The 61569-nt window shown below is 55.5% G+C and overlaps 2 protein-coding genes across 2 annotated transcripts; both read right to left on the reverse strand.

The window, feature by feature from the left end:
- Positions 1-6883: 6883 nt before the first annotated feature.
- CD79B (CD79b molecule) lies at positions 6884-10532 on the reverse strand. The gene is made up of 6 exons (XM_058559426.1): positions 10373-10532; positions 9619-9672; positions 8287-8592; positions 7938-8056; positions 7625-7666; positions 6884-7516 (listed from the first exon to the last, which is right to left on the reverse strand). The coding sequence occupies exons 1-6, from the start codon at positions 10437-10439 to the stop codon at positions 7418-7420; spliced, it is 687 nt and encodes a 228-aa protein (XP_058415409.1). The 5' UTR covers positions 10440-10532; the 3' UTR covers positions 6884-7417.
- Positions 10533-16442: 5910 nt separating this feature from the next.
- On the reverse strand, positions 16443-44462 carry SCN4A (sodium voltage-gated channel alpha subunit 4). The gene is made up of 24 exons (XM_058559427.1): positions 44190-44462; positions 43982-44100; positions 43742-43831; positions 43304-43432; positions 42698-42789; positions 40475-40789; positions 39368-39431; positions 38988-39129; positions 37972-38181; positions 37210-37363; positions 35210-35448; positions 33221-33394; positions 31372-31728; positions 26770-27258; positions 24621-24753; positions 23674-23828; positions 22945-23118; positions 22723-22845; positions 21156-21434; positions 20816-20869; positions 20417-20554; positions 19801-19905; positions 18897-19167; positions 16443-17711 (listed from the first exon to the last, which is right to left on the reverse strand). The coding sequence occupies exons 1-24, from the start codon at positions 44460-44462 to the stop codon at positions 16486-16488; spliced, it is 5505 nt and encodes a 1834-aa protein (XP_058415410.1). The 3' UTR covers positions 16443-16485.
- Between the last annotated feature and the right edge of the window lie 17107 nt (positions 44463-61569).

The following is a 61569-nucleotide window of genomic DNA, read 5'->3' on the forward strand; positions in this document are numbered from 1 at the left end:
GACACAAACCACAAGTGCTTCCTCCCACAGCCCTGCCACCGTCAGAGAATCCCAAAGTTGGAAGAACCCTTGAGGGCTTGAGTCTCATCCCCAGTACTGGAACTCAGGGTACAGCACCCTGTTAAGACACTCTCTCCAGTCACTGTAGTCTCCTCCCGTTCTTTCTTCTCCTTTATTTAATATTGGTATAGAGCTTATCAGGCTGTGAAGAGCATGCCTATGCATTCTCACATTTGACCCTCACGACCATCTTGTGAAGGAGGTGTTATCAACCCATTTACAGAGGAAGAGACTGAGGCTCAGAGAGGCTGACTTGCACCAGCTACCTCTGCCAAGGAAGCAGATCTCCAAAGCCTTGCTCTTCCCACGTTGCAGCATCCAAAGCCCTTTCTCAAAGCAGACTGGGTAGGTGTCACTCAGTTATTTTAACTTCTAAATTCCTCTGAACACAAACAGCCTGCCTCTAATCACAAGAGTCCCTTTGCCTCATTTTGTCCCCTCTAAAGAGCAGATTGTTGTCCCTCATTTCCCAGGTGAGAACGGCCTAGAGACACAGGGTGTGTGTTGGAGACCGCAGAGCATGCCCAGACTAGGGCCGGGAAGGTAGGACAGCTTCCTTCCAGCCTCCTGGTGCTAGGGTCTGGCTATTTCAGCATCTGGAGGTCACCAGCCTCAAATTGCCCTCCAGGAAAAGGGCAGGAAAGAACACATTTCCCTCAGAAAGCAAACAAATGAACAAGCAAAGCCTTCTAGAGGAGGTTGGTTCTGGTCTTGACAACCAATGTTGAAAAGTCCCACTCCTGTGGTCCAGAATATGAATGCTTGTGCCTTGCTACTTCCCCCTTTTAGGACCAGAAATAGAGCTCCCGTTTTTCCCATCCTTCCTGAACCATTGTCCAACCATGCCCCTGATTCATTATCTGCCGGGAGGGCCCTAGGACCCATGGGAGCTGTTCTCCAGGCAGGACTGTGGGAAGATCAGAGAGGGGTGTCATCAAAGATACAGGCCCTGAGGAAGGTGGGGACATGGAGAAGGTGAGAACACCCCTTCCCTCTCCTCCTTCCAGCTCCATAAAAGAGGAGGAACCAGGCAGGAAGTGGAGGAGAGTCCCTGAGCCCCACACTGCCTTCTGCCTCCCCCACCACTCCTTCCTCCTGTGTCAGCTGGGGAAGGGGCACCGATGTGGAACTCCTCATGACAGGCTTCTAGCTAATTCTGGGGGGACTTGTATGCAAGCTGTGGACCTTGGGAAGCCTCAGGCCTCCCCTAGGAGTGAGGGTACAGGAGCCCAAGTTGGGGACTGCTCAAGAGCCAACCAAGGTGGGCACAGATGAGGTGTGGGTGAGGTTCCCCACCAGGCAGGTTCCTGCCAAGAACAGGTGGGACCAGCCAGGCGAGGGGAGCATCTCCTCTCACCACACCCACTTCTGTTGACTCCAGAACTAGGTTGGCCCACAAGACTCTGGGGACCCCTGGGGATACATTTTATAAAAGGTTACCATGGCAGCCATTGGACCCAAAGAACGAAGAACTGAAGGATGTAGAGGTGGATGTCAGCGGTTCCTTTCTCTAGTCCTGAACTTTTCAGGGCCTTTAGTCTTGAAGACTACATACAAAATTTATTCCTAGTAGAAGACAAACTTTGAATTAGACTTGAGATTTTCCCTCCAGTGTTGGGAAGTCATCCCCCTTTCTCAGGGCATTACCTGGGGCCAGACCCCTGGCTTCTCCAGGTTCAGAGACTGCCCCACAATGGCCTCTGCATGGTGACCAGTGGGGACAGGCTGTGATTAGCATCTCTGAGGTCAGCCTCAAATGGCTTGGGATGAATCCCCCATTGTCTTATCCATGAATTTCAGTGTGTTGGAAAGCCCTTCATATTTCCAGACTTGACTGTCTCTGAGGTTCTCTGTATCTATTGTAGAAGCTTACAGATCTGCTCTTGATCCGAGAGTGGCCTCTTTCAAGCTTCAAGAGCCCCTCTGAGATTCGAGTCCATGGAGTATGAGGCCATCTCATTATTTAGAGTCATACTCGCCCTGGTTTTAGGGACAGCCTAAGAGGGACTGGTGGCAGCTCTTTCCGTTCCCCCCGCTTTGGTCACTTGAGCCCACACTTCCCACCACTTGCTCTGTCCCATCTTCCTTGAGGCCAGAGGCTGGGATTACCCCCCGGACATACTCCACCTCTTCTTTGCTTCCAACATGAGTCTTAGCACCACGCTGATCACCCAGCACACTGGGTCAAGATCTTTAGAGAATATTATATGAGGATTCCCAAAGGCTTCTCCAGGGGAGATGGGGAAGGAGATCGACATTTTTGAGTTCCCACCATGTGCCAGGCACGGTACTGGGTGATAAGAGGTGTAAGGCCCATTTCGTAAGAGGACACTCAGGATCAAAGACACAAAGTAGTTTTCCCAGAGTCTCTCAGCTCCTACATGATGGCTGCCCAAGGCCCTAGTCTCTCCATGTGCCAAGCTCTTTAGAAGCCTCATCTAGGAAAGACAGTGGAGCTGCTGGGCATGGACAGAACTTTCCTCATGCAAAGCTAGCAGGGCAGGGATCAAGTCCCCGCTCAGAAGATGTTCAGTGAAGCTGTGGGGAATTGAAAGCAAGGAGCTTCAGCCCAGAATGAGGTCCACAGGCACCAAGAAAAGAGGCAGAAAAAAACAACCCGATGTAGCCCGATTTAGCGAACCAAGTCGCATCATCCTTCACATTTGTGTTGCACGTTTCAGTGTACATTGTGTTTTCACTTCCTTTATCTGGTTGGACCCTTGAGTTTGCCAGAGGGTTCAAGCATGGAGGAAGGGTCTTGGAGGGCTCGGGGGTCGGGGGAGGATGGGGGCAGGCACTCCTGTGGGTTGATGGGGGCGTTGTTTACACTGGTTGAGGATCCCTGAACAACCTGGAAGTGCATAGCAATCTACATAACTGGACCTACTAAGTAATTTCCACTTTGGGGATTATTCCCCAGGGAGACTGTCCCATTGAAAAAGAAGTAATAAGTACGGAGGTGTGTCCAGCAGCTGTGGGAAGTTGGAGGTGTTTTCCTGATTCGTGCCCTCAGCTGGAAATAACCTCTGCCTCCTTTTACCTTACTCTGTGGTTATTTGTGGACATCTTATTCCCCTTATGGGAGAGTAAGCTCTTTGAGGCTTGGTTCACACCTTTCATCTGTTCATTCATTCACTCATTCTCTTATTCACCCATTAACTGGTTCAACAAGTGGTTGTTGCTCCTTCCATAGGCCAGACATTGTACCAGGCAGATGGGTACCCCTAGATGAAGAAAAGACACAATCCTTTCTCTGCTGGCATTTACAGTCTATGGGGAAGAGAGATAGTAGCAAACAAATAAATACATAATGGTAAGATATAAAAAGAAATTTTACATTGTGAAAACTGCCGTGAAGGAAATAGCTAAGATATAGACATGAGAGAATAGCCCTGGGAGTGGGGGGAAGTGGCAGCTGGCACAGTCCCAGGCCCAGGAACTCAACAAGCATCTGCTGAGTGGATTGAATGGACGGAAGGATAGCGCCAAGGAAAGAGCGCCAATATCCACTTGGCCGGAAATGGCAAGACAGCCACATTGTGTCTGAATGTGTTCCACTTAGTAGAGTGAATTTAAAATAAGTACAAAATAAAATAATAATAACAAATACAGGATCTTGTGATGCACAGCAATACACACATGAAAAAATTTTAATGAAAAAAGTAGACAAGGCAGTATGTGTATGCTGATTCCAAGTACACACAAACGTTCTACGCAGACTCACAACTCGCAGAACGCGAGCCCTAAGCGGGACCTCATGCGGTGTCTGGCCCTCCCAGTCGTGCCATGTGAGAAAATGGTGTTAGGTTCGAGAAAAAGATCTTGTGTGTTTGTTTTAATTTGAAAATTGCACTAGGATCTGCCTAAACGTGTTTTAACAAACTGCACTGATTTAATGCTTGTTAATTTTTGTCCTCTGTGGAGTCACCTAAGTTCCCAAGTGAAGGCTTTTGGGTTGGAGAGGGCAGTGAGGTGTCCCAAGTGGAAGGTTTGTTGTTGGTTTTTTTTTGTTGGCAGCTGAGTCAACGACAGTTCCTGAGGGTGCTGTAACCAGGTGCAGCGTGGAGAGCAGAGACAAATCCAAGAATTTCACAGATATGGGCTCTCACTCCAGCTACTGAGGTCGTCTGAAGAGAGCAGAGGACGCGAGAACAGAATCTGGGAATCCCAAACCCCGTGTTCCGAGATGGCCTTTGAGGCCCTCCGCAGAAGACCCGGCCAGGCTGACACCTGCTAAGGGATGAACGCTATCTGCCAGTAACACCCAAACAGCAGCAGCTTTCCGCGTTGTGTTTTTCTCTCACCTCCGATTCTGCTGGAAAAACACCCAAACCCTTGGGTCAGAGCACCCCAGCACCTGCAGTGAGAGGGCCGGAAGTCAAGCTAGAATGGAGGAGGAACCAGCCTGTGCTGACACCAGGGCCCCGAGGGACCAGGCTGGATTCCCCCAGTGGGCAGTGGGGCATGTGCCCATCAAGGGGCTTCAGGGCTGCCTTCTGGGGAAGGGGAGGACCAGAGAAGCCATCTAGAGCTGGACTCCTGGAAGGATGGTCCTACGGCACGACATGGGCCCTATTAGGAGGGAGTGGGGCCTTCGGGGCTTTGGGACTTGTGAACAGTGGGAAACTTTTGGAGATAGCAAAGTCGTGCCAGGATCCTCCCTACTCCCCTCCTTCTTTTCTTCCTCCTCTGGTTCAAAGCCTCAGTCCTGCAAAGTCCTTTGAAGGAGGCAGCTGTGATATAGTGGAAAGAATGCTGGATTTGGAATCAGAAGGTCTGTGAGTGACTTTTGGCCAATTATCGTAATCTCCGTAGGCCTCGATTTCCTTATTTGTAAAATGGGGATAATACTACCCCCTTCCAGAGTTATGCTGGGGCTTAAGCAGGATCATGTAAATGAATGTGGAGGTGCTCAATAAAATTCTATTGGCATTTAAGAGGTGTTTGATATACAAATATTTTGGAGGCCCAGTAAAAGATTTCGGTTCGTGTTCTGTATCTTGATTGTGGTGGTGGTTATACAAATCTGTACACGTGCTAAAATTCATTGAACTGTACACCAAAAGAAAATGAAGTCAATTTTACTGTGTAACAATTTTTTTTTTTAAAAACAGCATCTGGTTCAACTCCCTTCCCTCAGACAGATTTTGTGATTCCCATTTTGCAGATAAAGCAACAACCTGAGACATTCATCATCGCCACCAGCATCACCCAGCTTTGTTTCCACAGCTTAAGTCAGTTCTGGGGGCCAGGAACCCATGAGACAGACAGGATGACAGCCATAGTGTAAGCCCCTACAACAGGAAAATAGGCCAGGGAGGGCTTCTACATCATAACCATGAAGGCAGGTGCCCTTTAGGGGGTGTCTGCTGGAGGAGGAAGGCCTCACTACTCAAGTGATTCTCTGCCAACAGCACTTCAAAGTTAGGAAAACTCAGTTATTCAAAGGTAGTAAGTGTCTTTTGGTAAAGCCAAGGCCTCCCCCGACTCAGGGCAGCCCCAAGCAGGGGGAGACCCTGCTCTGGGGAGAAGTGAAGACTCCTCCCCACACCCAGCCGGGCTGCCCAGGGTCCCTGGTGGAGGTAGCAGGACAGAATTAGCGCCACTATGCAAAGCAGCAGGAGAGGAAGGGCTCCAGCTCAGTGGAGGCAGATGCCAAAACAAGCCAGTTCCCTTTGGCAGCCCAGAGACCAGGAGGGAGCAGGCCAGCCCGGCTTGGCCCAGCCTGGTTCCGTGTGGGCACCACTGAGCGGTGGAGAAATTGACTCGAGGCATGGGTACCTTAGCTGCCTGCCCCACCTGGAGTTCCAGGGGGAAGCTGGTAAAAACTGGTGCTGCTCTCACTGGTCCCCTCTTGCTGGCCTTTGTTCTCCAGTTTAATTGACAGCTCCCTGAGGGCAGGGATTTCTCCCGCCTGAATTCAGAACATGAATGGCAAAGAGGTGTTTTGGGGTCTCCCCAAGGTCAACAGTCAGCAGAGCGCAGCTTGGCTTTGCACAAGGAGGTTAATTGCACTTGAGTTCCCAGCTGTGAGCTGCTCCCAGTTACTCCTGCAGCTGGCGGGTTGGGGACCTAATTTGAGGGCCCTAGGGACCATTTTGTGGGGATCTTGGGACTCTAGGGGCCTCTGATATGATGCTGGGAAAGTCTGATGGGTCACCTGACTAAGGACCCTCAAAGTTCACCACCACAAACCCTCCCTGTTTAAGAATCTTTCTCTTGCATGACTCTGAGTGGGGGAAAAAAAATTTCAGGCTTGGTGGGGGCCAAGGCTGGGAGTACGTGGTAGAGGTAGGGGAAGCCCTGCCCTCAGGGAGCTTCTAGTTTAACTGGGGAACAAAGCTAGCAGAGGCAGCAGAAGGCAGTAGCTAAGACAGAGCTGCAGAGGCCGGGGTCTGAATACGGATTGAGCAGAGACTGGGGCACTTCGGGAAGGCTTCCTGGAGGGATAGGGCCTTGAAGGACAGTAGGATTGAGATGGGTGGGGGAAGGTAACCCTGCCCTACAGAGCAGGACTCAAGTGCTGCTTGTTGACTAAAAGGAACACAAGATGAGGGCTTCCCTGCCAAGAAGAAGGGCCAGTCCTGTCAGCCTTGCTGCAGTTGCTCTGGGCCCAGCTAGGGTCCGAGCAGGGGAAGAAAGGAGGATGTCACCACAGGTCCCAACTGGCTTCAGACAGAAGAAACGAGAAGCCCAGGAGAGCTTCATGAGCCCCATGGCAGTCATCCACTCCCACACCCCACAGGCCCACGGGTACCCAAACACTTGTGCCCAAACAGATACTCTCATCCACCCATACTCATAGATGTCACAAGCCTGTGTGTGGTTTCTCAAGACACGTTGTTTATTCCATAGGAGAACGGGCTCAAGGCTAGCAGCCCCCTGCGGTGGGAGAGGGTGGGAGAGGGTAGGGGAGAGTGGAAGAGGGTAGGAAAGAGTGGGAGAGGGATGAAGCTCTCAATGGCCCATCTGCGGCCAAGTGGGGCTGGGCCGTGGCTCTTCCCGGGCTCTACAGGAAGCGAGTCTGCTCTGAGTCCACTTGCAGTTTCCAGACAAGTCTCTACCTGCCCCGTCCTGAACGTGGAATGGATTTCTGCATAGCACCCCTAGAAGGCTGGGTCCAGTCTATCCCCAGAGAACTCCCTGCTCGAAATCACTGCCCTGTGGCCCTTCTACTCCAGTCCCTTTGGCCAGAGCTGGGGACCAGGGGCTGGAGTGGCAGGTGGGTCTGGCGGGCCAGCTTTGGAGGCTGACAGGGGGTCCAGGGAAAAGGGGATGCGCTGGGAGCCAGGCGGCTCTGAAGCAGTCCATGGGGGCCCAGCAGGCTGTGCCCAGGGGCGTGGGGATGGCCAGCCCCTCACTCCTGGCCTGGGTGTTCACCCACCGACCACTTCACCTCCCCTGTCCGCAGAGTCACTATGTCCTCATAGGTGGCCGTCTGGTCAATGTCCAGGCCCTGGAGACATGGAATGGATCTCAGGCCTTGGCCAATCCCCAGCCACACCAACAGGTGGTACCACTGACCACCTAGCCCTCCGAGCTGAGGGTCCACCCTGCTCCTCACCTCATATGTATGATCTTCCTCCATCCTAGCCTTGCTGTCATCCTGCGGGGCCAGGGATGGAGAATGTTAGCTTCCCCCACCTAATCCACTGCTGGGCCAGGCCAGGGATGGTGAGGGAGATTGGCCTGGGGTGAGGGGTGAGGGGTGAGTGGTGGCGGGGTGAGGGGATGAGGTGCACTTTGCAAGAACACACTGAATGACTGAAGCAGTGATTGAATGGGTGAGTCAATGAGCAGGCTCTGGGACTGGGGAGATGGAGATCCTGCCCATGTCTGGCCTGCCCTGTGGCCACCTCCCCAGCCCCCGTGGTCACCTTGTCCAGCAGCAGGAAGATGGGCACAATGATGAAGAGGATGATGAGCAGGGTCTGGATCATGATGATGCCATCCTTCAGTGTGTTCCGCCGCTTTAACTGTGCCAAGGTGCTGTGCCCTGGTGGGGAGGGGGCCAAGGATGGTGAGGCTGGGCCTCCCTTTGGGCCTGCACTCCTCAGGACCTGCTTTTCAGCAGCTCTCCTGGGTGCTCTGGGGCTACCTTCACAATGTGGCCCCCCCACTGGTGGCAGGCTGGAGTGGGGTGGGGTATGGATGGCTCCATGAAGACCCTATGGCCCTGTCCACTCCCACTCCCCTCCCTGGCTAGAGGGCAGGCCCCCCACACACCCATGACTCGTAGCTCGGTGCCACAGCCCCAGTCAGGGGACCCCTTCGAGCAATTCCGCTGGCAGAAGTAGATGCCGTTGTCCTGATGTTGGATGCCTTGGATGGTGAGGATGAAGATGGTGCTGTTCTTGCTCATTTCGATGTGGCCCTCTTCCGGGTACAGCAGCTTGGGCTTCGAGTCCATATTCTGCTTCCAGAACCAGTTCACCTTGATCAAGTCCTCCCCGTAGCACTCTATTTCCACTTTGTTGCCCCGTCTCTTGGCCACAAAACGTGGGTACTGCCACATCCGGGAACAAGTGCTTCCTGTGGGCGCCAAGGCCAGGATCAAAATCCCACTTGGCATCTTCCTGACTGCCAGCCCGACCATGGGCCCCCACTCTGGGCGGCATTGAGCGCTGGCTCAGCCCACCTAGTCTGTCCTTGTGTGGGACAGTCATAAGGCAGAGGTGTGGGAGAGCCAAGCCACGTGAGAGGTAACAGGCCAAACCACTGGACCCTGCCCCTTCCTGACTAGCACCCAGCCCCTCCAATTTGATTTTCCTTTAGAAAGGCTCTGGAACCTTCTGATTCCTTTCCATGCCCATACAGTAGTCTGATCCACGTCTCACCCTCTGGGGCCCAGAGGCCTACAAGACAGACTCTCACCTGGTCTAGTGCTCTCATTTCTCCCTGCCCTGGGCCGCCCTGTACTAGTCTGAAATCCTCAGGGGCCCCCCATTGCCCCCAAGGATAAAGGCCAAATTCTTAGCCCGGCAATTGAGACCTCTGCATCTATCCCCTGCCCATCTTTCCTCCATCACCTTCCTCCACCCTCCTGCGTGGACCTGCTCCACTTTTTGTTCCCAAACCCTCTTTCTCAGCTTGGTATGCTCTCCCCACCTGCCTGCTCCAAGAAGCCTCCCTCCTGCCCCATTCCCAGTGAGTGGCCCCCTGGGAATCCTTGAGCTCTGGCAGCCTGGGCAGTCGTCAGAGCCCCTAAGGTTATGGGCTCCTTCAGAGCTGAGCGCAACTCCTCAGCTGGACAGACCTGGCCTGAGTCCTCGGTGGGACTCCCTGTGGCTCCCTACTCCCATCCTGGCTTTAGCACAAACCTTCAGTCACTGGGACTGGAGCGCTTACGTCTAATGAGAATGACCTTTGGTGGGGAGGGGGCGCTTGGAGCCAGGCCTGGAGAGGAAGACCATAAGGAGACCTGGGGATGGGATTCTTGGGTGAAGAAACCCAGGAGGACAAGGGCACAAGGGGCAGCCATGAGGCAGCCCCCAGGACAGTGAACAGGGTTGGACACAGACATCCTTGCCCCTAGAAAGAGGCGGTGAAGTTGCCCACCTGTGGCATCCCAATCCTGGTCCTTTGTTTTGGCTGCCGGCACCGTCTCACCTCCTGGGTGGGAGGAAATAGGCGTGGCCAGGTCAGGGCCTCTCTCCTGGGAGCTGGTTGCCCCACCCCTGCACGCCCTCTGCTTTCCCAGACCCACTTCCTCCTCCCGGGATGTCAGCTTCAAGACCCCTCAGCACTCCCCAGCCCTGCTCTGGAGAGACTGGAGTGGGATGGGGTCACCAGAAGATCCGCCTCCCAGGCCCCCTTCTGCCTTTGAGCCTCCCCATGGCCTTGAGCAGGAACCCGGATGAGGCAGAAGGGAAGTCACAGTTGGAGAGCTGGCTCTCCAGTCTTCCAGACCAGGGTACCATTTCTGGAACATGCATGTCCCAGGGTCTGCTTGGGGGCAACCTCTCCCTTGCCTCCCCCAACAGAGTGCCCTGAGAGAGTCCGGGGGTGAACCACACTGCTCTCCTCTCTTCCTCCCGGGCCTAGCTCTTCCGCAGTCAGAGCCACCAACCCCTTATGCCCAGCACAGCCTGACATCCTTCAGGTGGGAGAGGGGCTGGCTGGGGCTGCAGACCCCTGAGCCCAACAGCATGGCTGATACCCACAGACTCAGGCCCCAGGGCAGTCAGAGGGAGAGAGGAAGCAGAAAATGTGAGAGACAGGAGGAGGAGGTTGGCGAGAGCAGGAGACAGAACCAGCAGAAACACAGGGTGACAGAGAGTGAAACCAGCAGGCTCTTTGTGGGAGGCTGTACCTGAAAGAAGCAGCAGCAACACCACCAGCCAGTTGCTGGGCATGGGAGACAGTGCCAGCCCGGCCATAGTCACCGCTCTGTCTCTGACCCCAAGCCAGTGACGACGACGGATGGAGGCTCCTGGGGGGAAAACGTGTAACTGCCTGAGCTGCAGCCTGTCCCCTCCCCGCCTCTTCCCCACCAGGCCCCTTCCTGCCATGCAAATCGAGACCCAGGGGAGGCACCAACTCTCCGGGGACCCTGGGGGAGGGCGGGCTCTCTTGTCAGCTGTGCTGCTAAGGCTCAAAGGTCACCCCAGCTTTGGCACCACAGCTGGGGTCCACGGTGGATGCCCTGGGAGGCAGGGTTCTCTGAGTCTTCTGAGGCAGCCTGTGCTTCCCTCCCTGTGTCCTCACCCCACTGAAGGTCATGCCCTGGGGCTCGCCAGCCTCCCATCCCACAGTCTAGATTCCCAGGCACTTAGCTGAATACACGTGGGTCCTGTGGATGAATGTGAGCATGGCCCTTCTGCCCTGGACCAGGCTGCACCCCGTGGAAGAGGAGCACCAAGGAAGGATGGTGCAGGGGTGCTGGGGGACTGCTATGGGCCCAAGCCAGGCATCCAGAGGGGCCCAGAGCACAGCCTCTTGGCTGGAGTGCAGGCAGCCATGTTGGAGGTTGATGAAGATTTGACCCTGCGGAGGAAGGGAGCCGCAGAGTTTCTTGAGCAAGAGCAGGCCAAGTGTGGCAGCCACTTGGGAGAAGATTTGGTTCAGACCCTCGCAAGAGGCCTCCCACCCTCACTTGGTGGAAGAGTTTGCTGGGAGCTGCCAAAGGGAGTGGACTTAGGTGGAGATGGCTTGGAGAAAACCCCCCACTCAGCAATCAGGGGACTCCCAGGGCACTGAAGTGTTGTCCAGAGCTCCAGGGGTCTCGGGTGGGGGACAGGGGGCTAGTGTGGGGGAGCCTTCATGTTCTGAAACTAAAAGGCTCTCTGGCTCTATTTCGCCAGGCAGCAGAGTGGTGGACGGAACCATAGTGTTCAGGAGCTTGTCTAAGCTCAACTTTGTGCCCCTGCCCCTGGGGTCAGACACAACTCTCACTCCTTGGTGGTGGTGGTGGTGGGGGGTGCCCTTGTGTAGTGCACAACCTGCACAGCTGCACACAGCAGGCCTACATACCTCAGCCCCACGGCCGAGCTCACTCTGAGTTTTATATCTCCTGACAGCCTCTTTTTTCTCTCTTGTCCCCTTACTCTTTCTCTTCTCCTGACCCCCAGGAGGGGAAGAAAGATGCTGAAGCCTACATATCCTCTACCTCCATATCATTCTCCCCACTAACCTCCATTTTTCAAACAGCTTGTGCTGCTGGCAGGCCTATTGCGTTTAGGGAGATGCAGTGAGGACGGCAGGGGTCTTGAGTGCTGGCCCTCAGTCCTGGGCACAGGCCTCACCTGGTATGGTGGGGGCCACCCATGAGGAGTGCCGGCCAGGACTGAAACTATGGACAGCAGGGAGAGGAGGGTTAAGGTTTCATTCAAGGAAGAGCTTGTTCCTGGCAGTTCCAGATGTTCTTGCTGTTTCCAGATGTTCCAAATGAAACAAAACATTTCTCTGAAAAGTGTCAGATGTTCAGTTCACAGAACAAACAACCCGGGAATATAAACATCACCTGAGGTCAGCTTGGGGCCCACTGGCCCCTGGCGCTGGTGTGGGTGGTTGGAGACCCCGCAGAGGAATAGGGGAAAATCCAGGGGTCTCCTCTTTTAGCAAAGTACCTCCTGGTGATGGAGGCCTTGGTTAACTTTGGGGCTAGTGTCCCCCCAAAGTTGGGAGGATAACTGGGGAAGGCTTGGGGCGCACACGTGTAGGTGGCGTGTATATGCTCACAAGGTGTGTTGCCCGGGCTGTGTGGTGTGGGGCCAGCTCAGGAGCTGGTCCTGGGGCCCAGGGTGACTCTAGGGGGCATAAAGGATGGGGGGTGTTGGTATCCTCCAAACACACACACATCCTTATCCCCCGTGGGTGGGGATGCAGATGTGTCCTTTGGACTTCATGCCCATTCATGCCAGGCAGGGATCCGTTTACAGGAGGGGAGTGGGGGGGCCCCCACCGCCTGCAGGGTTATTTGTCACAGTTGGGACCGTGCTGTTCCCTCCTCAGTGACAACAGTACCAAGCTCTGTCCAGGCCTCATGACGCGTTTTCTTTCCTGGAACAAGAGGCCCCGTGAGCCCATGCCTGCCTCTGCCCCTGGCAACCTTGGGCTGCACACCCCGACATCTGGCAGCCCCCACCCCACCTTTCCAGGAAGGCAGCATCAAAACAAGAGATGGAGGTGTAGGGAGAGGGGACAAAGGGCTCAGCGGTTTGGGGAAGCAAGAGAGCAGGGACCCCCTCCCCCGCAACCCTGGGAAGGGTGGGAGATGGCAGAACCTCAGTGAGAGGAGGGCTCAGACCCCTGTCCCTCCCCCAGTCCCCTCTGACTGGCTCCACTGGGCTTGCTGTCACCAGGAGGAGGCCTCTGGCTAAGAAGGACGTGAGTCTGAATCCTGGCCCTGCAGTGTACCAGCGGGAAAGCCTCCGAGGTGACCTGGTGGTCCTTAATGACAGGTGGTCCTGCCCCACCCCAGGAGCATTTGGAAATGTGCCAGGGCCATTGTGATGGTCACGATGACCAATGGGCCCAACGGGCATCCACGGGCCAGGGGCGCTGAGGGCCCTGCAGTGGGAGGCACAGGGTTTCCAACAGAATTTCCCTGCCTCACACGCCAACACCACCAGGTTGAGCAACACCCAGCCTTAACCCCTTAGAAACCAAGTTTCCTCATTTGTGTAAAATAGAAATAATTGTAATAATATGTTCTTCACAGGGTGGTGGTGAGCCTTGAAAGAGATCTCGTATCTGAAGCGCTTGGCGAGGAACCTGGAAGCACAGTCCACCCTCAGGAAGGTGGGGAGCAGCATTGATAACTGCTGAGGGGGACAGTTCTGAAATATTAGCCTGTGGTATCTGTGTTTTTCACCCAGGACTTTGTCTTTTTTCTGCTGCCATTCAAGGCTCAGGGGACAGACTGGCCAGGACACTCTGCAAGCTCTCCTGTCCTTGGGGCCAGAGAGGGACCCAGATGTGGTTTAGAGAAACCTAAAGTGAGAACGAGCTCCCCATCCCAGGGAGGGAGGTCAGCACCCTGGTCGGGGCTCAGAGACCTCTGCAGGGATGCTGGACTCCTCCCCCATACACACAGAGAGCAGCAGGGTGGGGAGGGGCCTCGGGGTTGTGACTAAGGGACATCAGGGGGGCCCGTGGTGCCCCTCCCCAGCTCAGGACCCAGGAAAAGGGGGTGCATAAATCCCGAAAAGTACTAAGTGTTTACTAGTTTAGAGGAATACAGCCCTGGGGTCAGAAATCAAGTTGTAGAAAACAAAATTATATATCGCAATATATTTCACCCACTGGGATTGTGGCCTGAGCTCACTACAAAATATCGCTCTGTCATAGGTCCATGGGACCCTGGGCTCTCTGGTGTCAGGGGTCAGAGGCCAGGTCCTGGGAGGGGAGTACTTCTGAGGAGAGGAAGGTGCACACACACACACCGTGTGCCCCACAGGCACCTTGGGGCCGCTGGGGCGGCAGAGAAGTGAAGGGGCTTCCAGAGAGGAGGGGCTGGGGACGCAGGGTCCCAATACCTATTTCTTGGGTGCTGTGGGGAGAGGGAGTGTGGTGGGTCTGTTGGGAAGGAGGGGCACGACTCCTGACCTCATCCGGCCTTTGGACTCCAGCTAAGAGGAGGCCAGAGAGCAGCTAAGATGCTGGAGCCCAAGCCTCCTTTCGGAGGGCAGGAGAGAGCTGGACTGGGCCAGAGGGGGAATGGGCCCTCCTTATGCTGCCCTCCTGACCCCATGGAGGCTCCCCAAGTCTTCCCCGCTTGGCTCCAATCCTTCTTGCTTCTTGCTCCCTCAGACCCGTCCACACGTGGAGGTGCAGAAGGAAGAAGCCCACACGTCAGAGGCACCAGGGGGAGGTTTATTAAGAACCATACAAAGGAACTCGTCTGCCGGCCTGGCTTGGGCCTGTTCCCACCCGGACAAGGTGCGAATGGGTGTGGATCTGCAGAGGGGAGGGCCACAGGCAGGGGGAGGATCTGCAATCTGTACACTGTCCAGTGGAGAATACCTAGTCCAACAGATGCTGAGGCTCTCAGGGCCACGCCAGTCTGGGGCCGGAGGAGGGAAAGGCAGTGGGCAGAGTGCTGGTCAGGGAGGACGCTGCCCCTGTAGGATGAACCTTCTGCTGGAAGAGACAGAACCGCCGCAGGAAGAGACGGAAGGAGTAGAGGCCTGCTGCACAGGACACAGGCAGGAGCCAGGGAGCAGGGCTGGGGCAGTGGGTGTGATGAAGAGACCCAGAGGGAGGGAGAAGAGGGGACTCATGGGGAGTGAGGGAGAGGGGTGCCCAGGCAGGGCAGTGAGGAGGGCAGAGAGCAGGGCAGACAGAAAGGAAGGCTCTGGCCTCGGGTGTGCACATACACAAACACACACACACGTTGTTTTGGAGGTTTTGCTGTTTCCTGAGTTTTAATCAAATGTTCATGAGAAACAAGAAGAAAAAGAAGAGGAACTGTGGCCAACAGGGACTCAATGTGCAAACCTTGCCACATGTGTTCACACTCATACACACACTCACAACACAGGCACACCACATGGACAGGCCTGCACAGAAGACACACACGCACCAGCCAGACACTGCAGGGGCACAGTGACACGCATATATACAAATATAACCATACACACAAGCGTATGCAGGCATCGGAGGATGTGGCGGTTCACACACCTGAACACACACACACACAGCTACACACATGGCACAAAGCAGACACAAAGGCACACACACAGGTGAATAAACCCAGTGACCCCTGAGCTGGTGTCTCACCCCCTCCTCCAAGCTCGGCCTCTGTCTGTTCTCCAGGAGCCAGCAGAGGCCTGGCACTGCCATGCCCAGATCAGCCGTGCCAGCAGACATGCAACCCGGCTTTCCAGGCAGCAGGAAGCTGGAAGCTTGGGCCTGAGCCAGGTGAGCCGTGCACGCCCCAGTGTTGAAATCTCTAACGTGGGCTTAACTATAACATTCTTAGGATCACTTTGAGGAGGGGGAGAAAAGGATGAAGAGAGAGGAAGAGTGGGTGTGGTGGGGGATGACAGGGTGATCTTGAGGCTTGGAGGCTACAAGGAGCCCCAGTGGTGCGAATGGAGGAGTGAGGAAGGGAGGGAGGGAACAGGAACCTACCTCCTGAGCGCCCCCCACCCCAGGCCTGGGTGCTCAGGCCAAGAAAGCCTCTAGTGCAATGACACAGCTGGGGGGATCCAACCTATACTACCCATCTGTGCTTCCTAGAAAAAGACAATTCCCAGTAGAATCCTCCCTTCTGCTCTTCCCCCAGGGGCTAGCCGGGGGAGCCGGGGGCCTGGACAATGGACAAACCGGGAAATGGTTTCAGGGGCCACAACCCTAGCCCGATGCGTCAGGATCCAGTGGCCCAGCAAGTTCATGGAGCCACTTCTGGACCAGTGATATTTCCCTTTCCCAGGGAATTCCTGAGCTGGCAGGGTGAAGCTGCATCCCAGAGTCGGGGCCTGGCAGGCCTTGGGGTCAGGCGCCTGCTCTCATTGAGGTTAAGACATCTTTGTCTGGGAGGGGCTGGGGACCTAAGCCATTGCCTGGGGAGAAGCCAGTAGCCCTTAAGACTCTGGTGGCAGGAGGGCAGCCAATCCCTCCATCGTAGGCCGGCTCCTCCTCCACTGGAGGGCAGAGATTCTGATATTCTGACCATCCTCCCTGGGCCAAGGGGAGGGGCAGCAGGGCCCCTCATATGAGGAAGTGAGAGCAACTTGAAGATGAAATCATGGAGGCAGGGGCCTCAGGCCCAATTTGGAGCCTCCGAGAGCAATTCCCGTTTTCCCTGGCCTGGGGAGGCAGGTGCTCTGGTCTGGGTGTCAGCCCCAGCGTGGCCAAATCCTGTCCCTGACAGGGAGCCAGATGGGTCCCAGACTCAAAGCCCTGCTTCCTCAGTGAGCGGGCACCACAGGGGAGATTTATGGCTATGCCAGGCTCAGCTGGCCACCTTGAGGCAGCCTGCTAGACAAGAGACTCTTTGACCCTTGGGCGCACAGTCAGCCCCGGGGGTGGGGAGGGAGGGAGGGCAGCGTCCAAGGGGCTGATGGGTACGAGCCCCATGGCAGGTCCGGCGTCTCCTGTAGAGCCCCTCTCCTCACCCTTGCTCTGCACACCACTGTTCCCGTTCTCAGGGCCGTACATCTTGCTCATGGTGGTGGCGATCAGCCCCTCCTTCTCGGGACCCCCGTCTCCACTGCCGTCCTGGCTGTGGCGGTACATGTAGGACGCCTGCTTCACAGAGCGCTGGAGCAGATGTCGGCGGTAGGCCCTCTGGATCTTGATGGCGCACACCTCCTCCTGCTTCCTCTTGAGGGTGGTGGTGATGGGCTCGTAGGAGACCTTGGACGGGTTGGCTGCCATGAACTTCTCCTCCATGGTCTCCTTGAGGGCATCCATTTCCCCAGAGTCGCCCAGGACCTCTTTGGTCAGGGCAAAGAGGATGTCCAGGCAGTGGATCTTGTCACCGGGCACCATGGGCAGGTCCAGCGTGATGAGCTTGATCTTGTTAGGCTTGGCGATCCTCAGCGGTTCCTGCAAGGTGTCTACGAAGTCAGAGAGGCGGCTGTAGTCGATGAACTGTGTGGCGTCGGGGTCAAATTTCTCCCACGTCTCATAGAACATCTCAAAGTCATCCTCACCCAGGGGCTCGCTGCTCTCCTCAGTAGCCACGTTGAAATTCTCCAGGATGATGGCGATGTACATGTTGACCACGATGAGGAAGGAGATGATGATGTAGCTGCAGAAGAAGCAGATGCCGATGGAGGGGTTGCCGCAGTCACCCCTGACACTGGTGCCCGGGTTCTCTAGTGTGGGGTCACAGTCAGGGGGCCCGCTGTTGAGGATGGGGTTGAGGAGCCCGTCCCAGCCAGCCGACGTGGTGATCTCGAAGAGGCAGATGATGCTGTTGCCAAAGGTCTCAAAGTTGAACATGTCATCAATGCCCGACTCCTTCTTGACGTAGGCAAAGTTGGACATGCCGAAGATGGAGTAGATAAACATGACCAGGAAGAGGAGGAGGCCAATGTTGAAGAGGGCAGGCAGTGACATCATGAGAGCAAAGAGCAGCGTCCGGATGCCCTTGGCCCCACGGATCAGCCGCAGGACGCGCCCAATCCTCGCCAGGCGGATCACACGGAACAGTGTGGGTGAAACGAAGTATTTCTGGATCAGGTCGGAGAGTGCGAGGCCTGCAGGGAGGAAGTGGTGAGGACTGCTGCCTTCAGGTGGGAGGTTGGGGCGGTGGTGGGGGCGGGGCACGCGGGGCTCAAGGGGGCCCAGCCTGGTGTGGTCTTCCCCAGAAATGAGCAGCAGAAGCTCAACCCACAGAGCACAGCCCAAACGGCCTGACCCATCAGGCCGGGCTCTCCCAGGGTCTTGGGGCCAGGGGCGACCTCTGTGCCCTGACATAGCTGGATGGAGGTGAGAGATGTCAACGTTGATGGGGTGAGAGTAAAGCCCATTCCCAAGGATGTTTGCAGATGCCATAGACAAGACAGAGAGGGAGACAGGGAGGATAGCTCTGTGTGTGTGTGACTCTGGGCATGCCACTTAACTTGCTTGTGACTCAGTTTCCTCATCTGTAAAATGGAGGTGATAACAGTACCTGCCTCGTGGCATTGTTAGGAACAATTAGTGAGCTAATGCCTGTGAAGTGCATAGCATAGTGTCAGGCAAATAGTAAATGCTCAATAAATGGTAGCTAATTACTATCATAATTACACACGTGTTCACGCACTTCTCCAGTGCATATGGGTACTGGAACTGTCTTCTTCTTTTTTTTTTTTTGTGAGGAAGATCAGCCCTGAGCTAACATCCATGTTAATCCTCCTCTTTTTTTTTTTTTTTTTTGCTGAGGAAGACCGGCTCTGAGCTAACATCTATTGCCAATCTTCCTCCTTTTTTTTTTTCCCCAAAGCCCCAGTAGATAGTTGTATGTCATAGTTGCACATCCTTCTAGTTGCTGTATGTGAGACACAGCCTCAGCATGGCTGGAGAAGTGGTGCGCTGGTGCGCGCCCGGGATCCGAACCCGTGCCGTCAGTAGCAGAGTGTGCGCACTTAACCGCTAAGCCACGGGCTGGCCCTGGAACTGTCTTCTTATGTTTTTCACTAAGCACATGGGGACCTAAGTGTGTATCTACTGGCCAGGTAAATGTTTCTTGAAGTGTATTCACGTGTGTGCAGGCGACAGGCTGCCTGTGAGCCCACCCTTATGTGCCTTTGTGCATTAAGTGTGAATGCCAGGTGCACACGTGTGTATGTGTGAGTGTGTGTGTGTGTGTGAGCATGCCAGATGCATGAGCAGATGTGTGTACATGAGGATGGGAGCACTGGGCCTTCCTGAATGACTCAGCCCAGGCCGGTCCTACTCACCCACAATGGACAGGATGACAACCACAAAGTCGAAGATGTTCCAGCCGACGGTGAAGTAGTATTGGCGCAGGGCAAGCATCTTGAGCACACATTCCCCCGTGAAGATGATGATGAAGATCATATTGATGTTGTACAGGATGTCCACCTTGAGCTGGCTCTGGTCGTCCGTCTCCACCATCATGGTGACCATGTTGAGGCAAATGAGGATCATGATGGTGATATCGAACACCTGCTTCGTCACCAAGTCGTACACCATGCCCTGGATCTTGTTCTGCAGCGTGGATGGGAGTGCAGGGATGTGCATGGGTGGATATGGAGGGGGAGTGGTCAGGGCCCACACAGGACATGGACAGGCAGGAGACACAGGGTGACACGACAGCATGACAAAGAGGAGAGGGAATGAGAGAGGGAGAGGAGGTATCAGGGCGTGTGAACTTGCAGGGTGAAGGGCAGGGAGGGGAGACCTATCATACCAGGCCATTCTATGGGGTCCATGGGCATCCTTCCTCACTCTGGGACCCTTCCTCCTGTCAAGGTCCCCAGCAACCCGTCACCGTTCTCCCAAAGCCACTGCTCACTGAGAGAGTGTCTGGACATCCTCTTCCTCTCCCTCCTAGGGGCCCCTGGCCCAGAGGCCACCAGCTGAGAAGGTGGATGGCCATGGGGGGGCCATGCAGGGTGGTGTGAGGGGTGAACCAGCGACTGGAGTTTAGCAGGCAGCTGGTGCTCACGCGTACCATGCCCTTGTGCAGTTACAAAGAGGCGCCCCTCCCGGCAGGTGGACCCAGCCTCACATCAGGGACACAGCCTGGCAGGCAGAGCACAAGCTGCATTTTGCCCCCATCAGCTCCCTCAGGCAGGAGCCTCACACAGGCTGCAGGAGGAGGAGTCCAGCGGGCCGTACCTGGGGCCGGGGAATTGGCTTCTGAGGCTTCTTGGAGCCAAGCTTCTTCATAGCGTTATAGTATTTCTTCTGTTCCTCTGTCATGAAGATGTCTTTCCCTCCAAGGTATAGTGGAATGCAGCCCGTAAGGTTGGGGGACCCCCTCTCTGCCTCCAGAATCTCCCTACCTCAGGCACCACCCTTAAAGAAGCTCCCACCCCAGCAGCGGGGCCTGGTGGGAAGGGGAGACCTGGAGGGACCAGAGACAGGGGCTGAGAGAAGAAGGGGAAGGGAACTGAGGGGTCCAGAGAAGGGAGGGGACCAGCGCCGCCTCACAGCCTGTGTTCGGGACGCTTTCCTTCAACGTCTCATTGGGTCCTTAGTATGACCCAGCGAGGTAGGCAGCATCCACCTCATTTTACAGATAAGGAAACCGAGGCTGGCGGAGGCCAAGCCACTTGTTCAAGGTCACCCAGTGAGATTTGAACCCTGGATTGCTGCCTCAACCATGCCACCAGCGACAGCATGGTCGGTGCTGAGGCAACGTTTGTGAATATATGAAGGAATGAGCGGAAGGAGGAAGGAGGGGGGAGCCCGGCGTAGGGAGGGCCCGGGGAAGGCCGGGCTGGGTACTCATCTTCTTCTTCTGCTGGTTGAAGTTGTCAATGATGACGCCGATGAAGAGGTTGAGGGTGAAGAAGGACCCAAAGATGATGAAGATGACAAAATAGAGGTACATGTAGATGTTCACCTCATACTGCGGCTGCTCCTCTTGCTGCAGGGGCCACAGGATGGGGTAGGGTTTGCTGGGTGGGCTTGGGGGCACACGCTGGCTTCTCCCCGCTCCCTGGCCCACTGTGGGCAGGAGAGGCCTGAGGCCCAGAGGTGGACCCATCCACCCCCAGGCTGCTGGGTCTCAGAGGCTCCTGAGGAGGCGGCATGGAGGTGGGGATGGGCAGAATGTGCCATTGTGTCTCCGATCTGAGTCCTCTCCCCTGGCTTGCTCATCAGCCACATCTCAGTGACCCCTACCTACCTCCCGGGAGTCCACGGCTGCATACATGATGTCCATCCAGCCCTTGAAGGTGGCCTGAGAGAGCGTGGTTGAGTTTGAGGTGAGGGGGCTGCTCCCTGCCTCCATCATCCATGAGTCCCTCCCCCCCCAAGTTTGGTCCTCCCCAGAGGCTGCCTGCCCAGAGCCCCACTGCGAAGGCATGAAATAGAGACCAGAGAGGTCTAGACACTACCTCAGGGTCCCACAGCCCCAGAAGCAGGGTGGGCAGCTCCCTAACAAGGAGCGGCAGTGGGTTCAGGTACAACGAGAGACTGGGGGCACCTCCATCCCAGTTCCATGCCAGTCAGTGAGTCACACTCACCACCTGCAGGAGGGAGAGGTAGCCCAGACCCACGTTGTCATAGTTGACCTTGACGTTGAGCCAGCGGACCTGGCCTGTGTGCATCAGGCTTTCGCACTCGGACTTGTTGTTGACCTCAGAGATGTCGAATCTCTCGGACGTGGTGGTGTTGATGCAGTAGTAGAACTTGCCGGCAAATAGGTTGACGCCCATGATGCTGAAGATGAGCCAGAAGATGAGGCAGACGAGCAGCACATTCATGATGGAGGGAATGGCTCCCAGGAGGGCATTCACCACCACCTGGGGGGCCAGGCAAGAGAGTCATTGCCAGATCTTCTCCCAAGCAGGTGGGGGAGACCTGGTCTCCTCTGGGAGAGGGATCCCCACCTACACTAACCAGGGGACCAGGCAGGGCTGGGCATCGTTATTCAGGGAAGGCTTCCTGGAGGAGGGCCAATCTGAGCCAGGCCAGGGGGAGAAGTCAACTGGGCTGTATGTGCGGGGGAGGGGTGGGAGTGAGGAGCAGGGGTGGGGGGCTGCCGGCCTGGTGGTTGGAGAAGGCTCTCTGCTTGGCTGGAGCCAACAGCCCAGAGTAGGGGTGCTTGGCTTCTTTGGAAGCAGCCCGGCCACGGGTCACCAGGCAGGAGACAAACACTCCTTCCTCGGCCCCCATAGGAAACTCAGCTCCCGTGACCTGGCCCCCTGCTCATCTGCTCACAGCCATTAGAGGCACAGACACAGAAAAGGAGCCACTAGCATCTTCGAAGCAGCAGGACCCTGGGGCTGGAGCCCTGTGCCCCACCAGTCCTGGCCACATTTTTCAGGCTGGGCTAAATCTGAAAATTATCCCTTTTCAAGGAGAAGCTGTTTCATGACCTTCAGACAGAGTGGGTGGCACAAGCCTGGTGATACCCAGGGAGCTCTGTTCCTGGCTGGGACATCACAGTGGGGCGAGGTCCCCAGCTCTGGGGGTGGGAGAGCCCAGCATTAGTTGGCCCCTTGCATGAACAGGAGGGAGCCAATCCTGCAACCAGCTGCTTCACAGAGGTTTGTCCCTCCAGAGTGGGTCTTGTTCCCAACGGACCTTCCTTCGCTGGGGAAGTCCCATTGTCTTGCCCAAACCCTTTATTTATCTGTCACTTCCGCTCTCAAGGGCCTGAGGGGAGGGCGCACAGGCTCAGAGCCTGGGTACAAGCACCTCCTGCTTGCGCTTGCTGGGGTCTCAGAGCCCTGGGGGGGCCCAGTCTGAGGCTGGAGAGGGAATCTGTAAACACACATACCTGCCCTCCTCCCTCTTCTCCTCCCGCCTCTCCTCCCTCATGGCTCTCCTAGGAGCTGCTGCAGCTCTGCTGCCCCCGATGGTGGCCGAGTTGAGCCAAGGAGAGGGCCTGACGGCGGGAATGGGCACTGGGGCTGACATGGGAGGATGTCTGGGGACCCCCAAGCCTGGCCTTCAGCAGGGCCCTGGGTCTGAGCTCTCTGCCTCCCCCGGCGGTGGCCGGAGGACAGTCATGCGCCCCCTGCACCTTGCCCTGCGGTGACTGCTCCCCCAATCCCTAGCCCTACTCAGAGCCCCCTCAGCACCCACCCTCATGCCCTCGAATCGGGACAGTGCCCTCAGGGGACGTAGGGCCCGCAGCGTCCGCAGGGATTTGATGGGTCCCAGCTCGGAGTAGCCCAGCCAGTTGGCCACCAGGCTGATGACGGAGACCTGCAAAGGGAGGGTAGGGTGGTCAGGGAGCGCAGGGCCTCAGGACCACAAGGACAGCCGCTGGACCTGGCTGTGGGGCGGGGTGCAGGGTGGACTCACGTCCACGATGAGGAAGTCGAGCCAGCACCAGGCGTTGGTGAAGTACACCTTGAAGCCGTAAGCCACCCACTTGAGCAGCATCTCCAGGATGAAGATGTAGGTGAAGACCTTGTCGGCGTACTCCAGGATGGTGCGGATGACTCGCCGCTGCTCGATGTAGATGTCCTCGAAGGCCTAGGGGCACCAGCACAGCCGGGGGTGGCCAGGGCCCGGTAGGCCAGGGCAGCAGCCACATCCCCTACCCTGCTTGATGCTGTGGGTTCCCAGGGACCTGGCATTGGGGCCAGGCCAGGGGCAGGCTGTTGGTGTGTTCCAGACTCCCCACGTCCATCATGGGGATGAGCGAGTTTCCCAGTGAGGAGAAGCCCCTCGGCTCCCCCTCTCCATGCCTAAGAAGAGCAGCACTCAATCATCTGCTAGGGGGGTTCACAGTGACACAATTTCAATCCTGCCCCCCGACCCCAAATTCCCAGGGCCTTCCCCACCTGCCTGCTAGTTGGGAGCTGTCCCCACGGGCGCACACAGAGTCAGAGCCCATCTGTCGCTTTAAGAAAATTAATACATTCTACAACATATCCTGCAACCGCAGGTGGGTTCCTTTAGGATTCTCTGGGTTCGGCACTGTCCAGGCTGCATCCCTTCCTGGTATGGAAAGGAGGGAGCGCCGGGAGGGCCTGCTTTGGACCTGGCGCTGCTCTGCCCAAGCCCATCCCCCGGGGCAGTGCCTACCAAGGCTCCACTGCTGAGCAGGATCATGAAGACAATGAAGGTCTCAAACCAGTTGTGCTCCACAATCTTGAAGCAGGCCCTGCGGAGGGTCCACCACATCTTCCCGCGGCCCTGGGAGATGTCCACGTAGAGGCAGGGAAAGCGCTGCACACAGGCTGGGGGAGGGAGGGGGTGGGGCACTGCGTCACAGGCCTGGGGATGCACAGTCAGCATGTTCCCACCACCTTCCCAGGATGCCTCTGCCAGCCCTCCAACTCGCTGGCCCTCAGACCTGGGACCCCCACCTCTTCCCAACACCTGGCTCCACGTCCTCCACTGCTGATTGGAAATGGGTGCGAAGTAGGGCGGTCCAACCCCACCCCTCGCGTGGGGACCTCAAGTCCTCCCTCCACGGCCCACTCCAACCATGCATTAACTGCTGCCAGGGATGGACACGCAGAGGAAAGACACAGGGGTGCAGGCCACCAGCCCAGCTTTCGGCTGCCCCCAACCACCACCACTCTGCCTATGCAGCCTTCACCCTGCACAACCTGGGCCCTTTGGGCAAAAATGTTCCTGCAAGGCTGTCTCCTGAAGGGCTGGGCAGGTCTGTCTCCTGGAGACGAAGCCGAGGAGCAGGATGACAGAGCAGCCATTCCCGAGCACTTGCTTCACAGCCCTCAGGGGCCAGCGCTGCCATCACCCACTGCACACACTTGAGGCTCAGGGAGTCAGGGGCTGGGAGGCACCCTCGGCTCTGACATCCCTTCCCAGGGTTGTATTCTCCGGTGGTGGTGTGGCAGGGCAGGGCGGGGTAGCCTCAGGGAAAGAAGGCCCTGCGTGCTTTTGGTGATGCTCATGTTCTCGAGGAGGCAACGGGCTGGGACTGGGCCAGGGGTCTGCTGGGCTGGGGGAGGTACCCAGGAGAGGTGGGAGTGCACACACGCCACACGCAGGCTTGCCCTCACCCTCGGTGAAGCATTCCTCAGGCTGCTCCCCCTCAGGGTTCTCCTCGGCCTGTTCCTCAGGGTCCTCCTCAGGGGGCTTGTAGTCAGCCGTGCTGCAGACGGAGGAGTTCCCGTCGAGGGGCTGTAGCGGCTTCTGTAGGGGCCACAGGGTCACATGACCCCGGGGTCCTCCCACCAGATGGGGCAGAGGAGGTCAGGAAGGAGACCAGAAGGGAGAGACCAGAAGGGAGAGGAGAAAGAGGGTGTGGAGGGCTCTCCCATTCATTCATTCATTCACTCAACCCTTGATTACTGAGCCAGCACTGTGGCCCTTGCAGAAGAACGACAGTGACTGAGGTAGCCGTGGTCCTGCCTTCGTGGCACTTAGGTTTGGATCGAGGCAGGGCTGAGGCCTGGGGAGGGTGGCAAGGGCACAGGAGACATGTGAGGGCCTCAGGTTAGGGGGGAGGCTGGGAGAGAAGCAGGCTGGGGGCTGGCTGGGGTTGGCTCAGCCGGGCTGGGGGTTCTGGGAGGTGTGGAAAGGCATGAGGGGGGCAGCAGAGGAATAAGAGGCTTGGAGGTAATTTTGAGGGGGCGTGTAAGGGGGTCAGGACGGAGCTGGGGCTGCCACAGCCCACAGAGAACGGCATGCGGTGTCCCCAAGATCTGAGCCTTCCACCCCCAAGGGCTGCTTGGCTGAGGAATCCAGAAAGGATGGAAACTTTCCCCCAGCCGAAGCTCCAGCCTGGGGCCCAGGGAGCCTGATGGGAGCGGGGTGGTTGGGGGAGGCTGGTGCTCCACTTGCCAGGCTTCCCCTCATCTCCTCCTGGTGCTGTCTCAGCCTCCCAGCCCCAGCCTCCACTCCTCAAGGGGATCCCTTCATGGCTGGGGGTGAGACCCATGAAGGGGAAGATGGAGAGGGCAGCTTGGGGTGCAGCTCTGGATCCAGAGTGGTCACCAGAAAACCAGAAAACTGGTCCTTGTGCCCAGTTGACAGAAAGGGAAACTGAGGCACGGGGCATTAGGTCAGCTAGGGCATTCACTGAGCCAATTGCCCTGCCTGTGTGCTCCAACTCCCACAATCTCCCTTGGAGCCGTGCTTGCCCCCCTTTAAAGAGTCCCCAGCCTTGGCCCTGGGCGCTCTCCAGCCCTCCCCCACCCCCGCTTCTCATACCGAGGTCGGTGCCACATTTCCCCGGGTATTTAGAGCTTGGCAGGCACTCGGCCCCCTGGTAAGTCAGTGCGCCACATATTTAGGGGGAATAAGAAATCAAGAGCTTTCAGGGCAAAGTTCAGCCAGGCTCCGGTGCCCAGCCAGGCCCCCCACGATAGACAGAGCAGGAGTGAGCAGGGGGTCCTGCCCTGGCTTATGTGCTAGTCCTTTCCCAGCCAGAGCCGGAGGGTGGGCGATGGGGCTCAGAGTCCGCTCCCCTGGGAGGCCCAGGCAATCCCCAGCCTCAGCATGAGCTTCTGGGAGTGACCACCAGTGCCTCCCCAACCCTCGCAGGGGAGGGCAGGAGGAGGGCATCTCCGCCCAGCAGTGGGCCCCCTGCATGGGCTGGGGGGTGGGTCAGGACTCTCGCTGAGGCTGTGCCCCAGCTCTCTGTTCTCCCAACCCCATTGGACCCCTGGCCCTCTCCTCAGTCTCCAGCCTGGACCTGGCACTTTGGCCCACACTGGGAGGTTGGGGGCAGCCCTGGGTGGGGTCTAAACAGAAATAGATGATAATGGCAAGGACCTGGAAGGGGCTTCAAGCCCAGAGGCAGTAAGAGAGGCCTCTTGGGTCCCAGGCCTGGAACTGAGGTGCCCAGGTAAGAACATCCTCTCCAAGACTGCCACCTGCTGGTAAGAAGGGGCCCAGGTGGAGCTGAGGGGTGGGAGTGAAGGGAGGAGAGACTAGGGTGTTAGGACAGGCGGGGCAGATCCTAATAACCGTACTAATAGGGGTAATAACAGTCACCATTCACAGAGAGCTTACTATGTGCTTTACACACAGCATCTCATCTAATGGTCACAACAACGCCACAGGGTGCGTACCATTACCCCCATTTTACAGAAAGAAAAACTGAGGCTTGGAGAGGCTTTGTGACTTGTCCAAGGTCACACAAAAATGTGAAGCCATGTCTATCTGACCCCCGACCCCTCAAGCCGGGCCCTGTGATGGGCTCACCTTGCTGTCCTCAGGCTCCGAGAAAGTGTCAGTCTCTTCCTCTGTGGGCATGTCTAGGTCGGACTCCTCGGAGGCGATGGGCACGTGGATGGTCAGGTATGGATTGTTGATGAAGTTGAGGTGGTCCAGCTCGACGCTGTTGGGAGTGCCATCAGCCAGGCCCATGTGGTTCAGGATGTGATTGTCCTTCTTCAGGTCTTTTTCATCCTCCTCGGGCGGCGGCTCCTTCTTCTCATCCTCGGGGGCACTCTCCCTGACCTCCCCTGCCTCCTCGGCCTCCCCAGGCCCCCCGAGGCTGAGCATGATATCCTTGGGCCTCAGGATCTTGCCATGCAGCAGCCCCAGGAGGAAGGCTTTGGCGAAGCCAATGCCCCACTTGATGCGCCAGATGGCGATCTGCAGGTTGTTCATCTCGCCATCTTCGTCCGAGGCCGCCAAGCTGTCAGCGCTGAAGGAGCTCAGCAGCAGGGCCAAGAAGAGGTTCAGGACCTGGAGAGCAGGGGTTGAGGGGAGGCTCAGCTCAGCCTCCGGGCTCCTGAGGGTGCCGCCTTCAGCCACCACGAGGGTCCTCAGGCCTCCAGATCAGACCTACCACATGTTGGGCATTTAAAAGGTTGTCACTAATGGAATCCTCACAACTGATCGTGGAGGTGAGGAATGTTACTATCATTCCCACTTTGCAGATAAGGAAACTGAGGCTTGGGCACATGATAGGACTCTGCTGGCCAAGGCAGAGGCAGGGTTTGGGGAGGCCCACTGGGTGACAGGGACTCTCTCCCTGACTCCACCTCCACTGCCGGAAAATGCAGAACTAAGGACAGGGCTCATGTCTCTGAGCTTCCAGGACTTATTAGGAAGCCGAACTGTTTGAGCCTTCTTTCTTTTCTAAGTGGGACTTTTAATAGACCCTGTGCTTCCCGGTGCTCAGATGCACATCCCGTATTGCTCTGGAAGGGACATTTACCTACTGTTATTTACTCCCTTTTCTCCCCTTGGGGTTCCCTGGTTCTCTTCCCATATCCCTACTGAAAGGGACTTAAGAGACTACTGGCCTACTCCACCCTCAACTTTATTTTCCAGTGGACATTTACTGAGCGCCTCTCACTGTGTGCAGGAGCGAATGGCCTCAGGGAGCTCCCAGCCTAGCAGAAACAGGCATGTGATCAGACAAATACAGTGCAGTGGGTCTGCACAGCAGTAGAGACTGGGGTGCACAGGCTTTGAAACCATGCTGCTTGGCTTTGAACCCCAGTTTACCAGCTATGTGTCCTGAGGCAAGTTACATCACTGTTCTGTGCCTCATTTTCCTCATCTGTATAATGGGGATGATTCTAGTACCTACCTCCTTGCACCATCATGAAGATTAAAAGATCAATACAAGTAGAGCACACAGCAGGCACTCAAATCATGTTGGCTGTTATGTGTGCAATAAGACCATACAAAGTACAGGGAAGAGTGTGATTAACCCTGGGGCCAGCTCAGCATTTTATTAATAAGGAAACTGAGTCCCAGAGAGGTGAAGTGACTTGCCCTAGGACACACAGTACAGTCAGGACTAGAACCCAGGTTTCCAGTGACTGCACAACTTTAGAGGACATCATTCATTTAGACTACAATGTGAAGGGCAACCCTAGAGGTTGTGCAATACAGTACCCTTGCTTCCACCAGTCCACCCTGCACAGTGAGGAGGAAGGTGAAGCCTGGCTGGGTGCGGGTCCTGGCTTCTGTCAGCCAGAGACAGGGCCAGGTCTTACCATGGGGGCCCTGGGTTGGGGCTGGGTGTGTGAGAGGACACGAGGGAGTAGGGGAGTCTGTACATGTGAATCAGCCATCCTCGACCATCTTCTCCACATGTCTCTCGTTGGCTTTCACCAGTGTACTCCAAGGTCTTTTTGTAGTTATCTTAACTATCATGTAACCATAATATCTTTAAAATATATGTATTATATATTGTATATATTCTTTTTTTGATGAATGTGCTGGGGGGATTCCTCCCCACATCCATGCCCCCTAGCTACTTTTCTGCCTTTGCCTCCCACCAAAATTTATTAGTCTTTCTTTCCCTCCCTCAGGGGGAGGTGTCCAGTTGCCAGAAACACATCTGAGATGGGAATTAGCTGCTCTCTGGGTCAGCAGGGTTTGCACATGGCTCCTGCCTGCGACAGAAATAGCCGCCTCAGGCAAGGAGGGGGGGTCGGAGGGAAGGGGGATGGACATCATGCTCCCCGGAGGGCTCTGAGGGGTGGGATACCTATGACTTAGTCATTTCCTCTTCTTCACAGCAACCCAGAGGACGTGCCCAAGTGCCATGGATGCAGGGGACATGGGTCCCCACACTCCTGACAGGGTGCCCCGGCGCCCTCTGGCAGACTCTTGCTTCCAAGAGGCCTGGGAGGGCGGTGGGCGGGGACAGTGTCCGAGGACCTCACAGTGCCGCCTCCCTTGGCTGCTCTACTTCCTCTGAGCAAAGTGGGAGAGCCACAGAGCTGGGCCAGAAAAAGGTGTCAGTGGTGTGTGTGTGTGTGTGTGTGTGTGTGTGTGTGTGTGTGTGTGAGATGGGAGGGTGGGGTGGCACGCCCACAGAAGCAGTGCAGTGCAGTGGTTCCACACTCTGGAGCCTGACTGCTTGAGTTCAAATCCTGCACAGGTTGCTAATTTACCTCCCTGAGTCTTTGCTTCCTCATCTACAAAACAGAGAGAAAACAGCACATCCCTCATCGAGTGGTGGTGAGCCTTAAGAGACGAATACTCGGAAAGCGCTCAGAATGCTGGACTAACATAAACACAGGTCAGCCGTCATCATCATGATTGCTGGTGTTGACGTTATCATTATTATCATGCTGCTATTACTGATGTTACTGTCATTGGAGTTACACAGACCCAGCGTCTAGTCCGGGCTCAGGTTCTCACCAGCTGTGTGGTTCTGGGCAGTACCTCCTTGGAGCACGGAGCCAACATTACCTGCCTGACAGGGCTGTTGAGAGCACTGGGGATAATGCATGTAAAGCCCTTGGTGCAGGGACCAGCACATGGCAGGAGCCCAATACTCAGGAGTGTGACTCCAGTGGCAGGCACCTAAACAATTACTGGCCCCCACAGGCCTTAACATTTGAACTTCCATGGCCTCGTGGGCCAAGTGCTTTGCTAAGCACTTAGAAGCGTGTCATGTAACCCTCAGGACCACCCAGTGAAGTACATCCGCCATTAGCAAACTCATTTTCCAGATGAGAAAAATGGAGGCCAGAGAGGTTAAATAATTTGCTCAAAATTTCCCAGACAGTAGTGGCAAAGTGGGGGCTTGAAATGTTGAGTTTATACTCATACAGACAGAAACCCTCTCAGTCACTCCCAGGCCCTGAAACTTACGTTCACAAACTGCTACTCAGAGCCTGCTAGTCCCACCCCGATCCTGTCCCAAAGTTCTGTCACTTCCCACACCCCCTCCCAGAGACAGCCAGCCTGGGTTCTCCTGTACAGCTGTCCCTGGGTGCTTGGGACCTCATCCCACGGTCTCCTCAGTCGAGGTGACACCGCCCCCCCACCCCACTCCGCCCCTGCCCCCAGCCGGAGCTCGGCGATATCCGAGAAGCGCTGACCCAGCAGCCCAAGGATTCCACAAGCCTTTGTGGAACGTGGGGACGTGAGTCTTCCCACCCCCTGTTGCCCAGGGCAGTGTCGGCCACCACAGGGCACAGCACTCCTGGCAGGAGTGAACCCCATCCTGAGAAGGGGAGGAGTCCGGGTCGGCAGGGTGAGGAGAGGCACCTCCCCAGACCCCAGTCACAGAAATTCTGGTCAGCTGGACCATGGCCCATCCCCCTGTTTCTCATTGCGCCCTGCACCTCCTCCCCTGCCCCAGCCCCACATGCCAAGCTCTAAGCCACAGAAAGTGTCAGGATGCATGCAGGTTATGCCGTCTCTGGATGCCTCCCAACTCCTGGGGCCCGACTCCCAGGAACAGAGGAGGGTGAGAGGGTGGGAGAAGGACAAGAGGTCCAGCAGTTCCTGGGACCAACCCCACACCGTGCCGTCTTGCACACTCTCACAGTCAATCCACCCAGCCACCCTATGAGGTACCTACCATGCTTCTTCCACATGAAGTTAAGAGAACCCAGCTGACCAGAGGGCAGTCAAGGTCACACAGATGGCGAAGGAGCTGGGATTGGAACGTGGGTCTGTCTGACTCCAGTTATCATGTTACTTTACCCAAAACACTAGGTTTCAACAGTACTACTCACAGTGTGGTCCCTGGACCATGGGCGGTGACACGGCCCGGAGCTCGTTAGAAATGCAGATCCCCAGGCCCCAGCCTGGAGCTGCTGAATCAGACTCTGGGGGTGGGGTGGGGCCAGGAATCTAGGTTTTAAGAAACTCCCAGGTGATTCTTAAGCAGGTTGAAATTTGAGAACCACTGGGTTAAACCATATAAAATTGTCATTTTGAGGGGGGGAAGGGTAGACAACAGTCAAGTATCAGTGATTTCATACAGTTCAACCTCATCGGAAAAAGGCCCTCAAATGGCAGCCTGATTTAAAAGGACGTGTCTTACACGCTTGGGTTTTCTGGGCAAGGATGGGGAGCCACCTGGCCAGCCTCACTCACCACCAGGTTGCCGATGACCATGACCATGAGGAAGACGGTAAGGCACATGGCCTGGCCGGCCACCTCCATGCAGTCCCACATGGTCTCGATCCACTCCCCGCACAGGATGCGGAAGACGATGAGGAAGGAGTGGAAGAAGTCGTGCATGTGCCAGCGGGGCAGGCTGCAATCCGAGGCGATCTTGCACACACAGTCCTTGTAGCTCTTGCCGAACAGCTGCATGCCCACCACGGCAAAGATGAATACGATGATGGCCAGCACCAGCGTCAGGTTGCCCAGCGCCCCCACCGAGTTGCCGATGATCTTGATGAGCATGTTCAGTGTCGGCCACGACTTGGCCAGCTTGAAGACACGCAGCTGCAGGGCAGGGGGAGGGCAGGGGTGAATGAGGCCCAGGGAGCCCCGGCCCAACCTGAGGGAGCCCCATCCTTGGGAGAAAGAGCTATCTTGTATAGCTTGAACCTCTACCCACTGAGTGATCGGACGCCTCAGTTTGCCTCTGTTAAATGGGAATACAGTAGTCCCTCCTTATCCGCGGGGGATATGTTCCAAGACCCCCAGCGGATGCCTAAAACCGTGGATGGTACCAAACCCTAAATATACTACGTTTTTTCCTATACATACATACCTATGATAAAGTTTAATTTATAAATTAGTCACAGTAAGAAATTAACAACTACTGCTAGTAAAATAGAGCTTTTATAACAATATACTATAATAAGAGTTACCATAGATCTTAGCAACCTCAGCATACGATTTTTTTTCTTTCTTTATTAAGTTGAGAACTTTCATCTTTTCACTTAAAGGAAGCACTTTATGGCTTCTCTTTGGCATATCCGAATTGCCAGCATCACTAGTCTTGAGCTTTGGGGCCATTATTAAGTAAAATAAGGGTGACTTGAACACAAGCACTGCGATACTGCAACAGTCCATCTGATAACTGATGGCTACTAAGTGACTAATGGGCGGGTAGCATATACAGCTAGATAGTGGATATGCTAGAAAAAGGATGATTCATGTCCCAGGCGGGATGGTGTGGGATGGCAAGAGATTTCATCATGCTACTCAGAATGTCATGCAATTGAAAACTTATAAATTGTCTATTTCTAGGATTTTCCATTTAGTATTTTTGGACCACAGTTGTCTGCAGATAACTGAGCCTGTGGAAAGCAAAACCACGGATAAGAGGGGACTATCGTACTCATATCCTACCATCTCATCCTCTTCATGTTCAAAAGAAAAAGAGTCCTTCTCTCTTAAAGATACAGACGACAGTATCTACAAGTGAAATTGTATGTTGGGATTTGCTTTAATGTATACCCCCCATTAAAAAGTGGAAGAACGGGTGAAACAAGAACTGTAGAAGGTTGTTGGTTGTTGGGGCTGGGTGATAGGCACACAGAGGTTATTATGCTTTATACTTTGGGGATATGTGAAAGGTCCCACAATAAAGTTAAAAAAATTATAAACGTGCTCCTATGGGGGGGTGGAAAGGACACTAATTCAGAGTCCCAATTCCACCACTAATGAGCTTCCTGAGCCTCAGCTTTCAGGTCTGCAATATGGGGCCGTAGTCCCCGCTCCACTGCTGCCCAAGGTGACTAAGGAGTCAAGCCCAAAAGTCAACTCCTGCGGCCGTAATTTTGGCCCCCAAGCAGCCCTGTATGATGAGGGGTAGGGCCCCTTTTCTCCCTATTTGTAGTAGGAAAGGTTCTGAGAGGTGGAGTGGCTCACACGGGGCAGAGGGGCCTCACTTTCAGCCCTCTGGCTTCTTGGGGGTTTCTCCTCCCACCCTCCTTAGCACCCTCAGCCCACCGCTCCTCAGCCCTGGCCCTGGGGCCGCACGCACCAGACGGAAGGAGCGGAGCACGGACAGCCCCTGCACGTTGGCCAGGCCCAGTTCCACCAGGCTGAGGGTGACGATGATGCTGTCGAAGACGTTCCAGCCCTGCTGGAAGTACTTGTAGGGGTCCAAGGCGATGAGCTTCAGCACCATCTCGGCTGTGAAGATGCCCGTGAAGACCTGCGGGGTGGCGTGCGTCCCTGTCACAGAGCCTCAGGGAGCACAGGGCCTTGGCAGTCTCCCACCTCCTCCCGGCAGAGCCCGCGGAGCCCAAGGGGAGGGGTCCAGAGCCCTGAGGGGGCAGGCAAGTACCCACGGCCCGCACGCGTGTGTATGTGAGTGGGTGAGGAGTGGAATGGCCATGCCACAGGGCAGGGTGAGTACCACACAGAGACCTGGACCCATCGTTTCTGGCCTCATCACCATGGGCCAGTCACTTAACTTTTTGGAGCCTCACCTCAATCATAATAATATTCAACACTCATAAAGTGCTCTGTGGTTCACGTTATGACCTCAGTGGTGTCCCGACCTTTATGAAATTGGGAGGGATTATCACGCTTGTCCCAGAGATGAAAAATTGAGGCTCAGAGAGGTTAGCGGCAAGCTCTTGATCATGCCGCCCATATGGGAATGAGTCAGGTCCCAAACCCAGGTCTTGGCGTGCTTAGTTCAGTCTCCTGTCTCTACACCCTACAGCCTCTCTACCCTGGTTGGTGGGGGTCCCAGGACTCAGAAAATCTTGGTGGACTCGAAATTCTAGGGCAGGGGCCAAAAGGGGGCAAAGTCAGGGATCAAGGAAAAGGCCAGAGCTGTACCCTGCAACTCTGGACATGGAGTCTGAGGGCTGCATAGCCCCTGAACACTCCCTGGGCCCGGCTCCACCTCCTGCCGGGCACCAGCTGCCCTGGGTCCACAGCCTGCCCGGGCACATGCTGAGCCCCGCCCAGGAGCTGTCCCTGGCCATAGCAGGTGCCCAGACGGCATGAGGGTGTGGGCAGGGGGTGGGCAGGCGGGGGGCCGGGCCCATCATGCACACCCCAGCAGCTGCCCTGTGAGTCCAGATCACGCTCTTGCCCCTCCAGCCCATCCTGGCCACGGCTGCCTCCGGCATCTCCACGGGATACACAGGCCTGCCTTCCTCACAGGCTGGGCAGTCCAGGGCCTGATTCCCGTGCCACCCATCCAGTCCTTGTCCTGCTGCAGGCCCCAAATCTTACTCTCCCTGGGCTCCCCTCATGCTTGGAGTGGGGGGAGCACCTTGCCCATCTGCCATCCTGGAAACATTGCAAAGGGAATTGGGAAGGGTGGGGCAGGGCTGGAGGAGGAGGCGGCCTTTTCCCTTTGTCAGGCTCCACCGGGGCTGGAAACGAGGTGCTAATGCTCCTAATGGGCAGAGATAAGCAGGCGGATCAGTGTGTGTCAACAATAGTGAAGCAGGAAGGGCCAGTGAGGGGAGCTGGCCTGGCCATGCTGGAGAAATGGTAGCGGGCAGGTGGGCTGAGGGGTGGGGGATATGCCCTGGGGCCTCCAGGGTGAGCTAGGGCCCCTTGGGCCTGGGTACCCATGGCTCTGTGCCCCACTTCCAGGTCCCTTGGTCCCTCTTAGGCCCATAACAACCTCTGAAAGTAGAGAGACTTGTCACCCAGCCGCCCTCACTCCCACCTCCATGCCCCCACTCCGCCACTCTGCCTCCAGGGCATGGCCTGGATCCCAAACCCTGAGGAGTCCTGATCTTAAGAAGTCCAGCACCTCATCCCCACTCTCTCTGCCCCCAAATTCCCTGAAACTCAAATTCCACATCCCATAGATCACTCCATGTACCTCCCTTGCACATCAACCATTCCCTGCATACACTGGGAAAATAACCGCAGCCTGTCCCCATACGCCCCCCAATAGTGTCTCGTATTTCCACACAGCCCAGACAACCCTTCAGGCCCTGTGGCCCCCCCTCCTGACCTGCCCTAGAATGACACCTGTCCCTTGTCGCCTCCCTACCAGGTTGCCCACGCTGAGCACTCTGTCAAAGTGCTCCGTCATGGGGTAGTGTTCCATGGCCATGAAGAGGGTGTTGAGCACGATGCAGATGGTGATGCCCAGGTCCACGAAGGGGTCCATGACGATCAAGTGGATGATGTTCTTGAACTTCATCCATGGGGTGCAGCAGTTCCATATGAGCACTGTGTGGGCACACTTGTACCACCATGGCGGGCACTTCTGGTGGGCCTCTTCCAGCTCTGGGAGTAGGGTGGAAACAGACAGCTGATGAGGAGCCCCCTCACGTGTTCCTTTCTCCATCTAGATCTTTGGTCCCACCTTCCAAGCCCGGCCCCTTAGCGCTCCACACCTCAAACCCCATCCCCTCAGTGAGGACTATTCCAAGCCCCGCCTCTCAGTGCGTCACCCTCCAGACCCCATCCACACGGCTCTACTCCTCAGTGCCTCTCCCCCAAAGCCCGGCCCCTTAGTGCTCTGACTCTCAAAAATCCACTCCCTCAGGGAGCCTTACCAAAGCTGCTTCTCTCAATGCTCCACTTCCAGCTCTGCCTTCTTGACACACCCCGCAAAGCCCCTCCCTCAGTGTCTTCCACCCCTGCCAGTCGCCCGTGGCTGCAATCCTATCCCCAGGGAGAGGCAAGAGGCCATGCAGGGGGTTGGTCCCTGTTCCACTTGCTGCCGGACAGTGCCACTTGGGAGCAGACTGAGATCCCCCTGAGGGCTCTTCCTCCCATTGCCAGTAATGCTGGCCCCTCCAGACTGTCCCCAGCCAGTCCATCCTTTCCCACCAGAGTGGCTTTCTGGAAACACCCCCTGTCCTTGCCAGCCGAGCTGTAAAGCCCTGGGGCTCTGTAAGGCTCATGGATGAAGCTGCTCCTCCTGGCCGTCCAGGCCTCCTCTGCCTGTGGGAGTCCTCAGCCTAGGCATGATCTCCTTCAATTACCACCAGAAATTTATGAGGTTAGTACTGTTAGAGCCCCCATCTCATAGATGAGGAAAGGGGCTGGAGTGGGGGACAGCCCCAGGGAGACGTGAGTGTGAGTGCATGATTGGGACACCCCAGGGCTGAGAGTGGCTGACCCTCACCTCCACCCAGGAACTAGCAAACTGGACCTCTCTCAAAGGCTGCAGGTTCTAGCCTGACTGTAACACCCCCAGCTACTGTGTGTAGCTACCATGTGCTACTGTGGGTGACTCCAACAGTGTCTGAGGCCCCAAACTTCTCGCAATGGTCCCAGCAAGGGCAGCATTGAGTAACCTCCTCTGCCAGCTCTGCCCAGCATTCCCTGGGGCATTCTCTGGCTGTGCACACAGACACGGGGATGCCGGTCATGCAAGGTGCCCTCTAGAGGTTTGCAAAGTCCTCTAGGACCTCCAAGTCCTCCCTGGGACAAGGCAAGACGCCTGGGAAGGGGACCAGATCTCTTGTATGTCAGATTTCCTTTCTTCCTCCCTCCCTCCCCCCATCCATACGTACACCCATCTACCCCTTTCCCTCCATTAACCTTTCAGCCCATCCATCCATCCATGCATCTGTGTATGTGTCTGTCCACCTCTCCTCATTACCTCATCCTTATTCTCCTCCTGAGACTCAGGGGTAGCATGGGGATTTGAGGGAGTCGGTGACTCTACCTAGGCAGAGTTTGACCTTTCACTTTTAACTTTTACCCAGAAGGCATTTTAGGAGCAAGATCTCCAGTTTCCAGAACATTAGACCTTCCTGGTTAATATTATTATCCGGTCCTTCCCCATTGCCTTGGCAGTCCCCAAGGCCCTCCCGGAAGCCCCCAGTTCCCGCAGCAGCCCTGCCTTGCAGCCAGAACTGGGCCAGGTTAAACCAGGACTATATTTATCACAGCCATTTCTTCGATGCCAATATTAAGTTACTGTCCTCCTGAAGCCCAGCCAGGTCCCTCCCCATCCCCCCCACCCAGGAGCCTGAGTGGCCTGATGGGTGGGACAGGCAGAGTGGGGTGGGTACGGGGGTGTCAGGCACTCACCTCCCATAGCATCTGAGATGCCGCTGTCTGCACTGCAGCTCTGCCTTGGGGGCCCCTTCTCCCCTGATGACGTGTCCAGGCTGCCGTTACAGTCTTTGCCGCGGGCTGGGTCCCTGCCTGCCTCCCCACCTTCCAGAGCCTGGTCAGTCTTGGCCTGTGGACCAGCAAGGGTGATGGGCATGAAGTCTATCTCTGAGCCAGGGGGATGGACTAATCAACTCTCAGAGCTTCTTCCAGTTCCTGTAGAATGGGGGCCCTTCTTGGCCTGCACTGAGCCTAGCGGAAGGGACAACCTCGGGGTGGTGGGAGTGACAGGGAAGGAACCAAAGTGACTGAGGACCCTCATCCCTGAAGACCCTCCACTCTCTGAAGCCCTGACCCTGCACTTCATGAGATGATGAGAAAATGGGCAGCTGCTCCCTGAGGCCTCATTGAGACCTGCCTCTCCCTCAACATGGACCCATACGCTGCCCAGAAAGAATCTTAAAACCATAGATATTTGAGCTGGAGGGCTACTTCAGGTTTAACTACTCCAGATTCCATGTTATATATGGGGAAACTAAGGCACAGAGCTGCAAAATACTCTTTCTACTGCCTGGATGCTTCCCACCCCACCAAGGCCCCCAGCCTGGCACCTTCAGCTCCCCCCGCCTCTCAGCCCCTACCCCATGCCTCTCCCTCACCCTCAGCCTTCCCAGGAGAACCCAGGCTGAGGGCCAGGGAGATCCCTGGATCCTTGGCCTCTTCTCCCTGAGTCCAGACCTTCTCCAGCTCCTCCTGCTGCTTTTTGAATTTCTCCATCATCTGCTGAAACTCCTCTTCTTTCTCCTGATCCTCGGCCAGGGTGGCCTCATTCTGCTCGGCATATGCCATGGCCACCACCGCCAGGATCAGGTTGATGAGGTAGAAGGAGCCCAGGAAAATGATGACCACAAAGAAGATCATGTAAGTCTTGCCGGCTGCTCGAAGAGTCTGGGAGTGGGGGGAGAAGGAGAGGAAGCGTCACACGGCAGCCGGACTCCTTTTACTCACCACCTCTCTCCACACTCTCATTGCCCAGATAGGCAGAGAGAGAGGGTCCCTCACAGAGCCTGGCGATTTGAGGACCTTTGAGGCAGAGTATGCCTATCCTCAGCAGGTGAAGCCACATTCTGGGAAGTTTCAAAATATGTACTTGGGACCCAGACTTTCCTGGTCTCCTGGCTCAGAGAACCCTGAGGACCCCAGCTGGACATCCTGAACTCAGAAAGCCAGGATAAAAAATGGCAAATATGGGCTTTGGGGTCAGCTGGAATCCTAGCTTTGTCACAGTGCCTGGCATCTAGTAAGAACTCAACAAATAGTAGTTACTAATGCTACTATGACTATTATTATTATTATTACTATCATTAACATCATCAGTGTTAGAAACACCACCAGGGACCAGAAAGCACTGTCGCTGCAGACTCAACCTGCCTGCCCTGCAAACAGTAGAAGATAAATAATTGTGTTGGGGGAGAGTTGAATTTCTAAGCTGCCCTCCCGGTTACTGTGAGGCCTAGGGGTCTGTGCCAGGCTCCGACCTCAGCTCTTAAGGCAAAGGTGGAGAAGGAAGAGAAGTCTATGGCTCAGATCTGGGCAGATGCCCAGTGTCAGAGGGCTCCAAGAACCATATGTAGGACACTGAGGGGGCCCCAGGGAGGAGATGGTCCTACTAGGGGTCCCGCCAGGCCTTGAAGATCCTGGAGGATAGAGGGAGGTGGCTGTAGGGTTGAGGGGCAAGGGGAGGGCAGCTGTACCAGCTGGAAGAGGTTCTCCCAATAGTCCTGTGTCATGAGGCGGAAGAGAGCCAGGAAGGCCCAGCTGAAGGTGTCATAGCTGGTGTAGCCATAGTTGGGGTTCCGCCCAGTCTTGATGCACTCGTAACCCTCAGGGCAGTGCCTAGGGATAGGATGGTTGCTGGTTTTAGGGAGGGAGGAGACCTACAGCTGGCGTACAGATGGAGGGACTCCAAGGGAAAAAAATCCTCCTGTTTTGTCTGTGTCCCGAAAACAGGAAAGTTCCATCCATGCCAGTGGGTTTTCCTTACATTCTCATCCACCCCAGGTCCTTGTCCCTAATCAACCCCCATCTTATGACACCCCTGGGGCACCTTTTTCCACTCCCCAGCATCACTCACCCAGCGTCACTGCTGTTCCCACAGAGCAGGGCGTCATTGGCACCCTCCAGGAAGTAGAAATTCCCTTTGAGAGTCAGAGGCCACAAAGGAAACACGTCAACCCATGGACACACTGGGGGCCCATGCACCCCTTGCATACCTATAGATACATCTGTGTGGGCCACATACACCAAAGGGATGCTTCCTGGGTGCCTCCTTTAAGGGCAGCCCAAAGTTCCAAGGTCTTTGAGTAGATACATTGTAGGGAGCTCAGCTCCAAGCGGTGTGAGCTCAGTGCTTAGTGTGGTTGTACATCGAGATGCAGCAGAGAGACAGGCAGAACGTGTATGTGTGTGCATGGGCTACCATGTACCTGTGCAGGAACTCTGACTGAGGGGTGAGTGGGGGGCTAGAATCCAGGGACCAGGGGGAAGAAGAGGTACTTTTTTCTAATTTGCCAGAAGGCACTGTGTGGACCAAACTGGCAATATGAGAACATGTGTCTTGTGTATGTGTGCCTGGGAAGTATGGGTATATGAATAGGATGTGGGTGCATGGGTGCCTGGTGGTGGTCCTGCCAGGGTGCGAGCACATAGTGTGACGGAGGAGAACAAGGAGTGTGTGGGTTAGGGAATAGGGACTGGACCAGTGCTTTGCATAGTGAAAGCTTCAGGATTTTCAAAGCAGTTTGGCATTTGTGGTCACACTAACCCTTTGAGAAAGGTACTGTTGTCTCAGTTTTATAGGCGAGGATTCTGAGGGTCAGGGAGATCAGGTGACCTGTTAGAGGCTACCCAAGCTGGTAAGTGATGGATTGAAGCTCAGGTCCTCCTCATGCTATATATTTTTTTAATTTTATTTATCTATTTTTTCCCCAAAGCCCCAGTAATAGTTGTATGTCATAGCTGCACATCCTTCTAGTTGCTGTATGTGGGACACGACCTCAGCATGGCCGGAGAAGGGGTGCATCGGTGCGCGCCCGGGATCCGAACCCGGGCTGCCAGTAGCGGAGCGTGCGCACTTAACCGCTAAGCCACGGGGCCGGCCCCCCCCCATGCTATTTATCTCACAAGGGGCTGCCCTAGGGGCTGGGACAGGCCCCATGGCCTCTCCACCCTCCATTCTTACCTTCGTCATTGATGTAGGCCTCCCAGTCAAAGGTGTAGTTGCTGGCCCAGCTCTCATGGCTGTTCCACGTGTCATTGCCATACCAGGTGTCATTGCCGTACCGGGTGTCATTGCCATACCAGGTGTCATTGCCGTACCACGTGGTGTTGGTGTCGTTGAAGGGTGGGGGCCAGCGCACACACTTCTGCCGCAGGTTTCCCATGAAGAGCTGCAGCCCCACCAGTGCAAAGACACTCAGGCAGAAGACGGTGAGGATCATCACATCCGACAGCTTCTTTACCGACTGGATCAGGGCCCCCACAATCGTCTTCAGCCCTGACCATGGTGGGGGGGCGGTAGTGTGGGGGTGGGCAGGGCAGGGTGATAACTCACCTCCCATCCCCCAAAACTTTGCCTACTCCATCTCCTTCAAAGCTTGACTTATTGGGGGCCCCGCTGCCCCAAAGCCTTCCCAAATCAGAGAAGCCACCCTTCTCTGGTCACATCCTCAATCTCAGCCACTAGAAGAGCAGACTATAAAGACTTCATGGGCTGTTGCCTGACTCAGAGCAACACACAGGCACACAGTGGAGCTTAATAAGTGTCGCCAGGTCAGCACTCCCAAAGTGTGTGTTACAGAACACTAATCTCCCAAGCTGTGCCCTTAAAAAAACGGGTCCAGGTGCTGGCCCGGTGCTGTAGTGGTTAAGTTCGCGTGCTCTGCTTTGGCAGCCCAAGGTTCCTGGGTTCGGATCCCGGGCGTAGACGTACACACCACTCATCAAGCCATACTGTGGCAGCATCCCATATACAAAATAGAGGAAGACTGGCACAGATGTTAGCTCAGGGCCAATCTTCCTCACCAAAAAAAAAAAATAATAATAAGTAAATAACGGGTCCCATAATGTTTGGGAAGGCTCAGCTCTCTGTTCTGTTCTTGGAGAGCTGCTAGGTAGATTATCCTATCAAAGGCTCTAAAAAGTCCTGTGGAAACAAAGACTTTAATACCATGGTTCCTTAACTTATCTGACCACAGACCCCTTTTTCTTGTCATGCCTGTTAACACCCGAGGAACAGCAGGGTTCACTCTGAGGAGCTCTAGACTGACTGCAATGTCATTGCCTTCTGCCCCTTTGGACGGACAAAGGCATAAATGACTCTGGAATTCCAGGGATGGATTCCCATCGTTTATAGAAGAGCTATAACTTCTTCCTTGGGCTTAATCATAGTGTCTCTTACTTCAATATTAATTCATTTTCTTTTCTTATCTTGATATGGGAAACAGATGCTCAGCAGCCTCCTTATAAACTCTCTCAAGCTCTGAGGATGCTGGAAGCGTGGCATCAAGGAAAGGTGTTTTGGCCTTGATGCAGTGGCCAAAGGGCAGTGTGGCCTTCAGTAAGCACTGCCCTCTCGGGTCTCTTGGGGTCTCCTTTCTCAGCTGCAATATGAGGGCTTTGGACTAGAAGAGAACTAAGGGACTTTCTAGCATGAAGATGGAACAACTTTCTCGTCCTCCCAGAGCCTGTTCTCCATCCCTTTTCAGATCATCTTTCTCTCCTGTAATGAGCCACTTCCAGTTTCTCCACATGCTTTTCCGAGGGTCTGGATGAGCCAAATTCCATTTATTTCATGCTTCTTGATGCATTACTTTGGGATTGCCCCAGCCTCGTTGCTCAGTGGGTATGCGGCGTGTTCCTTATTGAGCCCTCAGGGCTGGCACGTTCCATCACTGGTTCCCTTTGTGTCTCTCTCAGGTGGAGTCTCTGCTCTGCCCAGTCTGCTTATTTTATTTAACTCACATACCATGCACCAGGCACTATTCTAGGCACCTTATTGATATTAAGGGATTTAATCCTCATAACAACCCAATGAGTGGTACCATTATTATCCACATTTTACAGATGAGGAAACTGAGGCATAGACAGGTTAAGCCACTTGCCCAAGGTCAAAGTTAGGAAGTGATGGAGTGTGAATTGAACCCAGGCAGTCTGGCTCCAGAGTCTGTGCTCTAACCATCTTGCTATGCTGCCTCTCACACACCCATGCTCCCACCTGGGGCCCCTTCCCCTCTGTGGCCATGGGGCCCCTCTGTGTCCAGGCTTTGGTGTGGGTCCTACACAAACAGAGCCTGGGAGTGTTGTGACCCCAGTCAGGCTCCTGGAACTTGAGTGTCAGGTTCCAGACTGAGCACGGGGGAAGGCCTGCTGACCTGGGTGGAGGGTCCCTGCGCCTCCCCGGTACCTGGGATGACTGTGATGGTTTTCAGGGCCCGCAGCACCCGGAAGGTCCTCAGGGCTGAGATGTTGCCCAAGTCCACAAACTCCGTCAAGTACCTGGAGAGGGGGTGCAGTTTGGGGTAAGGGCTGTGTCAGAGTGGGGGGTGGGTGATAGGGCAAAAATCAGGGGCTTCTCCAGGCCCAGAATGAGGATCCCCAAGGAATCCTTATAGTTGAGGTTCCCAAAGGAGGCTGAGGGGCAGGTCAGACGCCCGCATTGTTCCTATTGGGGCCTGAGAGTTGGGAAAGACAATGCAGGTGCTTTGCTGGGGAGTGGGGATGGCGAGGGTAGCTCTCCCAGTGGCTGAGGGCCTGTGGGACTGGGGCCCAGGGCTGCTGTGTGTGGTTGTACATGGTATGCGGAGGGGCATCAGGAGAGCCTCCAAGCTAGACCCTAAGAAGGGTAGCTCCTAGAATTGTGCAGCTCACTGTCTGCACACCTGACCTGAGGCCCCTGCAGTCCACTCCTCTGAGACAGAGGGTCAGCCCACTCAGCTGCCCTCTTTGAGGCCTGGCCTCCTCCCCTCACCCCTGACTCCCAGCCTCAGGATGCCTCTGGGGCCCTGCTCACGCCATCATGATGACGCTGAAGTCCAGCCAGTTCCAGGGGTCCCGGAGGAATGTGAAATCATCGATGCAGAAGCCTCGGGCCAGCATCTTGATGAGGGATTCAAAGGTGTAGATTCCTGTGAAGGTGTACCTGGCGGGGAGAGGGCCGGCCAGCGCCAGGCATGTCACACCCAAGCAGGGGGGTGGGTGGCAATGATGGACCTCCCAGGAGGGAGGGTCGCAGAAATGAAATATGCCACCCAGAGGGCTGAGGACATTGGTGAGAGTGACAATATACACCACCCCGGGGGCTTTGGGTGTTAATGGGGGTGACAGTGACAGTGTGTGTCTCCCTGGAAGACAAGAGCAGTGTCTTGAGTGCAAGAGCATCCTCAGAGTGCAGACACCTGGGATGGGCTGTGTCCCAGGACCAGGGGGCTCAGGGGAGGGAGAGACTTACTCCACGTGCTTGGACCAGGGGGGCGGGTCGCTCATGGTCATGAACACGCAGTTGGTCAAGATGGTGATCATGATGAACATGCTGAACAGCGTTGGGGGGGGGGGGTCAAGGAAAGTGAGGGAGCAGGTGGGGAGGGGAGGTGGACAGAGGGCCTCCTTGCCCAGAGTACCCCATTTTGCCCACCCCCAACCCCTCCCTGCCTCTCCCCACCCCTGTGCTCACTCCACTCAGGCAGGATATGAGTGGATGAGCACCTTGATGGCGCAGCGTCTGACGATGCTGAAGGGACTCAGCAGGTAGAGAGCGGGCGTGGCGGAGAAGCGGAAGATGGCCTTGCCTTTATTGAGCACGATGAAGGTCTGAGGCAGGAAGAGAACTGTGAGGCCTAGGGCCAGGCAGACAGATGGACAGTGGACAGACAGGTAGAGGGAACCCCCCAGACCCGGACCTTCTTGTCACTGTAGAAGGGGTCCAGGTCCTCCAGGGGGATGCCGATGACCTCCGGTGGAGGGTCCCCATAGACGAGGGGCAGGTTCTTGCCAGCCTCCAGGTCACTGCGCGGCTTCCGTTCAGTCTCCTCGATCTCCATCTGCTTGTTCCGCTGCAGCCGGGCCTCTTCCTCCGCCACCCGCCGTTCTATGGCTGCCAGGGACTCCCGGGTGAAGGGGCGCAGGCTCTCAGGGCCCAGAGGCACCACAGTGGGCAGAGACGAGTTGGCCATCCTTGCATCCTGGGCTCAGGGGCCAGGAGGGTGGCAGGCAGCTGGGGCAGTGCACAGCCCCGGGGGTGCTGGGCAGCCACCCCACCCTGGGGCCTGCTGTCTGCTACTCACCTCCTGCCTGCCCAGGGGCCAGGCTGGGGTGGTCAGCGTGCAGGCCCTATCGGATTGGGAGATGTGCCTGCAAGGCCCGGGCGCTGCTGCTGCACAGGTGCTGGCCACAAGAGCATCACCCCTGAGCCCCGCACCACACTCTCCCCAGCAGGGGGTTGGCTGCCCTCAGGACTGACAGCAAACCAGCCAGATCCTCTTCAGCCTTGCAGACTTGAGGCCAACGCCCCAGTGCCCTCAACCGCCTCCTGGGTTCAAGCTCTGGGAACCGTGTGGCTTCAGCCTATGGGGACAGAAAGAACCACAGCTGGCTATGCCCACACAGCCTCCTCCCCACATTGAGGTGGAAAGGAGTCAGGTGTGAAATGTGCAAGTGGGCCCAGAGGATGGGCCAAGATGAGGGGCCTGGTGGGATCACTCTACAGCAGGAATGGCAAATGGATTTCATCTTATGGGCCAACTTGCATTGGCTGCTATTGGCGGCCTGGAGATGTGGGCATAGACCATCAAGGTTGCAGCCAGATTCAGTGCAGAAAGACTGCTTTGATTGATTAGTGATGTCTGCCAGGGGTATGAGACAGGAGAATGTGGTGCATCTGCCTATATTTGCCATCCATGGTCTGGAGGGAAGGGGAAAGGAAGAGGTGGGGTGTGGTGTGCCCTGTGCTGAGCTTTGGTGAAACGTGATGTTGGGCTGGGAGATGGAAGAAGGAAGGGCCCTGGGCCCTGCAGCTCCCACCCATGGGACCTGTGGAATCTAACCCACTGGGCAGGCAGGGGGTACTGGAGCAGGAAGATGCAAGTTGTATGCGTGGGTCCACATCAGGAGAGCCTGCAGATGCTAACGTGGAAAGGTAGGACACAGGAAAGGTCATGGGGACAAGGAGATGCATAGTTTCAATGGTGGGGGGAGGGCTAGAGCTCCCAGAGACTGTGGCTGGTGGTCCCTGCATGAGCTGGGTGGATAAAGGGGCACCCACCAGGAGCCTTAGAGGCCTGGGAGAACTGTGTGGACTGTGTCTCCTAGGCTAGTCCCTCCGCCTCTCCTGGCCCCTCCCCCTCCTGCCCAGCCCTCCTGAGCCTGTTCCCTGTGAAAGGGAGGTAGAGGGTCACATCGCAAAGGCCCTGGGGAATGACCCGCATCAGCAGGCAGGCACAGGGAGACCGCTGCAGCCCAGTCACACGCAGCCGCTGCTAGTCCCGCACACAGACAACCCAGAGCCACTCCTCCACCACAGGGGCTCAGACAGACCTCCCAGAGCCACACTGGAGGGCAGCCCCCCTCACAGCAGGCCCAGATGCCCAAGCAGTACCCCTGCCCCGGCCAGTGCGGGCACTTCTTCAGGCTTGGTCAACAGGTGGGGAGGGTGGCCCAGGGAGAGGCTGGAGCCATTGGGCAGAGCTGGCCACGCCCCCTGTGCCTGGCTGCCCAGCTGCTCCCTACCATCACCCAGGGAGTCGTGTTTCCACGGGGATGACTCTGCTCATTCCTGCTGACCCCGTCCCTCAGCTGCTCATTGGCCCCATAGGATGCGTGGGAGTGTGTGTGCGTGAGCCCACACATTTACACAACACAGACGCACATGCCCAGCCTGAAACCATCCCTCATGCGGACCCCACAGTTGTACCCTACCACTCATCACACACCTTCCTGCCTTCATCCCCATCACTGATCCCACGTACACTTCCATACAGAAGACACTGACCTGCCAGATGGCCCTGGAGGGACCCCATATCTGCTGGGCACCCTTCCAGGTCACAGGCTCCACTTGGCAAATCCCCTGGCCTGAGATGCCCATTGTCTCCTTCACAGGAGCCCAAGTGGGACCACAGAAAGCCAGAGACAAACAGTCTGCTCCCGCCCCAGCACTCGTGGAAACTGCGCTCCCTGGAGTTGCCAGCGGCCCCCAGTGGACAGATCCAGTGGTTTCTTCTTAGCTGGCCCTCCTGGCCCTCCCTCAAGCATTTCTCACTGCCACTGCCTTTCTTCTCGAGAGAAGAACGTGGCCTGCCCCTCTAGCCACTCTTTCCATTTCTGCTCTGTGAGTCCTCCTTCCTGCCCTTGGAGGATGCTGCTTCTCTAGGACCTGATCTAGAGATGATCAGCACCTCTCCCCTTGTGTCCTTCTCCTCTGACGTGGAAACAACAACCACCCACCTCCTTGCCGTGGTCCCTACAGCTTTGCCACATCTGTTCCCACTTCCCCGATGGCCCCAGACCAGTCAAGTCGCGGCTGCCTTTCATGCACAGCCACAGCCTTCGAAGCTCTTAGGTCAACAGTGATTCATACTCTGCTTGCGCGATTGTCTCCTGGTGTCTGTGCCCCGACTAGACTCCTCACAGCCCGGGACGTGGGGGTCACCACTGAATCTGGTGCCTGGCACATTGCACAGGGCTATTTAAAGACTGCCGCGTGGTCCCCACATCTCTTCTCTAGCCCAGGCCCTCCCCTGAGCTGCAGACCCACAGATGGCACAGCCAGGCTGGCACCTCCTCCTGCTGTCCCCCAGCTGGCCCCAAATGGACTCATCTCTCTCTTCAAAATTTGCACTTCATCTAAATTCCTCTCCTCCTACCCTCTTTACCAACGCTGAAGCCACTTCACGTCATTACACACGGTCAGATCTACAGAATTATCTTCACTGCCCCCGCCTCCTTCTTCCTCCAACCTGCTGTACAGAACCAGAGGCCAGGCCTTCTGCTGGGCTCAGGCCCCGACCCCGCTTGCCTTCCCAACAACCTCATTCTCCAGTTATCATCTTTCTCTACCACCATCAACCTCTCCCTGTCTATGAACAGGCTCTCCCATCTTAAAAATAACGGCAGTGGTGACAAAAACTACCTTCTCGGCCTCACATCTCCCTTCATCGATTGCCCTATTTTTTGTCCCTCTTCACAGGTGAACTTCTTGGAAAGTGTCTACACTAGCTGTCTTTACTGCCTTACCTTTCGTTTGCTGTCCAACCCATTCCAACCTGGCTTCCATTACCCCCACTCAACTGAAATGGCTTTTGTCAAGTCACTAGCACCTTCTCTGCTGCCAAGTCCTCTGAACACGTTTCTGTCTTCACCCCTCTCAACCTCTCAGAAGCATTCAACCCAGTTGGCCACAGTGCCCTTCTGGAAAAGCTCTATTCACTCAGCCCCCGTGAAAGCACACCCATGGGTTCCCTTCTACCTCTCTGGCTGCTCCTTCCTTGGCTTGTCATTCTTTCTTGACCCAATCTCTAAAGTTTCTTAGGGCTCAGTCTGAGTCTGGATGGCATCATTCCTATGACTGTAAATAGCATTATAGGAATACGATAAACCTCTCCTTTGAACTCCAGACCAATATATTCCACTGCCTACTGGACCACTCCATGTGGATAGCTAACAGGCATCACACTGACAGCATCTGGAATGAAACATTTGTGTTCTTCCACTGTCCCCTCCAGTCTTCCTCAACTCAGGAAATGACACCACCATCCACTTGGTTGCTTAAGTCAAAAATCGTGGTGTCAGGGGCCAGCCTGGTGGTGCAAGTGGTTAAGTGCGCGCCCTCCGCTGCAGAGGCTCGGGGTTCACCGGTTCAGATCCTGGGTGTGCACCGCTGCACCGCTTGTTAAGCCATGCTGTGGCAGCGTCCCATATAAAGTAAAGGAAGAATGGCACAGCTGTTAGCCCAGGGCCAGTCTTCCTCAGCAAAAAAGAGGAGGACTGACATTGGATGTTAGCTCAGGGCTGTCCTTCCTCACAAAAAAAAAGAAATCATGGCCTCTCCTTGGATTCTCCTATATCCTCATCTTCTGCATCCAGCCCATCCGGAGTTCTATTAATACCATCTTCAAAATCTCCCTAACCTCCCCTTTTTCCTCTGGTCCATACCACAATAATCTCTTGCAATAGCCTGTTTCCTGCTTCCTGTTTTGCCCTGCCCCCTCCAAACAAGTCCCATAAAGCAGCCAGCGATCTTTTAAAAATTAGAAACTAATCATGTTGTTTCTTCAGCTTAAATTTCTCCAGTAACTTTTCGTTGCTCTTAGACTAAAACCTAAACTTCTTATGGTGGCCTACAAGGCCCTGGTGATCCAGCCCTACGTACTTTCCTCCTCTGTCTCCTGATCTTTTCTCCCTGTCCACTCTGGCCCAGTCCCACTGGCTTCCTTCCAGCTCCTTGAGCACTGGGCTTGTGCCTGCTTTTAGGCCTTTACCTGGCTCCGTGCTCCCCTCCGTCTTCATGTGGCTGTCGCGTCCCATCCTGTCCCGTCCCATCCCGTGTCCATCCCCCTCCACCCCCCTGCCCCAGCTAGGCTCAAATGTCCTTTCTCCAAGGGGCTTTATCCTCCCCTACTCTCTATCTTTATCCTCCCCTACTCTCTATCGCAGGCCCCTGTATTTTCCTTGACATCATTTGTCATAATTAGTAATTACATGTCTATTTGCCTAATTCATTTGTCTGTCTCCTACACTAGATTGAAATGCGAAGAGGGCAGGAACTGTGTCTGTTTAGGTCACCAGGGCCAATCCAAGTGCTGAGCACACAGCAAATCCTCAATAAGTGTTTGCTGAAAGAATGTGTGGATGAGGCCTTGGATACAGACTGTTCTAGGGATAAAATGAATTCTGCTATATTTCATTCATTTATCTATCCTTCCATCCATCCATTCTGTTCATAAGCCAGAAGCTGAGTTAGCCCTGAGTAGGACACAAAGATGCACCAGTTGGGCATCCTGCCTTCTGAGAGCTGATTGTTGGGAAGAAGGTGGACATGGGCACACGTAACTATGATATGAGGAGAAAGCAATGCCCTCCCTAAAGAGGAGAGGTGACCGTGCTATGGGAGTTCAGGTGCATGAGTGGTTACTTCCAGGTCAGGAAAGGAAAGATGTGGCTCTTCAGTTGGGTCTCAAAAGATGAGTAAGTTATGAACACAGAGAAATGGAGGGGAAGGACACGCCAGGGAGAGGGAACAGCCAGAGCAAAGACAGGCAGGATGTAGGGAACTACACTGTGTCAGTCTGTGGGGCACAGACTCTGTTTTGGGATTTGGGGAGGTAGGTTGGGCAGCTGGGCCAGGGCCTTGAGTAGCAGGCCTGGGAGCCTGGGAGTCTGGACTTCATCCTGCAGCCTTGGAGAGCTCCTCGTAGGGGCGGTGGGTTGGGGTGGGGCCATGACTGGCCAGCATGTATGTGCCTTCTGCCCACTCTTAGAACGTGTCTGGGATAGATGGGACAAGCTGTGTTGTATTCACTGGGCACCAGGGGAGGAATGAAAGGACATCTGGGATGCATTCACAGCGGCTTCTTGGCAGAGACAAGCACTGACAATGTCCCATATCACGTGTTGGGTGACATGCTGGCAGATGGAGCCACAGCTCAGAGTAAAAGAGGCCAGTGTGACAGCTTGAACCCTCCTTCCACCAGCCAAAGATAAGACTCTAGCCTCAGCCCCAGCCTGTTCCTGAGATATGGCAGCTGAGGACCTGGGGGTTCCAGGTGACCTCTTCCCACTGAATTTAAGAATGTTGGAGTTGCAGGGACCTAAGAGATCAACAAGTCCAACTCCCTCATTTTACAGATGAGGAAACTGAGGTGCAGAGAGGAGCAGCAACTCTCCCCAGATTACATATTTATTCATTCAACAAACACTTCCTGAGCATCTGCTCTGGGCCGGACTCTGTTCTTGGAGCCAGGGACATAGCAGTGGCAAAGTCCCTGTCCTCACTGAGCTTGCATTCCAGAGAGAGAAGGCAGATAATAAATAGGGAAGCAAATAAGATAATTTTAGAGAGTGATAAACGAGAGGTCGAGCCAAGACTAAAACCCAGTTCCCCGGGCACCAGGGCCAGAGTCCATTTAGTAAGTGAGAAGCCCCATCGGAACCTGCGTTGAAACGGAAGTTTGGGCGGAAGTGGTGGGTAAAAGCAGGCTGTCTTGGGAGCCTGGAGGTGGTGAACAGACAGGGCCACGGGCCGAGGAGGAAAGGCTGGGAGTCAGGGAGCCAGGCTGGGACCAGCTGTCCACAGGCAGGGAGCCGAGGGTAAGGACACTGGAGGGCGAGGCTGCTCTTCTCTGGAGCAGGTCCAGCCCAGCATTGTCTCTTTCTGTAGGGCTGCCAGATCGGAACACCCAATTCCAGATATAGTCTGACCACAGAGAGAGGCCTTTCTCCCTGGCCTGGACACCCTTTGTATTCGTTCATCCCAAGATGGCATTTGCTTCTTCAGCAGCCCACTCACAAGGTGGAGTTTTCAGTCACCCCTGGGTCTTTCTCTCATGAGCTATGGCCACATTAGATCTTCCCCATCCTATAAATTGTGCAATTGATTTTTCTCTTTTAAATCTAGGTGGACCTCAACAAAATATTAGCAAATAGAATCCAACAGTGTATAAAAAGAATTACACAATATGACCAAGTGGGATGTATCTCAGGTATGCAAGGCAGGTTCAACATTAGAAAATCAGTTAATGTAATCCATCACATCAATAGGCTAAAGAAGACAAATTACATGATCATATCAGTAGATGCAGAAAAAGCATTTGACAAAATCCAACACCCATTCATGAAAGAAACTTTCAGCAAACTAGGAATAGAGGGAACTTCCTCAATCTTATAAAGAACATTTATAAAAAACCTACAGCTTAATGGAGAGAAACTAGAAGCTTTCTCACTAAGATCAGGAACAAGGCATGGATGTCACCTCTCATCACTCCTTTTCAACATCATACTGGAAGTCCTAGCTAATGCAATAAGACAAGAAAAGGAAATAAATGTATACTGATTGGGATTGGGAAGGAAGAAATAAAACGGTCTTTGTTCACAGATGACATGATTGTCTATGTTCAAAATCAACAAAAAAACTCCTGGAACTACAATAATGATTATAGCAAGGTTTCAGGATGCAAGGTTAGTATGAATCCAGGTATAGGATTTTACAGCTACCTCTGCCTAGGATCTCCTTATTCATTGCACTCTTCACTCTAGGGCACATTCCCAAGGACGCAGAGATGTCTTTTCTGAAGGCTGTTGGATCTTGATTTTCCCTCTCAGTTCAAGGCCATCCCTTACAACTGGATGTCTGTGATTCTGATTGTCCCAGATTATTTGCCAAACAAGGCTCAGGACAGACAGACACCTCCACCCCACCTCCAACCACCATATGCTTCTAGAACTTTCTCTCCTGGGACACCTATGCTTTCAAGGAGTGTCCTTCAAACATCCAGAAACTCACCTGGCTGCACTGCATTGGCCCGAAATCCCCCAAGAAGCCTCAGTCATAGCCCCACCAGCCTGGGATGTAAAAGCCGCTGTGAGAAACTCTCCTGGAAGATTGCGAACGGATGTGACCTGCCCCTCACAGCCTTCCGCGTTCACTCTATGGCACATTCCTAAAGACGCAGAGATGGCAAGTAACTTGTTGGCCTTGCTCAGGCCCCAGTCACCATCCCACTTGCCAACTAAGCATGTCCTTCATGTCCAGCAAAGCTGCAGTCCAGGGTCAGGCTATTTTGTTTCTCTGCGTGTTGGGAGCAAAACTACCCAGAGCTGCATGCGGCCAGTGGAGACTCTTCCTCAAGCTTCACCTGCAGTGGGGGCTCAGACTCAGAACTTTCTGGGAGACTGAAACAGATCAAACTTTTTCTGTCCTGGCCAAAGACAACACCAGGCATCTGGGTGGCCTACTTCCCAAATTCCTGCATTCCCGCTGTGGACCAGCTCCAAGAATGCAAAATGGATCCCCATGTCCCCCTAGTTGTAAATCTCAAGTCACAGCTTTGTCTCACCCAGGGCAGGCTTGGGGTGGGGATGGGAAGGGGGTAGCTGTGTTGTTTCTCTGCCAGCACTTAGGGCTTCAGCCTTGGCAGGCCAGGGGCCAGAGGAAGTCACCCCAGGTGGCCCTCCCCTCCTGGTCTAACACTCTCTACAGAGGAAATCTACTCCAAGAGGTCTTGGAAGGTGGCCTGGAACCCAGAGCCTAGCGCAGAAACCTCCGGACACTCAGGAAGCCTGAGAGTTCTAGAAACAATCAGGGTCACATGGGCGTGCTCCTGGGAGGGGTGGGCTAATGCCCATTGCATTTTCCATGTGGGGCTCACTGGGTCAAAACAAGTCTCCCTTTTTTAGGCACCTGGTGCAACCAGCCTGATGATTTGTCTTCCCTACAGGGTAAGAATGATAGTGGTAGCCACATTTATTTTGCACTTACTGTATGCCAAGATTGGCTTCCTGTTCAAGATATATTGGCAGCCCTTCCCCCTACAATCAGCTCTGTTCTCTGCCAATCCCCAAAGGCTCTCCAAGAACATTGGTTAGTTTTTCCCCAACCTGCCTTCTCCTCTTAAACCTGACCCTTTTCTTCTGTCCAGAGTGCTCCTGGCTGGCTAGGGGCCCAAAGAAATAAAAACCCACAAACAGGCTGTGTTTGGGTTTTGTGAACTATGCCTCTTTCCCGCTAACCCCTCCCAGCTCATCTCAGCCCTTGGAAGGCTTTTCTTTCCAGAAGCAAAGGCCTGAGAGTGGGTTTCCCCTCCCAAGACTGAGCCTTAAATCAAAGGAATTTATCTCAGCACAAGATGTAGAATCCCAGGCCTCAGTCGGCTTGGAAAAGAGTCTCTTTGAAGTGGGAGGGGGTTGGTTCCTCTGGAACCCCCAACTCGGTGCAGTCAGCTGTCACGCTGATGTGCGCAGACCTGCGAGGTGGAGGCTCAAGAAATGTTTCTTGATGAAAAGCAGTCACGGATATTCATTTGGTGCTTACTGCGTGCCAGGCACTGTTCCAAGTGCTTCACGTTCGTCATCCCAGCTAACAAGTGGCAGAGCCAGGATTTGAACGCAGCTCTCTGACACCAAATCCACATGCCTGCTACTACAAATGCCACCTCCCTCCAGCCCTTTGGGGGACTGGGCTGGTCACCGCTGCTCCCCTTCCAGCACAGGGCACGCCTGGGTTGAGGTCCCATCCAGGTTGTCCCCAGGCTGGCCTGACCCTCACCTTTCTGTCCTCTTTAAAAAGCAGACCAGAGGCCATGGGCCAAGCCCCTGAAAGGCGTGGGCTGGGGGGTGTCTGGCAGGCCCTGGCAGAACGGGGCTCAGGCCTCCTGAGGCCTCGTGTTGGGAATTGTGGGTGGTGGGGACCACAGGTCAATAGTTTGGTACGGAGCCTTCCTCGAGGTTTGGTTTTTATTTGTACCAATCGACTCTCACATACCCCCAAATCCCCCTGCAGCCCACTCTTACACACACACACACACACACACACACACTCATTGCTTCTATGAGTCATTTGCCAGCTGTTCCAAGGGGTAGGTGGGGGCTGATTAGTTCCACCCAGGCCTGGGGCTTCCTGCCTCTGCTGGCTGGGCTCCTTCTAGGGAGCCCCCAAGAAAGAGACTCCGTGGATGCCCCTCACTCCAACTTGTGCATGCACACCCTCTTCTACATGCACGCCTAGGCCCACCTCCCCAGGCCATGTGCAGATCCACCCCCTACACACAGGGCTGCCTTCTCTCACCCTGCCTTCTCCTACCTGTGGTCCACCCCGGGACCTGCCTGCCTCCGTTCTCTTCTCTCTCGGGCCCCCACCCACGTCCCTCCACAGCTGGCAGGACTTTTCCCTGCGTTGGGGCCACAAAGAGGCTAACAAGAGGACTGTTTAAACCTGATCCTGAGCCTGGAGAATTCCAGGGCCGACCTGGCTCCCCATTCCCTCCATCAACCCCTAACTATCGGGGTAGGGTGGGCTCTGAGCTCTCCCCACTTGGGCCTCAGGACCCTGCCAGGCCCTGGGAGTTGGGGTTGCAGTCAAGTGGCCCTCTAGCTGCCTGCGGAACCTGGGCCTATAACCCGAAACCCCAGGAAAGGCTGAAGGACTGTGTCCTGCCCCTTCAGCCAGCCTGGCCCTGCCATTCACTTGGAGAATTTTGTTCTACCTCAAAAACTGCTCCAGTGATGTTTTCTCACTAACTACTCTGGTAAAAGATCCTTCTCCAAAATTAGGCGGATCAAGAACTTACAAGCCTCAAAAAAGACACGAGTCACCGGCAGATCTTACTCAAATGTGAGCTGCAGGGACTCGGCTTTGCTCTTTTGGCTTCTCATGGCAACATTTGCAAACTGCAGACCGTCATGGAAGGGGCTCTGCCATCCGTTTCGTAAAAGGATCTTCCTCACCTGAGGGAGATCAGCTGGGAAGAAAAAACACACCCCCAGTGCTGGCCCGGTGGCGTAGCGGTTAAGTGCGCACACTCCGCTTTGGTGGCCCACGGATCACAGGTTAGGATCCCCAGTATGGACCGACGCATCACTTGTCAGGCCATGCTGTGGCGGTGTCCCGTATAAAGTAGAGGCAGATGGGCATGGATGTTAGCCCAGGGCCAATCTTTATCACACACACACAAAAAGAAAACACACCCCCACTGCCACCTACGCAGGGCGCCCCAAGCCGAATAAGGTTGTCCTGCTTGGGCAGCCCACCTTCCCATAGTTCCTTTCCTCCTTCTGTTACCCACACCACGAGACATTCATTTCAGAGTCACAGCCTGGTAATAGCCGTCATAATTAACTATTAGTTAACACTTATGTAGAGCTGACTACTTGCCAAGCACTGTTCTGAGCACCTCACATGTCATGAGCTCACTTAATCCTCACCACAATCCTATTGTTACCACTCCATTTAACAGATGAGGAAACTGAGGCACAGAGAAGGTTAGGAACTCGCCGGGGGTTATTTATGTAGTAAACTGGGGCTGGGAGCCCGGCCCACGAGGCTCTCGACAGAGACCTTGGCTCCTAACCACTCAGCTATATTGCCACCCCAGTCTGAACTGGACCGTGACCTTCTAGCACCTATCTGGTGGTGCTGGGGGGGGGGGGGGCGGGGGCGGTGCCTGGTTTCACAAACCAGTTCAAAAACAGAGTAGGGTCCCGTGCCTTTTCGGTTTTGCACTTTCCATTTATGCTAGGGTTCCTGGCAGAGGGCAAGGAGGCCTGTGAAGAGGGGGCAGCCTGCCCTTTGAGGGGCACAGTGGCTCCCCTGCTGCCTCTGCTGCCCGTGGGTTCCTCGAGCCCCTCCCGCTCCTTCTGTTGCCCCATCCCCCCAACAAGGGCTGTTGACTGAAAACTGCAGGGAATAAAAATAGCTGTTGCTGATGAGGCAGAATGGGGGCCAGAGCACATGAAGGGCCTGGGGCAGGGGTGGTGGAGGTGGACGGAACCTGGGATTCCCCAGCCCCAGAAGCACCTTCTGATGGAATCAGGGGGAGGGGCGCGCTGGCCTGTTCCTGCTACCGCAGAGCCAGGGACCCCTGCAGGAGGCCCAGCACCTGCCCCAGCCCTAGGGCTGCCCCCTAGGTCTCAGGAGCAAGCTCTGCCCCCACCCAGCCCCGCACTAGCAACGGCTCCTCCCTAGGGAGTGGGTTGGCCACTGTGGACAGAGCCCCAGCCACTCACTAGCCATGTGCCCCAGGTAAGTGACAGGACCCTCTGACCCTCTCAGCCTGAGCCCTCCCTATAAGAGGAGTTAAGGAACCAAAAGTTTGTATAACCTGTACCGTGGTTGTTGACATCCACCCTTCTCCGGCCCCTCCCTTCTCTCTACCTGCTCTCTGAGGCCTTGGGGCTCAGATTTTTCTTTTCCTTTCAATGTATCTCTCTCACATTGCCTGGAGAGAGCCTTTCCGGTCCTCTCTGTAATGTCCAATATGCTCTCTCCACTCTGGCTATGCCTCCCCCTGGGAGTCTTCTCTGAGCCCCACCGCCAGTGGTGCCCCCCACCCCCGCTTCTGCCATTATCTACCCCTTTCTCTGTTCTGGTGGCCAGAGTTGCCCTAAAGGCAGGGACCTTGCCATGACCACCCCCAACATCTGGCCAGGAGTTCTATGCCTTTAGCACAGAACTCAGGGCTTCCCCTTGACCTGGGCCTGGGGTCAGGGCACAGAAACCCTGGTGGGGGAAGACAGTCGGGCAGGCCACACTGAGTGACACTTGACACTCAGCCTAGAGCTGGGAAGGTGACCCTGAGTCCTGAACCCCCACTCCATGCAGGTTCCTAACCAGAAATGACAAGCAAGGCCAGGCTGGGATGGAGCCACCTAGCAAGGACCCTTAATTACCTTCCCCAAACCCGCTAAATTCGCAGCCAATCCCTTGAGAGATGCCTGGAATGGAGATGGGGTGGGCCCTCAGGTTATGTCTGGGCGCCTGCATCGTCCCGCACAGGTGATGTGGCTCTAAATACTAGTCCAATGACCACCACTGTCCATGCCACTGCCACACAGAGTGAGGCTGCTGGCCATAAGCAGGGTACTGGGGAAGACCCCAGAAGAATCCGGAGGGTCCTGGGAAAACCAGCCCTCTCTGCCCCCAACCCCAGCCCTGCACACCCGTGTCTAGCCACCACCACCCCTGGGGTCTCCTTAGCTCAGCTCAGGGCGCTGGGGGGCAGTCACAGCCTTGGTCACAGATGAGTGACAATGTCTGCCTCTGGCTCCACACCTCCTCCTGTCAGCCCCTTCCCCTCTCCAGACTCGCCAGACTGGCCCCAAACTTGTCTCTAGCTGCTCTCCCCAAGCTGGCTCATCGGTACGGCCTGAATTAAATGGGCTTCAAGGCTCCTTTGGTCTCTGGGGTGATTTATTTCTGTGCAGGTCCCCGCTGCAGGTGGTATGAGTGGGAGGAGGACACGTCTAGTCTCCACCTGGAGGGTCGTCTCCCCACAGTAGGGCACCGTGAGCCCTCATCATGACCTGGCCCCCTGCCCCAACCCATGCTCAGCAGCAGAGACACAGTACTTCACTGGCTGGAGTGGGAAGGGGCTCAGGCCCTCCCTCCCACACCAGTGCACTCTTGGAAAGCCTCAAGCAACCTCTACCCCACCCTCAGGGCCCTCTAGATGGGGACTTCCCAATCTTTTGAACAAATGTCGCCTCTCCCCGCCCCGACCCTGCCGTCTGGTAGGCAACAACCCTCACACCACACCATCTTCAGCTCCACGAGCCTCCAAACACCTCCCATCTCTGGTCAGACCATCCTGCCTTCTCCCCTAGCCACTGCCCACCCCCGCCCCACCCCCGTCCCAGTGTCCTGGGTGCTCAGCTCTCGCAGCAGGGAGATGGGAGAGGGGCTGTGCTCTGCCCTGGCACCGCACCCCTGCCCCCACCCCAGCCCTGAGTCTCTTCCTGAGTCTCCCAGAGTCCCCTCAGTGCTGTGGCCCCATCTCCTTCCCCTCATGTCAGGCTTTCTGTCTCCCCATCCCCACGCCCCCCTGCGCTATGTGGGGCCGCTCCTCTGGCCCCCTCTCCTTCTCGGCCTCTCCAGGCAAGGAGCCCAACTGTGCCCCAAGCACGGGGAGAGGCAGGGGCAGTGGGCAGAGCCCGGGCAGGCGGCGCAGCCTGAGATGTGTGCTCTGCTGGCATCTCGCAGATTCCTATTTCAGCAGAGCAAAGGAGCCGCCCGCCACCCTCCACCCGGCCTCCTGCCCTCCTCCCCCACACTCCTGCCTTCTGAGCCACAAAAACAGGCCGAGCCGAGTCACTGTTTTGACTCCTCCACTCCCCTCTCCTGAAGAAACTCAGCCCAGTGTCTGTCCCTCGGGTCACCCTGTGCCCGTCCAGAGCAGAACCTTAGCCACTGGGCCATTTGTGACCAGGGTGAGGACCCTCGCTGAGGGCAAGGACAGCCAGCCAGGCAAGGGCACAGAGAGCAGATGCCGGGGCAGAGAAAGGCAAGTTTGGGGACAGAGGGTCAAGGCCCAAGGAGCTTCGGCTGGGGCAGCCACCGAGCAGGGCCCCGTGTGGGCAGGAGGACAGCGGTGCCCAGAGCAAAGTGGCGACTTCCTCGGAGCCAGGCTGGGCTTGGGGCCAGGGCTCCCTGCCCTCAGGGTGGACTGGCCTCGGGGTGCCCGGCCGGGGCGGGGTGCGGAGGGGCGCAGTACTCACTGCTGGACGGGAGCGGAGTGCCTGCGGCGAGCCCGGAGTGGCGTGCCCACCTCGGGCTGCGCTGGGACTCTGGGGGACTTGGCCGGGGGGCCGGGCCGGCGGGGACAGCTGCTGCCGCTGATGTCACAGGGTCATGAGTGAAACCTGAGGACTGGGCCAATCTTCAGGTGGGAGCCTCGGCCACTTCCCTCACCGGGCGTGCTCTGGGCTCAGCCTGGGACCGTGGGGCTGGGGGCCCACTGACCGGGCGTGAGGGAGGGCGACACACTCGCACACACACTCACACACACGCACACTAACTGGGGCACACGTGTGAGCCCACACATGCAGTTCCTCTCCCTCCCTTGACAAACTTTCACAGGCTCCTTCTCACACGAGAATCTCCTTTCACACTCCTTCCCAGAAGCACTCCCGTGGCACGCGCTGGCTCACACTCACACACACTCTGGTACACACTCATGTACATGGCCCCCCCAACAAATGCCGCACTCACACACGCTGAGCCATATATGTAAATCACCCTCATAAATTCACAGAAATGCTTCCATTGCGTGTTACTTCCATTCACACACACACCTACTGCTCACGTGTACAGACACGCTCCCACACGCACATCAGGCTCGTGCATATATACGTGTTATTGTATACATACAGCCATATGCACTCCCTGCCCAGATGAACACAAATGCCACACATCACAGACACTAGACTTTTATCAAGGGTATGTCTGTGTGTACACACACCCACACCATAGTCATGCTATGCATCCATGCGTTTCCACGCTGGTTACTTATATCCATGCAGTTGTCTGCACCCATTGTCTGCACCATGACATGCTCCCATTCACATGTACACAGGGCCCCCTATATGTATCTATGGTTACTAGATTTTTATCAAGTGTATGCCTATCTGTATACCCACACCCACACATCACGCCCACCCAAACACACACATACACACACACACACACACAGTTGTTTAGTTGGACCACACAGCAGTCTCGAGGGTCATTTCTCCACCATCACTTCCCCCTACCCCACTGGCTAGACACCTGTCCCTCAGAGCTTGGGGAGGGGATTTGTTGGGGGAGGGATGAGGTTAGTTTAGCACCCCCTACCCTTCCCCTCTGGGGCTGTGGTGACCCCTAGTGGAGCTATTGTGAAATGACCCACCTCATAGCTGGCCCACCAGCGCCTGCCCCAGACAGGCAGGAGAATTCCTGGGTGAGTCCAGAGTGACTGTGCCCCAGAGCTCCTGCATTGCTTCCATACCCACCGCTGCCACCATCTCTCTGGAAGCCAGAGTGGTTATCCTCAGCCCAGGTGGTGGGCACGATGGTGCCTCTCCTCCCAGCGACTCTCTGTGGATCAGGCCTCAGCACTGTCAAGGCCCTCCTCAGGCACCAGGCCTGTCTTTGAGAAGTCCCTGCCATGCCAGGACTTCCCACCTCTCGCCCCAGTGAGTCACCTCACACCCTCCGAGGTGTGTCTTCTAAACCTACGTGTGAGCGTTGGTGTTCTCAGTGCAAGGAGCTCTATCCTGCTTTGCTCACTGACCTTTCTGACAAACAGTTTCCAGGTCGTTTTATTGGTAATGTAGTCTGGTGCCTGCCTGCCCCTGCCTCTTCTTGCAAGGGTCTGCTGCTTCTAGCGTTCAGAGGAAAAGCAAACATTTTGTCTCATATCCTTCCCAAGTTGTCACCCTGAAGCTGCTCCTTAGGGTCTCTTCATTCCTCCCAGACCTGCTGCAGCTCCAGTTTGCTTTGCTGCTGGCCACTGTCTGGAACTCCTGGTCACTGTTTCCTTGACAGCACAGTGCTCCCTGTCTGTGGGCACTGGAGGAGAGGCGGTGGGAGGCAGCTGTCATTCCCATTCACAGCTCTGCCCTTTTGGTCTCTGCCTCACCACTGCCCAAAGCTCTATGGGGTAAGACCTTCTTTAATGAGGGATTGAAGTAATGGAAGGGAATTACAACATATGAGGGGGCAGGGCTGCTGCATTCAGTTATATGGGTTGTACACTGCACAATTCTGGGCACCAATCACATTTGTAGTCATTATATGTTAGTATATTTAAGATGATAATTTTCTAGTAGACGGTAGCAAAATGTCTAGAGAAAGGGGCTAATTTTCTAATTTGCACAAGGTGTCATTTGGATTAGGGATGGGGCTGATTAGAAAACAAAAGCTGCATGTTAAATATGACCTTTTTCCACAGCCCAAGGGGAATAAAGGCCTCCCTCTCTTGATAACAACATTCTTCCTTCCTTTGGGGAACTGCTCCTCCCCTACTCCAAATACGTGATTCTGGTGGGGCTGCTGATTACAGGACAGCCACCATGCCCCAGCCACCAAGATGGATGTGTTACCCAGGTCTGGCCAGTCCTCTTGGCCGCGGAGGTTGGTCCAAAATCTGGGTATGTAACTCAAGCGGGCCAATCATAGTTCTTCCCAGGAATTTATACGTATTGATTGAAAAGAAAGATAATCTCTCTCTCCTCCGGATTCTCTTAAATTTGTGGAGAATAACTGAAGTAAGTCTGAGGGTGCCTGGGGTGTGTCTCCCACCGAGCAGAAGAGCCTGTCTGAAGGAGGAGGGACTGAGAACACCACACAGGGGGAGAGAGGAAGGAGAGGGAGAGAAGGAAAGAGAGAGCGACCTGAAGACGTCTTTTGACTCCTGAGCCGGTTAAACTCTAGACCAGCTGCATCACTGTCCTTCCCTGCCTCGTGAGCCAAAAACCTACCCCTTTTCCTTAAATGAGTTTAGGGTGGGTTTCAGTGGCCCACAAACAAAAGAATTCTGCAAAATAGAACCACCTTTCAGAAAATCCCACCCGACCTGCAGGAACTGGCCTCATCACACCCCACCCCAGTCCCCACCCACCCCCGGCCTGAGCAGAAAGTTTCTTCCCTGAGTCGTTCGGTTGCGGTGATTTTCTGGGAGCTTCAGCAGGGGCTCCCCACGGTTGGCAGCACCCCAATTCCAGGGAGCCCAGGAAGGGAGGGCTCTGGACTCCATGCTACAGCTCGATTCTGGTGGGGGGGGTGGCCTTGAAAGTGGGTCCCCATCACAGGGCATCCCA

The sequence above is a fragment of the Diceros bicornis genome, chromosome 18 (genome assembly GCF_020826845.1).
Source record: "Diceros bicornis minor isolate mBicDic1 chromosome 18, mDicBic1.mat.cur, whole genome shotgun sequence".
Lineage (NCBI taxonomy): Eukaryota > Metazoa > Chordata > Mammalia > Perissodactyla > Rhinocerotidae > Diceros > Diceros bicornis.

Bases quoted from the DNA above. Each gene is read 5' to 3' on its own strand.
- CD79B (XM_058559426.1), bottom strand. From the start codon at position 10,439: ATGGCCGGGCTGGCACTGTCTCCCATGCCCAGCAACTGGCTGGTGGTG. The intron at 8,057-8,286 runs GTGTGTGGGGGG...CCTCCCCACCAG, and splicing joins CACCGAGCTACGAGTCATGG to GGCACAGCACCTTGGCACAG. The intron at 7,667-7,937 runs GTGACCACGGGG...CTGGCCCCGCAG, and splicing joins TCTTCCTGCTGCTGGACAAG to GATGACAGCAAGGCTAGGAT.
- SCN4A (XM_058559427.1), bottom strand. From the start codon at position 44,462: ATGGCCAACTCGTCTCTGCCCACTGTGGTGCCTCTGGGCCCTGAGAGC. The intron at 22,846-22,944 runs GTGAGTCCACCC...CTCCCTTTGCAG, and splicing joins TCGACTTCCTCATCGTGGAC to GTCTCCGTCATCAGCCTGGT. The intron at 17,712-18,896 runs GTGAGTAGGACC...TCCTCCCTGCAG, and splicing joins TGTCATCCTGTCCATTGTGG to GCCTCGCACTCTCCGACCTG.